The sequence below is a fragment of the Rattus rattus genome, chromosome 12, assembly GCF_011064425.1.
Source record: "Rattus rattus isolate New Zealand chromosome 12, Rrattus_CSIRO_v1, whole genome shotgun sequence".
Lineage (NCBI taxonomy): Eukaryota > Metazoa > Chordata > Mammalia > Rodentia > Muridae > Rattus > Rattus rattus.
This window is the reverse complement of record NC_046165.1, coordinates 72869507-72941595: the sequence shown is the minus strand read 5'-3', so window position 1 is coordinate 72941595 and position 72089 is coordinate 72869507. Positions and strand designations below refer to the sequence as shown.

General features: G+C 36.9%; 4 protein-coding genes across 4 annotated transcripts; 2 read left to right on the top strand and 2 right to left on the bottom strand.

Moving 5' to 3' along the window:
- Positions 1–7420: 7420 nt before the first annotated feature.
- LOC116914040 (olfactory receptor 4N2-like) lies at positions 7421–8347 on the top strand. The gene has a single exon (XM_032918320.1). The coding sequence runs from the start codon at positions 7421–7423 to the stop codon at positions 8345–8347; it is 927 nt and encodes a 308-aa protein (XP_032774211.1).
- Positions 8348–19251: 10904 nt separating this feature from the next.
- Positions 19252–20193, bottom strand: LOC116913967 (olfactory receptor 4M1). The gene has a single exon (XM_032918235.1). It carries the CDS (start codon positions 20191–20193, stop codon positions 19252–19254), a length of 942 nt encoding a protein of 313 aa, XP_032774126.1.
- Positions 20194–43206: 23013 nt separating this feature from the next.
- LOC116913235 (olfactory receptor 4Q3-like) lies at positions 43207–53300 on the bottom strand. Its single transcript, XM_032917401.1, is given in 4 exon segments — positions 43207–44190; positions 44192–44227; positions 44229–44271; positions 53179–53300. Coding segments are annotated over 4 exon segments (1185 nt in total).
- Positions 53301–53659: 359 nt separating this feature from the next.
- On the top strand, positions 53660–58722 carry LOC116913575 (toll-like receptor 11). The gene is made up of 2 exons (XM_032917794.1): positions 53660–53786; positions 55654–58722. Exons 1-2 carry the CDS (start codon positions 53777–53779, stop codon positions 58440–58442), a joined length of 2799 nt encoding a protein of 932 aa, XP_032773685.1. The 5' UTR covers positions 53660–53776; the 3' UTR covers positions 58443–58722.
- The last annotated feature ends 13367 nt before the right edge of the window (positions 58723–72089 follow it).

Below are 72089 nucleotides of genomic sequence, written 5' to 3'. Positions count from 1 at the left end.
GAAAAGCTTTTGTTAAGGCAAAAAATCCTGTCAATAGGACAAAATGACAGCTACCAAATGGGAAAATATTTTCACCATCTTTATATCTGAAAGAGGGCTAATATCCAATGTATATAAAAATCAAGAAACTAGAGATAAACAAATCAATCCAATTAAAAATTAGGGTACAGATCTAAACAAAGAATCTCAACAGAAGAATTTAAAATAGGTGAGAAGCACTTAAAGAAATGTTATCTATAGTCACCAGGGAATGCAAATCAAAACAACTCTGAGATTCCATCCTATAGCTGTCAGAACAGCTAAGATCAAAACCATAAGTGACAGCGCATGCTTACAAAAATGTGGAGCAAGGGGAACATTGCTCCATTGCCGGTGGGAGCGCAACTTTTTGAAGCCGTGTTGACAATCAATATGGTGATCTCTCAGAACACTGGAAATTGATGTACTTCAAGACTAGGTATACCACTCCTAGAGACAAACTAAAAGAAAGTTCCATCCTCCATACTACCATAGTTGCTTAACTATGCAAATAGCAGTTTTATTTGTGATATCTAGAAACAAGAAACAACCTAGATAACCCTCATCCAAAGAATGGATACAGAAAATGTTGTACATTTAGAAATGGATTATTAGCTGGTTGTTTAAAAAAGGAATATCATGAAATTTTCAGGCAAATGGACAGAACTAGAAAATATTACCCAGAGTGAGGTAACCTAGACCCAGAAAGACAAACATGGTATGTACTCACTGATGATTGGATGTTTAGCTATACATAATAACCAGGTTACAATCCACAGAGCCAGAGATGCTAACTAACAAGGAGGCTTCAAGGAGGTGACTCATAATCTTCCTGAGTAGAGAAAATAGAAAAGATTTTGTGGTTGTAGGGGAGGACACTGGGGATTTGAGGAAATTGGGAAGAGTTGAGATCAGTTTGGAGGATGAAGGGAGAAAGTACTAGGAGAGACAACTGAAATTTGGGGACACCTCCAGGGTGGACTAGAGACCTAGTGTAAAGGAAACTTTCAGATATCTACAAGGGGGACCCTAGATAAGACTCCTAGAAAAGGGGGATACAAAGCCTAAATTAGTCATCTCCTATAACTATGCAAGACATCCAGTGGAGGGATTGGGACATCAACCCAACCACAAAACCTTTGACTTGTAATTTGTCCTGACTACAAGATTTGCTTGGGGTAAAGGTAGCACAGAAATTATGGGACTAGAAATCCAGTACCAGTTTGAGACCGAAGTCACTGGCCCACCCCTGACACTGCATAAAGAGCCAGGAATCAGAGGGTAGATAGCCCAGAAGCCCAGAATAGAATCAAACAGGATCCCATAAATAAATAAATAAATAAATAAATAAATAAATAAATAAATAAATAAATAAAGGATAAGTAAATGAATAAATATTTAAAGTAAATGAAATGATCCATAACAATGTTCTGCATTACTCATAGACAGAAGCCTAGTATAATCGTCATTAGAATGGCTATCCACCAAGTGGTGAAAATAGATGCAGAGACCCACAGTTAAATATTAGTCAGGGCTCAGAGATCCTAGGAAAGGGGGAAAGGATTATAGGAACCAGAGGGGTCAAGGACCCTAAAGAAAACTCACAGGGCCAACTTGCCTGGACTCAGAAACTCACAAAGATTGAACTGACAATCAGAGAGCCTACATTGGTCTGACCAAGGCCCTCTTCATATTCTGTTTTTATATGTAATCAGTTAGTCTGTGTCTTTTTATTGAGAAATTTGATAACATTGATATTTAGAATCATCAATGAGAATTGTTAGTTCTTTCCTAACTTTTGCTGTTGCATAGCTAGTCCCCCTGCCCCAATTTTTTATTTACTGGTTTAATACTGTTAATTCTCAGTGGATTTGGGAGATAGTTAACTATTTCATGTATAAGTTTTGGAGAAGGTTCCGTGAGTTGCTGAGAAGTATATTTTCTTGTTTTGGGGTAAAATTTTCTGTATATATCTGCTAAATCCATTTGGTTCATAACTTTTATGAGTTTTACTGTCTTTGTTTATTTTCTGTTTTTCAATGACTTGTCCTTTGGTAAGAGTAGGGCGTTAAAATCTTCCACCATCACTGTGTGAGATTCAATGTGTGTTTTAGGCTTTAATAAAGTTTCTTTTATGAATGTGGGTGCCCTTGCACTTAGGGCATAGGTGTTCAGAATTGAGAATTCTTCCTGCTGGATTTTTCCTGTGATGAATATTAAGTGTCCTTCTGCATCTCATTTGATAACTTTTGATTAAAAGTACATTTAATTAAATATTAGAATGGCAACTCTAGCTTCTTTCTTGGAACCATCTGCTTGGAAATTTTTTCCAACCTTTTACTCTGAGGTAGTGTCTATCTCTATCACTTAATTGTGCTTCTTGTGTGCAGCAAAACACTGAATCCTGTTTACGTATACAGTCTGTTAGCCTGTATCTTTTTATTGAGGAATTGACTCCATTCATATTGAGAGATACTAAAGGTAGATGATTGCTAGTTCTTGTCATTTTTGTTGTTTTAGGTGGTATCATGTGTGTATGATTCCTTTCTTTTTGGATTCTTATAAGAATAATAGGAATAGAAGAGGGTGAAGAATCCCAGCTCAAAGGGCTGGAAAACATCTCCAACAAAATAATAGAAGAAAACTTCCCTAAACTAAAGAAAGAGATGACCATAAATATACAAAGAAGCTTGCAGAATACCAAATAGATTATACCAGAAAAGAAAATTTTCTTGCCACATTATAAACAAACTACTAAATACCTAGAAAAAAAAAAGAATATTAAAAGCAGTAGGGGGACAGATGTCATCCAGACCCTAAGAGAACAAAAGTGCCAACAGCACAGGACACTATGCCCAACAAAACACTTTTATCATCATGGATGGAGAAAACAATACCAAATTTAAACAATATCTTTCTACTAAAGAAGATACTGGAATGAAAATCTAAAGAAATCTCCAATACAAGGATGGTAATGACTACATCCAAGAAAACACAAAACATTAAACATTTCACAAGAAATGAATTTTTATTGATTTTTATTTTTGGTGTGTGTGTGTGTGTGTGTGTGTGTGTGTGTGTGTGTGTGTATGTGTGTGTGTGTGTGTTCTGACTTTCCTACATATTTTGTGTTAGGATCTTTTTATACTTTGAATTGTCTCTGACCAATGTGTCAATATTTTCAATGGTATCTTCTATGAGATTTGCTCTTATATCTCTTCTATTGGTTATGTTTGCATCTATAGCCCCTAAACTCTTTCCTAAGTTGTCCATCTCCAGAGTTGCCTCCCTTTGTGTTTCCTTTATTGTTTCTATTTTTATTTTTAGTTCTTGGTCCCTTTTGTTCAATTCCTTCACCTGCTTGATTGTATTTTTCTGTGTTTCTTTAAAGGATTTATTTGTTTCCTCTTTAAGGGCTTCTCCCTGTTTTCCTGTATTTTTAAGGGGGTTGTTATATCCTACTTAAAGGTCTCTATCATCTTCATGAGATGCAGTTTAGGTCATTATCTTGCTTTTGGGGTGTGTTAGGGTATTCAGGTCTGGCTGTGGTGGGAGATCTGGGTTCTGGGTTTGCCAAATTGCATTGGGTTCTGTTGCTTATGAACTTGCACTTGCCTTTGGCCATCTGTTTATCTCTGGTGTTACACTGGCTGAGTGTCTCTGACTGGAACCAGCCTCCTTGAAGTCAAGCAGTACTGTCTCTGCTTAGGGTAGGCCTCTTGTGTCTCTGGTTAGAGAATGCTTCCTGTGTTCCTGGTTACTGTAGACCTCCTGGGAGGTAGGAAGGCTGTAGGGTGTGGAAGGATATAGGACTGGGTAGAAAGCAGACTGGACTGAACCCCCAGTGAACGTGATTGTTGGGGGGAGGGCGGCAATGGGGGGAGGATGGGGAGGGGAACAACCATAAAGAAGGGGAGGGGGAGTGGTTAGGGGGATGTTGGCCTGGAAACCGGGAAAGGGAATAACACTGGAAATGTACATAAGAAATACTTAAGTTAATAAAAAAAATTAATAAAAAAAAAAGAAAGCAGACTGGAAGAAAGATGGAACTCAGGGGTTGGGGTTTGGGGCTTGAATCATCAGGGTCTTGTGGTTGTCCTAGCTGGCCTGGATATTTGGGGAGACCTGTGTCTCTGGTTACTGTGTACCTCCTGGGAGGCATGTAGGCTGTAGTTAGTGGGCAGGTATTGGGCGGATCTAAATATTTTAGTGGGGAAGGTTACATAGCTCAATGGGCATTAGAAAGTTTGAAGGTTTTTGAGAGTAATCTCTCCCTCGCATTTGGCTAAGTAGCCAACCTCCAATTTACCATTTGAAAAAACAGAAAGTTTCTGGTCTTTTGAAAGATCAATTCAACAGGACTGCTAGTTCTGATTGGACAATACAGTGGAACCTGAATTCCAACTCTGACACTGGGTAAAGATAGTCCATTTTTATCTGCTCCAAATATCAGAACTTTGAATATTTTATATTAATACCCCCTTACTTCAGAGCCTGATCCTACTGGGTCTGTCAATCAATTGAATCAATTGGTCCATAAACTGGTCAGTAAATTCTTCCAATTATTTCTTTTCTTTACATAGTACTTTTACCCCATTAGTCAAGAGAATGTTATTAATTATTTTAATTTTTGTTAGGGATGTGCTGGTTTAGTGAGTGCAGTTGTAGATTCTCCTCCAACAACCATGAGATCACTAGCATTGCTCAGTTAGCCAGATTTTTAGTACCTGGCAGGATTTCCCTCTTGTTTAGTGGGTCTTAAGTCTAATTAGAGATTTATTAGTTAGCACCAAAGTATGCCTACTGCTCCTGTACCTTGAGGTTACTGTGCCATGCTGGTTGTTGCTGTGGTTCATAGGCATCATAGCTGGATAGGACGTCAGTTGCCTTCCTCCTCTGGAAGCTTTTATAGCCTTCTGGTATCATGATAGATACCTTCAGTGGCTGATAGATACCATCAAGAGGCATTTAGATTAATTCCTTCTCAAGGGTCTCTAATCAGTCAGTGACATGATCTTTGTTTGAAAACCCACTCCTTACATTGTAAATCTTGATTGATATATATTTGGGGATTTATATGAACTAAATCCCTAGATTCATTCTCTGTCCATAACCCGTTAGCATTTTGACAGTCCTCACCGAAATTCCCTGTAGTTTAGTTAAACTTCAAATTCCCAAAGCCCATTCTCCATTGCATCACAAATTAGTTGTGTAGGTCAAACTGTAAACAGTCCCTCTGTTGTTAAAAAAAATTTAAATTAGGTTGGAACAATCAGGTGTTGCCTATTTCATTAGAGGGGGAGGGAGATGTTTGCTCTGTGAGAATATTGGCACACAGTGAGGTAAATGTTCTTACTTTTCTTAATATTTACAAAGAATAAAAAAAGGATGGCAAAAATATAATTCTTCAGGTTGTATGTTTACTATCTTGAATGTACAGAAGAATAGCAAAAATAGAATGATTTATGAATGCCAAATTAAAATTCATTCCCCTTCAGATATTTGGAATTGTTTTATGAAGATTGTGTAGTGTTTAAGAAATAGTTTTACTGTTTACACTTAGCCACAAATTTATACTGACCAACTAAAAAAAGTAAGAGAATGTAACTTATTATCAATACAGACATGTTAGACTGAGAATTGAAAAGAAAATATTTCTTTGTATCCTGGTTTTGAAAAAGACAAACTCTGACATAGTTTCCCACACAGCTTGGAAGAGAGGTTCTTCTTGTACAAGTAATACTGATGAACACTGATTTGGGGCTTTGACATCGGGCTGATGTTAAACCTATGTAAGTTTTGATATTGTAATCTTTGATTTATGAAGTTAAAAAGTCTAATAATTTGAGGCTAAAATTTTAAAAAAGAAAATCTGTATTACACTTCTTAAAACTTATACCTTGTGCATGTGCACATTTATACAAATGATATTAAATGATATTAATCATATACATTAATCACTATGTCTCTCTAACTCCCCATTAGTGCCTTCCATATCATCCTTCAAATGACATGCTCTCATTTTAAGTGTTAGTAATAATACCATGCTCAGTTAGTGCTGCCGTTGTGCACATGTGAACATGACCATCTATTACACACATTTTGAGTTAGGACATAATATGTACCTATATATTTATTTTTAGTATACACACATGTGTGTGTATGAGTATGTGTTTGTCTGATTTAATGTGATTATCCTATAATTTTAACTGAAATATATGGAAATTTGTATCAATATTAAAATCAGTAAAAGTTTAGAAGAGACAGCTAAATGTTAAATGAGTGAGAGAGAGACAGAGAATATCTTGGACATAGAGGTAAATTTTTAAATGTTTGAATTGAATTTTAATTTGAGAGACTTGTTCTTTTCTTCTCTTTTTCCTCTTTGAATCTCTCACTTTCAGTCATAGATAATGAAGCCCTCTTTACTTCAACTCTTCCATTTCCATATCTCTTTTTTAAACATGCATTTTGAAAGACTATGTAAAACCTTCTCTGTCAGACTGAATTATTTTTATGTAATATAGAAGCCTTTGTTTATTCAAATTTCACCTCACAAACAACCTCTTTGTGATAAAAACAAATAGCTTAAAGTTTTCTTTGTGTAGCTGTCAACAACAGAATGATGTTATAAAAACTATAAAACTGAAAGACAAAGTCTTTGGTAAAAATATATGTCATGAAATTGCTGCAACTACAATAACAGTAAAATTTCACATTTATTCTAGGACAGAACACACTTCTTAGAAGGAAACTTTTATACAGAAAAACATCAGTTTGCTCTTCAACTGCCCAAAAGTTTCTGTATTCACACTTGATTAATGACTACATCTTCAATAAGGAAAAATATCCTCATAAAATGACAGATTTTTGGTGGTTCATTGGGGAAGTAAAATTGATGTCTAGAAAACAAATATCGACTGATAATATAGTTCATTAGTGTTGATAAATATATGCACATATGAAACAATTACCTTATAGTTAAGACATAGAATCTATGTGTCTTTTCTCTTAACTATAAATCTTTATCCATCTCCTTGAAAAATACATACATGAACACTTTAATATGTGGAGATAGGTTATCTTCTTTGTCAAAAACAAAAACAAACAAAATAAAACCAATTTCTTTTAGAGCAATTAGAAATAAACCCAGAAGAACAGAATCTTTTACTTCATACAAGAGTCAAACAGAAGTTCTGAGATGAAGGTGTGGCTTAAAGAGTAAGAAAGATGTTTGGCCATTGTGAAATGTAGAAGCTAAAGGACAGAGGAAATGGTTCTGTATAGAGAAAGATGAGAGAATACAGCAATGTCTAACAATGCTTCTAGAAGAATAGCTATGATCTAGAGAGAAGAGAAGTAAAGAATTGCTTTATTTGTTAATGTTGTGTAGGGACTGGTGATGGAGACAGAAAACAGGACAGTTGTCACAGAATTCATCCTCATAGGACTGACCCAGTCACATGACATTCAGCGCTTGGTCTTTGTTCTGAGCTTAATTTTCTACATCATCATCTTGCCTGGAAATGTCTTCATCATCCTCACCATCATATCAGACCCTGGACTCACTGCTCCTCTTTATCTCTTCCTGGGAAATTTGGCCTTCCTGGATGCCTCCTACTCCTTCATTGTGGCTCCCAGGATGCTGGTAGACATCTTCTCTGAGAAGAAGATAATCTCCTACAAAGCTTGTATCACCCAACTATTTTTTTTGCACTTCCTTGGAGGAGGGGAATTTTTACTACTGGTTGTGATGGCCTTTGACCGCTACATCGCCATCTGCAGGCCTTTACATTACTCCACTGTCATGGGTTCCAGAACCTGCTATGTGATGTTATTGGCTCCATGGCTTGGAGGTTTGGTTCACTCCATTATTCAGGTTGTCTTCATCCTCCGCTTGCCCTTCTGTGGGCCGAATCATCTAGATAACTTCTTCTGTGATGTCCCACAGGTCATCAAGCTAGCCTGTACAGACACCTTTGCAGTTGAGCTCCTAATGATCTTCAATAGTGGCCTGCTTACCCTCGTGTGCTTCCTTGGTCTTCTGACTTCCTATGCAGTTATTTTATGCCATGTCCATAGGTCAGCTTCTGAGGGAAAAAACAAAGCTATATCTACGTGTACCACTCACGTTATCATTATATTTCTTATGTTTGGACCTGCAATTTTTATTTATACGCGTCCATTCACAGCCTTATCAGCTGACAAAGTGGTTTCTTTCTTCCATACAGTAATATTTCCCTTATTGAATCCTGTTATTTATACGCTTCGGAACCAGGAAGTTAAAACATCCATGAAAAAGTTATTTATTCGTCAAATAATGTGTTAATTGTTTTTTAATGAGAAATCAGGCAGGTGTAATTTGGTATGGTATTTATTACATTCTTCTTGATTAGATCTCTTTTTTCAGATACTATTTTCGGCAATTTGATGAATTTATACATAGCGAGAGAATGAAATGTTTGTTTTAAAGGATGTAAAAGAAACAATAGGTTTGCCTAAGTACAGTGGATAAGTGTGATAGGTGTATGGATTAAATTTTATGTGATGTGTGGATTAAAACACTAAAGGGTTTTATGCTAAAATCAATAGTTTCAGTATTTCTACAACTGTATTTATGTAGTGCCAGGGAAATGTTAGTGATTCCCGAACCCCCAAAAAAGAAAGGAATTGATCTGATGCAACTCACAGCAGGGTCTTGATTCTATTTGTGCTAGCTCAGCCCCCTCTCCCCCATGCACTGCAGCCACACAGGATGGTTTTGGAGATGGGGAGCCCCGTGTATCTATCAGGGCAAGGCTTTATAGTAAACACCAAGCAGGGGGTAAATGTGAAAGAATCTATCTGGAAAGCTACTGTGGCCTTTAACATAATTGGCTTGTCCTGGGAGTCGTATCATAAACTTAATTTCTGATTCCCTCCACATTGCTAGTCATTAGGCAGGAGTGGGCTTCTAATCTAGGGTCAGGTTTGTTGGAATAACCTGGAGACACTGGTCTTGTTGAGGGTGTAACCTGGAGATGCTGGTCTTCTTGGGGATTAGTTTAGAGACAGGAGCTAGGCCCAGGTTTCTTTTTGGAGGTAACTTGGAATCTAATGCTAGGTACCAGCCTGCTAGTTTACCTAAGTTCAAACTCAGGTCAGGATCTCTAAAATTGAGTCTGAACTTAAAAGGTTTGGCCTCTCAGTAATAACTTCTTTGTATTCAACCATCAGAACAAGTAACTCATAGTTCTATCTGTTGTGTAATGGATCGTGATCATAAGATTCTATGAATAGATTAATTCATTTTGATTCATGGTAATAGATTAGAAAATATCAAGAGTCAATTTGCAAAGGATTTTCTGCCACCTTACTGAAGCCCCACTGTTGGCGTTCTCAACTTCAGTAACAATAAACACTAGCATATTTTGACATTGTTTCCTCTTCTGTATTTTCCTGTAGTTGAGACATAACTTCTTTTGACCTTTTGAGATTTTGTTCTCTATTTTACTGCTCACATTATCCAATGCCTTTCTCATCATCTAGACCATAGTCAAAGCATCTTAATTTCATCATCTCATGGTATTACAAGGTAAATCTCTTCAAGGTCATTTTAAAAACCATTTTAAAACCAGTGAACTAGACAGTTGCATCTGTATAAAAAATGAGACTTGGCTATACTAGAGGCATTATCCACTCTTATTTTGATGGGGGTAATCATCAGGGTGGGACTCCAAATAAAGGAACACAAGACCAAAATATAATGGGTAGGGAGCACTTAAAAATGGGATGTTGGGGATTTCTCCAAATGTTTGAAAAATAAAGTCTCGAAACCGCAAAACTGGGAATGACCACAACAACACTTATCAAAATGGTTTATATAAGAAATGGATTGTTGTCATTAATTAATTTAAAAAATTTTTTTCAAACAATTATTTGCCTTCATGTATGTTCATGCATTTTCAGAATTTGATGAGTTTCAGATGACATGGAGATGGGATTTAACTGGTATTTTTGACATATGCTCTTAATCATAGAAAAAAAAATTTATTCTATCTCTTTTTATACTTTCTGGGCAAAAGGAAGAGAGATCTTTATTTCCCTTTTCATATGTTTAGTCTCTGTTCAACTTCCTTGTGAAAATATACATGTCAAAGGAAACCCAAGACTAGACACTTGGCTGATTTTACCCCATTTCTCTACCCTGTCAAAAAGTGTCTATCTCTTTTTATACTTCTACTTGATGTCACTTTCTGTCAAGTTTGTATTTCTCCCAGCTTGCCTCAATCAAGCACACAAATAGCCAAGGTTGTTTTATGACAATGCATCCATTTAAATGTTCAATTTTGATTGAAATTGGGAAAAACATAAAAGAGCTATTTTTAAATTTGAGACTATATCTTAATTATAATTTTTTCTCCTTCCTTTTCCTCTCCCCAAATGCTCTCATATACCTCAGATCACTGTCACATCCGTAGCCTCATTTTTGTCCATTGTTATTGAATGTATATATGTATTTGTATATACATATATATTTCTAAATATAAACTTTCGAGCCCATATAATGTTGCTTGAATGAATGTATATGACTGGGGTTGATCACTTGGCATGGGACGATAAATTGTTTTCTTCCCGTCAAGATCTGAACTTTACTTAGCTTCCTGTAGTACTTCGTGTAGGGTTGAGGCCTCATGGACTTTTCTCCTCCAGTGTGCCATGTTCATTGATATCACCCTTGTTCATCTTACATTTAGGCTGTCATGTTAGGGAGAAGTTACCTATATAACTTCTGATGTTACTAGAAGGCATATCTCATAGCAAAGTCCCTGATCCTCTTGCTTTTACGATATTTACCTGCTCTGTTCCACAGTGCTCCCTGAGCCTTAAGTGTGAGAGAGTTTTGTAGATATGTAAACAGAGAGAGCAAAATCCCCTAGAGCTTATAAGTATTTATTCTTATGCTCCTCCCCACACACAAGTATAGTTCAAATATCTCATCAAGAAACTGTCTTCTTGACAGAGAATACTACAATAAATAAAACCCATCAAAATGTAGATCTATATAGACACATAGTTTTAAAAGGTCCAGCTAGTTGTTCCTTGGCTAGCTAGCTAGCCTGTCTACTTGGGTACACGGTCTTGTTCCTCTCTTCCTGTAGGATTGTCCCTATTCTGGTAGATGGCTTTGACACCCTATGTCCATATTGCTCTTTTCCTGGGAAATCACTCCCGTGTTCTCCAGATATTAATCTTCATTTTCTCTGTAGAACAGTAGAGTAAATTTTTCATTATAAGAAAATACTTTTGAGAAGAAACACACACTCTTTCCTGGCATATATAAATAAAGGACAAACGTAAGAGTACAACTCCGAAAAAAAAAAAAAAACAGAGATAATGATCTTGTAGAAATGAACTTTAAGAAATGAATGTTAGCCCTAAATTTGCTGCTTAGGGTATTACGTTTTCCTAAGAAAAATGAATTTGGACACAGAATTATGCTCCTTGGATATTTTGATTAAATTACTAAGAAATATGATTTTCCAAAAGCAGTGAATAATGATATTTACATTAGTGGTGTAAAAAATAAATATTATTGAATGTACTATACTGAATTGAAAATACAATTAAATAGTATTTATAAAAGATAACCTGCCAGAATTATGTTAATTGAGAAAACCCAAGAACAAAAGGTTGTCTTCACTGTTGTGCTTATGTGAAGTAAAGAATACGCAGTGCACATCTATGATGACAGAGCATTAGTTATAATCCTTGGAGTATAATCACTATAAAGACCACAAAGAAACTAGTGACTAATGTAGGAAAGAGGGTCCCTGTGCACTCATGGAACTGTAAGGTACAGGCATTACAGGAAATAGCACAGAAGTTGTTCTAATGTTGAAAAACTAGTGTATGCACCAGCAATCCCACTCCTGGACATTGATCTGAAAGAATTGAAACAGTACCTTTAACAAATATCAGAACTACCATACTTACAATGGCATTCTTCATAGTAACTGTTGTGTTAAAGCAACATGTGAACCAATAAGTAGTTAAAACCTGATACATGGGCAAACATCTAAGAATGATATTTAATGAAAAAGAGTAAGATATTGTTATTTGTAACAAGATAAATGAATTTTTGGAAGAGATTTTTATCCATCCAATAAAAAACACATTAAGGAACATACTCAGTATCACTTACTTGTAGTTGTAATACAAAAGTAGAGTCATAAAATCAGATAGTGCAATGGGGCTTACTAAGGTCTGAAACTGAATTAAAAAGAAAGATGTTTGTCAGGGACAATTTTATGATGTGAAATGAGAAACAAAATGGAATTACTTCTGAAGTTTTAATGGTCAAGCTCATGGGATTGAATGTTATAGTAAATATTACATTTTTATTTAAATATAATCATAAAGTACTTTTCTATTTTTTCTTTTCTCTTTATTACATTTATTTTTTACAGTGCAGTCATTATCCCACACCCAGTCCACCTTCCCACAGTTTCTCATCTCATTCTTTGTACCACTGTCTTCAAGAGGATGCCCCAAACCCCAACCAGCCCTCCCCACTCCCTGCAGCCTCAAGTCTCTTGAGGGTTAGGCACTTCTTCTCCCAATGAGGTCAGACCAGGCTGTCCTGTGATGTATATGTGTCAGAGGCCTCAGACCAGCTAGAGTATGATAACTGATAGGTGGCTCAGTGTCTGATAGATCTCAGGGTCCAGGTTAGTTAAGACTGCTGGTCTACCTATGGGGTCGCCCTCCTCCTCAACTTTTTCCAGCCTTTCCCTAATTCAGTCCCTGAATCCCTGACTTCAGTCCAGTGATTGAGTGTAAGTATCTGCATCTGTATCAATCAGCTGCTTGTTCGGTCTCTCAGAAAACAGCCATACTAGGCTCCCATCTGTGAGCATACGGTAGCATCAGTTACAGTCTCAGACCTTGGAGCCTCCCCTTGAGATGAATCCCAAATTGAGTTGCTTTCTCAATTTAGTCTCTTCTCCAACAATCCCGTTCACTGGAGGTCCAGTCTTGGCAGGACCAAGAGCGTTCCCTTCCACTGGTGCCCCTACTAGGCTTGGAATGGATTTTTAATTAGTGGCAAAATGGGTAAAGATTTATGAAACTAGACTAAACTGCATTTATTGATATGGATTCATTAATCGATAATGGGTTTTAAGTTTAATGTTGCAGCTCAAATTTAATTTAATAAAACTTGCTTAATTGTCTAAAATATGAATGAAAAGATGCCCTGCTAAGAATAAGCTGGAGGTGCCTGATAACTCCTGACCAGATATTAATGTAAGGATTCGAAGGTATATGAAACTTAAAATGTTAGAATGGATTTTCCATGCAAAATTTAATCTTCCACAATGGGAGTATGCAAAAAGACAAACCCTTCATATTAATAGTGTGTGTGTGTGTGTGTGTGTGTGTGTGTGTGTGTGTGTGTGCGCGCGCGCGCATTCAAGGGTCCCAGCTACCAAATCATCTCTGTCATTATCTTTCTTCATATATCAGAACTCAAATTAAGGGACATAGATACTAAATTAGATAACTTAAATACAATGTCTCTAAATAAACCCCAGAGGAACAAGGGCCAAGTGGCAACGCAAAATCACTGAAGGCTAGATAGTTGTAATTATCATAATGGACATCATAGATAGGGCAAATGCACAATCGCCTGACTCACATAGACCTTTATCCCTAGCTAATTATAGTGTTGCCAGGGTGGAGTAGTGATTTAGAAATCTTTTAAGTACTTTTTGGATCTGTATGAAAAGTCCTGAACTCATCCCACGATTATTCCTCAATCCTAGGAATAGCAGGGATAGGACAGATTTATATACTCAGAAGTTAGAATAGGCCAATGCTGATCCTTTGATTTGTAGAATGAAGGTTATTATAGTTCAAAGACAAATAGAAGGCATTAGAGATACTTCTACCAGAGAAAACAATTAACAAAGATCTGCTGGGGTGTTTGTTAAGTGTCTTTGTTATTGAGGTGTGTTTCTTGCATGCAGCAAAATGCTGGATCTTGTTTGTGTTTCCAGTCTGTTACCTTACATCTTTTTATAGGTGAATTGAGTCCATTAATATTGAGAGATGCTAAAGGCAGATGTTGTATTTGGTTTTGTAGGTGGCTTTATGTCCTTGTGGTTCTCTCCTTTTGGTTGTGTTGTGAGATGCATAATATCTTGTTTTTTCTTTGTTGTAAGTTTCTTTCTTGTATTGGAGTTTTCCTTCTAGGATTCTCTGTAGGAATTGATTGGTAGATAGATATTGTCTGAATTTGGTTTTCTCCTGGAATATTTTGGTTTCTCCATCTATGTTAATTGAGAGTTTTGCTGGGTAGAATAGCCTGGGCTGGCATTTCTGTTCTCTTAGAATCTGCATGACATATGACCAGGCTCTTCTGGCTTTCATAGTCTCTGTGGAGAAGTCTGGTATGATTCGGATAGGTCTGCCTTTGTATGTTACTTGGCCATTTTCCCTTCAAGATTTTAATATTCTTTCTTTGTTCTATGCATTTAGTGTTTTAAGTATTATGTGATGAGAGGATTTTTTTTCTGGTCCCATTCATTTTGTGTTCTGTAGGCTTCTTGTACCTTTCTGGTCATCTCCCTCTTTAAGTTAGGGAAGTTTTGTTCTATGATTTTGTTGAAGACGTTTTCAGGTCCTTTGAGCTGAGAATCTTCATTCTCCTCTATTCCAATTATTCTTAGATTTGGTCTTTTCATTGTGTTGTGAATTTTCTGGATGTTTTGGGTTAGGATTTTTTTATGTTTTGAATTTTCTTTGATTGTTGTGTCAATTTCTTCTACAGTATCTTTTACACCTTGTATTCTGTTGGTAATACTTATATTTGTAATTCCTGACCTCTTTCCTAGATTTTCCATTTCCAGGTTTGCCTCCATTTGTGTTTTCTTTATTGTTTCTACTTCCACTTTTAGATCTTGAATTGCTTTATCCAATTCCTTCACCTGTTTGTGTTTTTCTGTATTTCTTTAAGGGATGTATTTGTTTCCCCTTTAAGGACTTCTACCGGTTTACCTGTGTTTTCCTGTATTTCTTTCAGTGAGTTATTTATATCCTCCTTAAAGGACTCTATTATCTTCATGAGATAGGATTTTAGGTCAGCTTCCTGATTTTCAGGTGTGTTGGTGTATTCAGGGCTTTCTGTGGTGGGAGAACTGGGTTCTGGTGATGCACACATATATTAGCTTCTGTTCCTTATGGTCTTGCACTTGCTTCTCACCATCTGGTTATCCCCAGTGTTTGCTGGTCTGGGTGACTCTGTGTGGAGCCTGCCTCTTTTTTTCCCTAGGTTTCAACAGGTTTCTTGATATGCCTGTGGCTCTGGCTGTAGCAGCCTTCCTGTGAGCCTGTGAGGGTCTTCAGAGGGGCAGAGAAGCTGTTGATTTGTTGCCCTGTCTACAGTAGATCTCCTGGGAGGCCTTCAGACTGTTGGGTCTTTAAAGAGGTAGTCAAACTTTTCCTGTGTGAAGCTCTTCTCTAGGTGGGGTCAATGAACTGTGGTTTCTGTTTCCTTCTGTGCAGCCACACTCCAAGGAGGTTCTCAGTCTTTTGGGTCAGTTGCCCTGCATGCCACAGAGCCCCTGGGAGATCTTCAGACTGTAGTATCAATTTCCCAGTTGCCCTGTGTACAGAGGAACTCCTGGCATGCCTTCAAGCTGTGATGTCCTGTGCAGTAGATCTCCTGGGATGTCTCTGGTTATGGTGTCAAATGCCCCTGGGTGCAGCAGATCTCCTGGGATGCCTCAGGATGTGATATCAAATGTTCTGAGTGCAATGATTTTCTGGTATGCTTCAATATATGATGTCAAATGTTCTGAATGCAGAGGACCCTCTGATATGCCTCAAGATACAGTATCTTCTGGAAGCAGACTAGCTAGCAGTGTGTCCCAGCAGAAAGGTGGAAGGGGATTGATATTCAGCAGGTGGGGAGTTTCAAGAGACGATTGGTCCTGAGTCCACAGGGCTCCCAGTGGTAGATGTGGGACTTCAGGGGATTACTTATCAATTGCTGGGTGCAGTGCATCCTCTGTTATATGCATAAGGATATAGCCTCTTTTTCTGCAAAGAATTTTTTACTTAGTACTCAACCTCCAACATTTATTTTAAAATAGTCAATTATATTATCAAAGAAAGCAGGATAGATTAACTGATATAGTTTTAATAATGTTTGATGAGTAAACTATATGAATAAAAGTCTTATTTAACAAGCTACTGATTGATGTGATATGTTTTCCAAAATACTGCCCACATCTTGTGTCATTATTTATATGATCATATATTTTGAATATCTAATGTACTGTTTTTAGAAATTAAATGGAGAAGAAATGTAAAATACTGTTGAGAATTTTTGTCAGATTTAGTAATGGTCATCTGGATGCTATTGAGGTTAAAAAAAATAGTATGAGATTAATACAACGAAAACTTCAAAATTTCCCAGAAACCAATCTGATTAAATACAATTTCAATCTCGAGGTAAGGAAATTAAGCTACTAAGTCTATATTTTTCTGCTTTTAAAAATAGAACCTCAGCAGCAATCTCTGAAGGTGAAAAAGTAGAGTATTAGAGACTGGAAGACCAAAAAGGAAAACTAAAAAACAAAACAAAAAACCTAAAGTCAGTTTAACTCAACCAGAAGGAAATGCATAAAAATACTAGACATTAGAAAACTGGCTCTCAGCAAATTTGGAATTTTGCTTGTGATGGTACTGGGTCATTGAGAGATGGCGCTGTGGCACTGACTACAACACCAAGATAATGTATGGTGTGATCAGTACTTCTTTCTCCTATCATTGTTCATTACCTCAGTTAATTCTCATTGTTAACACTAATGGTGTTTGGGGCCAAGTAAGTCAGTGGGATAGGCTATATTTTTGTGATCATACATTTTGAACTTCTAATGAACTTTTTTGTGACTAAAAGTGGGAGAAATGTAATGTTTGTTTGGGAAAAAAAGCTAAAGATTTTTGTCAGATCTATTAAAACTCATCTCTACTCATCTACTGATGAGAATGGCAAAATGAATTCCAAAATTTTTACTCAATTATTTCCTCCATGAGTCAGGCTAGGTCATGACTCAGTAGTATGTCAAAGAACCCCTCTCCCTGTCAATATTAACCTTAGATTCAGATAATTTTTCTAAGCAAACAATTAGAGTTTCACTGCTCCTTTACATTATTAACTTATATATGCTCAGCAACTATTTTTATACTAGTGTTTGAAAACCACAGAAAGTGTGCAGACACTTTTCAAGTAATGTTATTAATAATGACACAAGCATAAGTTATAAAACAAAAGCAACTTCTGAACATATGTTAAGTACTTCTGGTAAAGGAAAACAATAAGGTAATATAAAATCTGGAGTCATAACACATTATTTATTAAATATGTGTATGTCTTTTGAATTTTCCTGTTTTTAAAAGTGTTTCCAAAAGTATAGAATTCAGAATGTACTGTTTTATTCAGTTCCAGGTGATGAGTGTCAACTCAATGTTCAGGAATCAGAATTGTAGTCTGTGTCATTGCGTCCCTAGAAAAAAATTTGTGTTGAGCCAGAAGATGAAGGAAAGTCAATGTAAGAAAAAAATAAAAAATAAAAACAAGTTTAACGCAAACAATCAGCATAAATGTACCACCACTTCACCTTCAGATACACTGGGCCAGACATGAATTCTTTCCTAAACTAAGAAATGTACCTCTTCAAGTAAGTAATAGTGAGAAATATATTCTCCAGAGCGTCTTTTTGTCATTCACATAAATTTTTCCTGATGCTGACAGAAATCTATCTTTTTCAATATTACTCATATTATAATATTAAAAAAAGACTAAATAAAGCTTGACACACACAAAGTGGGAACTCCTTCTTTCATGGAGACTTCTTTATCTTAAAATTAAACATTTAAATTTAGTCAAATAAGAATTTCTTGTAAACTCAGATATTTATACTTACCTTTTATATTTAAAACATGGTTAGTAGTTGAGTTCTAAGTATCAAAATATAAAAAATTACCCCCTAATAAGCAATTTACTAGCCCTTGAAGTATATCATATCTAAGTGGGTATCATCTATATAAACTACAAAACATAATTTGATGGAAAATAATTGCATTATACTGCTAAATTTCAACATTAATTATTATGCAAAATTTATTCAAATGAATGACACAAGAAAGCATCAACCATGAGAAACAAACAAAAATGACAAAGGAGATAGAAGGTTTGTGTTTAAAGCATGCAGATACAAGTCTACTGATCCCAGTCAGCATAGAGCCATTCTTTCAGACCTGACTTTCCTCTGAAGGTTATTATGTAGACTATAAAAATTGTGAATTGATTGGTGAATACATTTGAAATGGGAAAAATCTTACAGTAAACAAATTATATTGTGCTCTAGATGCATAAACATTGTTTCCATAGTTGGCAAAAAGCTTCAGCTTTGTCAATAATGCTGTTCATTATGTGCCACCTGAAATAGGAGTTGGGATGGCTTACAGAACAGAACCTTCGGGTTCTATCAAGTCTGGAAGAGTTGAAAATAAGGGTCAAAGTAAACATTTTCCAGACTCAGAAAGATAGTTTGCCAAATACTCCTACTGAGCCAAAAATGAAATACAATACTTACTTTAGTAACATGAAATTATGCTTACTTGCTAGCCTTTTCTTCAAGTACATAATGAAAATATCTCCAAAGTCTTAAATATTTTATTATTTCACAACATACATTCCTCTCACAGACCTGCTACTGAATACTTACTTACTTACTGAACAATTAATGAATATGTGTGCTTTAGGAGACAATTATTAAGTCAAAATTCCAATAATGGTCTGCTTAACATTTCAGGGTGAATTTGTTTCCACTTTAATATGTTTTGGAAATAGAAAAAAATGTGAGTTTAAGAACTGAGACAAGTACTCAGTGTTTGAGGGTACCTGAAATTCTTATAGGCAACCCAAATTTTATTCCAAGAATCTAAATATTGGCTCACAACCCTCTATTAACTCCTCCTCTGTGGGATCTAAGACCTTCTGCTCTCTGAAGGCACCAGGCATGCATATGATACACATAAACACATGAAGAAAAAACATTTATCCACTTATACATACAAAATAAAAATAAATAAATCTTCAAATAGAGTTTAAAGAAGAGAATGTCAATGTGACATTACCACCACTTCCTGGGATAAAACAATGTAAAATATATCATTTAATTTTTACTTTTCTTTACAAAAAATATATCTATTCACCAGCTTTTTCATAGCTGCCTTTACTTCCTTGTTTCTCAATGTATAGATGATAGGGTTGAGCAAAGGGAATATCACAGTATGAAACACAGATACCACTTTATCTAGAGAAAAGGAGTCAAATGGGCGAGCATAAATGTAGATGGATGGTCCAAACATTAGCACCACTATGGTGATGTGGGAATAACAAGTGGATATAGCCCTGCTGGTGCTCTCACCTGAGCTTGAGTGTTTCTTGAGCATGGCCAGAAGAAAGGCATAGGACATTAGCAGAGCAATGAAGCACACCACAGAGATCAGGCCACTGCTAAAGATCATGACCAATTCCTCCAGAAAAGTATTGGCACAGGCAATACGGACAACCTGAGTTATGTCACAAAAATAATTGTCTAATTCATTGGGCCCACAAAATGGGAGTCGAACAATGAGAGCCACTTGTATTATAGAATGAACGAAGCCCCCTGTCCAGGAGAGGGCCACTAAGATACAACAGAGACGGCGGTTCATGATGGTAGCATAATGGAGAGGGCGGCAGATGGCAGCATAGCGGTCAAAAGCCATCACTGTCAGCAGGAACATCTCAGAGGCCCCAACAAAGTGCAAGAAGAAGAGTTGAGCAATGCACCCACCAAAGGAAATTATCTTCCTTTCCACAAAAAAGTCTACAAGCATCTTAGGCGCTGTGATAGAGGAGTACCAAATATCAAGAAAGGCTAAATTAGCCAGCAAGAAATACATGGGAGAACTCAAATGGGGATCAAGCCTGATGGTGCAGATAATAAGGATATTCACTGGAAGTATAAATAAATAAAAGGATAAAAATATAACAAACAAGACTAGCTGTACTTCCCGAGTCTGAGATAGACCAGTGAGAACAAATTCGGTCACGGTGGTATCATTTGCAGGCTCCATTTCTTCAATTAATTTTTCATTCTGGCTATCAAAAATAAAATAAATTATAATTACTACAAATAATATCGAACTAGAACTACATCACCATTTTCAAAATTATAATATATTTTTATCATTAAGAGATTACATTGGGGGGTTGGGGATTTAGTTCAGTGGTAGAGCGCTTGCCTAGCAAGTGCAAGGCCCTGGGTTTGGTCCCCAGCTCCGAAAAAAAGAAAAGAGAAAAAAGAAAAAAAGAAAAAAGAAAAAAAAGAGATTATATTGGGGAAATGGAAAGTGGCTCAATGCTCTTGCAGAGAACCTCAGTTCAGTTCCCGCCACCCACAGGGCAGCTAATAATGTGCAATTTTAGTCCCAGGATATCCAACATTTTTTTCTGCTCTTCATGGACACCAGGCATGCATGTAAAAAACAGATATACATGCAAGCAAAACACCCATACACACGAAATAAATGAAAAAATTTAAAGAGATTGTATTAGAAAAACCTTGCTTACTCCATTTTATATTTCCCCATGTTTAATTAAAAAAATTAAATGATGAGCTTGTAAACTGGACATACTGAAATGCCTTACATGTAAAAGCCTACTTCAGGACTATGCTACACACCTAAAAGCCAAATGTTAGCTTGTTAATTCTGTAAAATTTTATTTTTTACAAACCCATTGGCAATATTTTCTTCAAATATTTACCCTATACTGAGTTTGCTAGTAAGCGGATAGTTATTCAGAGTCTTTTCTCTAGATCGTTTCTTGCTGGGCAATCTTGCTAATGTGAAAACTAAGCTTATACTAATCTTTCAATGCTTTCTTGGTTTTCTTTTATTATTTGTAATTATAGGCATGTGGTGGGGGGTGGGGGTTAGGAATATACACTAGTGCCTGGATCTGAGAGGTATCAGCTTCACCTGGAGTCAGATCTATAAACAGCCCAACGTGGGTACTGGAAAGAACTGAGCTCAGATCCTCTTGAAAAGCACCAAGGACCCATGAGCTATCTCCCTGGCCTGCACTATGTTGTAAACTAAGAAGTTTACAAAGCCTTGTTGGGCATCCGTGGGAGGAGAAGCCCTTGGTCCTGCTAAGGCTCGATGCCCCTATGTAGGGGAATGTCAGGGTGGGAAGGTGGAAAGGGGTGAGTGGACTGGGAACAGCCTCATAGAAGCAGGGGGAAGGGGAGTAGAGTAGGGGTTCCCAGAGGAGAAACCAGGAAAGGTGATAACATTTGAAATGCAAATAAAAAATTTAAATAAAAAATAAATAAAATCAATAATTTGGTATTTACCAATGCCCAGAAATCTTGGGCAAATAAAATTCGGGTGATAGTATGATTTCTCCCCTTTTACATGGCATGATTAAAGTCTTCTCAGTTGTTTCCATATTGCTTGAATGAATACATTTTGTTTTTTCAAATATAGCAGATGTATTAAATTTTTAAAAATTGATTTAATAAAAATAATTTAACAAAAAGAAGTTTACAAAGGACCCTATGATTTTATATGTAGTGAGGGAACAATGCAAATTTTCCTGCTTAATCCTTTGTAACAGGTAAACAGAAAGAAGAGCGAGTGATGCAGGCTGTACCTGGGAAAATCCTCTCTTCTTCCCCCACCTCTCTCAAAGAAAGAAAATGCCAATCAAAACAGAAAGCAAAAAAACAAAAAAAAAACAAATAAGACAAAAATACCCAAACAAAGCAAGATTAAACAAACACATGAAGAAGTAAAACAAACAACATAAGACATGAAGTCCATTTTGTGTTGGCCAACTACTCCTGTGCATGGAGCATGCCTACAGTGTGCGTATATCCAGTGAATTTGGGTGACGAGAGATGGGAGGAAGATCTGGGGATGAAGGGAGGAAGCAGAGTTGGGGAAGGAAGAAAAACATAATCAAAATATATAACATAAAAATCTAAATAAAAATTAAATCTTCTTCCTGCTCTCAAAACCCCTTTGCTCACCACTACATTAACTGTGAATTTGATGCACTGCTTTAGAAAAGGCTGAAAGTAGGAACAGCCATCTGAAAACCAGGAATTCTTACCATTGTAGAACATTCTATCATACCGATTACTTCTACCATTTTCAAAAGAAAGTAAGAAGATTACCCAAACATCTTTACTTAAGATTCAATATTTAGTACAGCACTACTAAGTAGAAGAAAACCTATTAAATAAACAGGAAACAATCAAGCCCAGGTGTGGTAGCACATGCTTGTGATTCAAGCATGACAGGCTGAGGCAGAAATATCACAAGTCTGAGGGCAGGCTGCTTTATTTATAAAGTTAAAGGTCAACTGAGGCTGTACCACAGGAGCAAGTCAACAGCAACAAAAAATTAAGGGGGAGGGGGAGGAGATATTTGCTTTCTAAGTTACTTTCCTCTTTTTAAGAATGTTTGAATCTTTATATAAGAAAAATTAATCTGGCTATTCCTCGGGAAAGAAATATAGAGAATGAATCTCTCATCTCTGCCACAGAGCTGCCAAAAATGTATGCTGTATCTCCCTCCAGTTGTCAGGTAGTCTTAACAACAATAATATTCATCAAAATAACAATGCTCAGCAGCTACCTGCTACTTACATATGCATACACAAATGGCCATGGTAAGCCATGGTACCTCTTCAGAAAAGAACAAAAAAGTTCTTCTCTTCTGCTATTGCAACCACAGACTCAGAAAATGTACAATCCCGATGATAACCACAATATTTTAATTACACATGAAAAAACAAATCTTACATATAATATTTAACATGATATTCCAAGACACATAGTTTATACCATTTCTATAAATTGTTCATTTGTTTATTCAAGAAATATTTAGGGAATAATTCCTGTGTGCCAATTGTTATAACATCTATGAACACAGAAGACACAGCTTAAATCTCGCCAAACTTCTGTTATAGAAATATAAGGAAGGAAGGAAGGAAGGAAGGAAGGAAGGAAGGAAGGAAGCAAGGAAGCAAGGAAGCAAGGAAGTGAATCATTCCTATAGTAACGAGACAAGAATGTAATAGTAATGGAATTCTGACAGAGACCATTCTAGGATAGTATAGTGGTGGGCATTCCAGAAACATTTCTTTGGTTTGGTGATTAAAATTTAAGGAAAAAGCATTTTGGGAATGAAAAATAAACGAAAATGCCCCACAGCAGAAAAGTGCTTCCAATTACTGTAAAAGATCCAAAACTTTGGAGCTGGGAGCTGACTTTATAGATTAAGCATTTGCCACACACGTGTGAAGTCAGGAATACATAGCTACAGAACTCACGTAAACACCAAGGAGAAGTGGTAGCCACCTATAATTCCATCCCTCTGGAGGCAGAGATAGAAGGCTACTCAGACAAGTCAGCATCAGTGAGCTGCAGATTCAGTAAGAGACAATGCAATAAAAGATAAAGTAGGTGGCCAGTGATATGCTTAGTGGGTAAAGGCCTTTGTCACCAAGACTGACAATCTAAGATCAATTCCCTGAATAGAATTGGTGGAATGGTAGAGACAGTTCCATCAGATTGTCTTCTGACTTCCACATGCAAGCCTTAGCACAAGTGCACACATATACCATGCCCCCTGCCACACACACACAGAGGAGAATGAATGAATGAATGAATGAATGAATGAATGAATAAATTTAAATAAATAAATAAATTTGAAAAATAAAATGAAGAGTGATTAAGGAGCCCACAGTCAACTTCAGGTCTGTGCATAAACAGGCATATATCTGCACATACATGTATCTGCAAGCATGTATACAAATGCACACCACACATAAAAACATATACTTGCAAAAAAGTGGCACAAGCAAACCAATATAGTGGTTCATATAAGTCATGAAGCTTTCAATAGTGAAATTAAGTTTGAATAGCTTCCGATGTATTTTTTGATAAACTCTGGGAGATTGATTAATAAGTTTATATTTTAGGACCATCCCTAGAGTAGGAGACCATTTCAGAAGGGAGTCTGCTAAGTGGAAAACAGCAACGCACATTTATAAAAGTGAATGTTTTATTTCAAAGGTAATTAGGAGACACAACTGGCAGGATTTAAAGTGGACTCATCGTTACTACTGTCATACCACCAAAGCTAAACGGGTTTTGAGATCATACCAGTTGTTTTATAAGATCTGTATCTTTTGTGTGGTAAAACAAGGCAACTTACCAAGACATTAATACAGTTGGCCTGAATCTTACCATAAAACATGTTCATGCTCTGCCACAGTCTAAGGAAGTCTGTGTACTGTGCCAGTAAAATTTCTAACAAAGAATTATGTTCGGGAGAAGTTTTTTTGTAGGATATAACTCACCCATGGATACCAATTCAGGGCATTTCTTCCTCAGACTGTCATGTAGTTTGATTTAGTCCAGTGTTTACTACAAATAAAGAAAACTAAGAAAGTTGAAAGAGGATTTTTCCCTCCATCTTGTATCCACTAATCTTTGCTTCCAATTTTCTAGATAAAGCCCACTCCTCTTGAAAGCACTTAGCAAACATTGGTTCTTTATTTAATCTCCAGGGATGTAGTATCTAGAGGATGGTTATAAAGACAGCTAAGGGCACAGAGTCCTTCCCCATAGGTTAGTGAGCTGTGAGACCTCCTCATGGGATTCATTGCTTTGGGGAAAATAAGAATCTATGCAGAAATTCATCTTGCTAACAATGTAAAGCCCATTCACATTGTTTGCATAGACAATGAAGAGGTTATGATGGTGACTAAGACTGGGAAGAGAAACAAAAGAAATTCTGTATTGATAAAGGAAACATATAAAAATGTACAAATCCTATTTTTCTGAGTATATTACATTCTTCCAGTTCACACACATGCCAATAGGTAGTTTCAAGTGTTACAAAACATGGAATATTAATAGCTTCTTTCCAGTGTTTTTTTTAAACACTGGAAAGTTCTTTCAGAGGATGGAAAGCACTATTATCCTTTCAAACCTGCTGTTCATGGGGAAAATGCTGAAAGCATATGGTATAATGTAATAGAGATCTTAAAGCCCCAAGGAAACATTGAAGAAAGGAGAGCAAATAAACAATAAATCCTAATCTTTTAAAAAAGAAACAGCACAAGGAACATGTACAAGCACGCAAATTTAAAAACTCAGAAATCATAATATATAAACAAAAGATCAGTAAGTACTCAAACAAAGCACTATGAGACCAAATATCTACAAAAATATTATTGAGTTCGTCTTGTGTTGGCCATGTACTGCTAAGCAACAGCAGTAGATGTCTACCTTTAAGTGCAGTCAATATAACAAAAAAGCAATTTAAATGTTTTAATTGAAATACAAGTAAATCACTTCCTCCCTGCCTTTCTTCTCTCTAGCCACTCATAGTTATTCTCCCATTACCCCCTCTCAGGCCAATAATTTCTTTACTATTATTATTGTTACACACACATATACATATATATGTATATATTCATATAAATGTGTATGCACACTCATGTGTATGGATAACCACTTTGTAAGTAAAATTAAATATGGAAACCATCTGATCACATGGTATCTGAAATACACCCACTTGATATCTGCTTATATTGCTCTGTATTGAAATGTTAACCTTGTATCTGAAAATGACAGTCTGAAAACTATCTTAGAAAGTAGCATAAGGACATCTAACTTGTAACCACTGCCATTTTTGGTCCAGTTTCTGGACCCATAGCCACATGTGAGACTTAATAATTCATTTTCTTCAATCCCTTAGTGTCTGGCAGAAAGCCTTCTTTCCAAATGCCTGAAATTTTGCATTCATCTTTTCTAGAAAGCTCAAAAGAGATTTTATCTGGTCTCCCAAAACAACAGCCTGTCCATATCTTCAATAGAGATTTTAACAAATTATATCATACTATTTTAACTTTTACTCTGACAAAAATATACTAGAAACACAACTCCTTCAGCAAGTGAGTTCGAGAGAGAAAATTTCAAATACTTACAGACTTGTTCCTTCACATTGTCTTCCCTGACTTCGATTTATGTTTTGGAATTTTTATTTTAAAATATCTACTTTTTTCCTATTTACATTCAAAAGTATTAGTGCTACTGACTCCCATACATTCAAACATGGCACCACAGATATCACCTCACCCAATTCTTTACCCTACATACTTTCTTCAGGTTTTCTGTTTCATAACACTGTTCTCACAGAATTTTAAAAGTTACTTATACCAAAATAGTCATGCTGTCTAAAAGCTCAAATGATTTATACAAATATTTATAACATATTTTTCACCTACCAACTACTTTGCCAGCCTGAGTGATACTAGAACCTATAAATAAAAGATAGGAGAAGCTTCTTCTCACACCCATAAAGAAGACTGCATTGTCTCTATTTGAGTATTTATCAGGTTGTGCCCTGATGTAACCACATGCTAACTAACACCATGGGATGTAACTCTAAAAAATCAATTCTCTGGAGTCTAGAGAGAGCCAAGGAGGAAGAAAACACCAAGGGGGTAATTTAAAGTTAGTATATGGTTCATTGTTGAGAATTCAAATACACATTTCTCCACAGAAAATGGCTAGTTTCCCAGGTTATGGACAGAACTGTTACTATACATGTGATAATCTTTTTTATATTTCTGGTTGTGTACCTGGTCTTTCACAGTTGACCTATCCCTCCAGCCCTTTGATAATCTTTCTAATACATCTATGTAAAAGATTCTTATTACCTAAATGTGCTGAATACTTGGAAAAATGGAAATAGGTGCAAATATAATCTTAAAGCTGCATAAACCCTTTGAAAAGACCTTTAAAAATATTTTATCTATTTATGTCTGGAGACACATGCATGCACAGCATTCAGAAGTTTCACAACAACTTGCAGGAGTTTTTCCTTCCATTATGTGAGTCCTGGAGTTCATAGCAAATGTCTTTACCCATTAAGTCATCTTGCTGGCCTTTACCTAGGGTTTTGAGGAAGTCGTATTTACTATTTCATTAATTTAAACTGTATTCCCAACTTTATTCAATGTTTTCATATATGTATAATAATTATCTACATCTCAGACATCATTATAGGTACTAGAGATATAATGACTAACAAACAAAGAGTATTCCATAAAGCAAACAATTTTCAACTATCTATGAAACTACAAATAGGTGTAGGCATCTGTCTTGTATAAGTTATAGACTTGCACTGTGGATTACAAGAGAAAAGGGCAGACACAGAAGAGCAGAAATTGTTGGTCTAATCTACCCTCCAAGTTAATGATGAAGGGAAATGTACTTGTATATTTCTGACATATATACACATATAGCAATTACTGGGTGAATACCTGATTAAATTGTATATCCCTGTGTGATTCTAAGTGAGTTACTAATCATAATTCTCACAGCTTCATGCTAACTTAATGACACTCTAATAGAGTTAAATATACCAAATCACATGTTCTCTCATGGAGACATTGGGTTCTAACTCAATTTTATTCTGTCAAACTGATCTCAGTCCGACTCTTTTGTAAATTATTCTTACAATATTATTTCTTTGAATTTAAATTAGGATAAAGTAATCAATATGTGTTTGATAAAATAAAATGAAGAACAAGCAAGAAAAGAGAGAAGACAATAAACCTATAAATGTTCCACACAAAATTATAAGCTTGACCAATTCAATTGCTCATTCCTCCTCAGAACTTGAGATTTAAGCGGGGAAGATTATAGCAAGCCTGAGTCTACTCAGGGCTACATAGTTCTAGACCAATCTAAGCACAGAGTGGGACTTGCTTTTAAAATTTTAAAATGAAAACAAATGTTACCTTTTATCTTATAATATTGGCCATTCATATACATTTTGGACAACAACTATGATAGATCAAGCATCCATTATATACATACATTTTAGAACTCCATCATTTCAGAAAAACATACAAAACCAAACTTAGAAGCTATACAAGAATATTACATCATTAAAGAAAACTTATTAGAGAGCTGTAAGGTTAGAGAATTTAATAAATGAATAAAAGGATACATTGGAAGTTAAACAACCATAAACACTAATAAAGACTAAAGGAGGTAGAAAACAGATAATCTGAAATTAACTCAAACATATGAGGCTAAAAAGAAAGAAAACAATGAAGGTTAAAATATCCATCAATCAGAATGACAATGGATAACATGGATTACAATAATTCCAGAACAATACAAAAAATAATGGGTAAGAAAGCTCAGTTAAAGAAACAACAATCTTGCAATTCTTACCAAATATCAAAATAAAATAAAACATTTGGTACCTAAAACTTGGAAATTACTGAACACTTCAAGAAATATATTGTAATCAAATAAAGAAACAAATACCCAAATGAAACAAAACAAAAAATGTGTGCAGATACACACATGATCATGCGTGTGTGCACAAACCCGCACACACAATCACAAACACACACACACACACACACACACACACACACCTATGGAATATGTTCATATTTGTCACCATTTCTGGGAATGGGACCTTCCCTAAAATATAGTTGAAATACCCAGAAACACTATATTGGAAAAAAAAAACCTGTGGAAATGTAGTATTTTTTATTTTTACTGATTTCCTTTTCCTCCTCTTCTTTTTCTTTCTCTGCTTTGACTGTCTGTGGTAAAAAAAGTGGGTTATGTGGGTGCTTGTCTTGTGCAGTTCTTTCATAAGAGAGAGAAAGAAAGTGAGAGAAAAAACATAAAGATAAATGGAACAAAAGGAACTGGGAAAAGGAAAAGAATATGATCATAATTCATTCTATAAAAAATTCAAGCCTGCATCCAGAGCTGAAAGCCAGGTCCCAGGAGCACTGACACACTGAGACCAGAGATAAGTCTTCTGTTCTGAATGACCCACCAGCATATCTCAGGACAGAAAAACCCAGGAGCAGTCTGGGACAGGACCCTTCAGGTTTCTCCCTGACCCTGGAGCTGATCCAGTCCCACAGATCTCTGTACCCAAATCCCATGGGGGAGAGAACTAGACACTTAGAAATGTGGACATTCCTGAGAGCTCAGGGGAGACCTCCACTTCTGCTCACATTCCTGAACCAAGAGAAAACCGTGTAGTGCCCTCTGTGCCCTCTGGGCACACAAACCCAGGAGCAGTCTGGAAAGGGGATTTTGGGTCTCTGTCTGCTCCCAGAGCTGAACTGGTACCACAACTCACTGTACCCAGATCCGGCTGTAAGCAAAGAGGTCTGCAAGAGTGTGTAAGCCTACACACAGGCTTACAAGAGAGTCAAGCCACTGTCAGAGACAGCTAACACCAAAGGGTAAGCTAACACCAAAGACATGATGGGGAGAGGCAAGCAAAGGAATGTAAGCAACGGAAACCAAGATTACTTGGCATTATCAGAGCCGAGTTCTCACACCAAAGCAAATCTTGGATATTCCAACACACTGGAAAAGCAAGATTTGAATTTAAAATTAAAGACATACAGGACAACAGAGGTAAACAAGTAGAAGCCCTTAAAGAAGAAACACAAAAATCCCTTAAAGAATTACAGGAAAATAAAAGCAAACAGGTAAAGGAATTGAATGAAACAATCCGGGACTTAAAAATGGAAATAGAAACAATAAAGAATTCACAAAGAGAGACAATCCCGAAGACAGAAAACCTAGGAAAGAGATCAGGATTCATAGTCACAAGCCTCACCAAAAGAATACAATGTATATAAAAAAGAGATATAAGGATATAAGGCATAGAACAGAGCAAAGGTTCCCAACTTAAAGGGCCAGTAAATATCTTCAACAAAATTGTAGAAGAAAACATCCCTAATCTAAAGAAAGAGATGATGATAAACATACAAGAAGCCTACATGACTCCAAATAGATTGAAGAAGAAAAGAAATTCCTCCTGTAATATAATAGTCAAAATACCAAATGCACAGAACAAAGAAAGAACTTTAAAAGCAGTAAGGGAAAAAGGTCAAGTAACGTGTAAAGGAAGACATATCAGAACTACACCAGACTTCTCAACAGAGATTATGAAAGCCAGAAGATCTGGGTAGATGTCATACAGACACTAAGAAAACACAAATGCCAGCTCAGGTTACTATATCCAGCAAACTCTCAATTAACATAGATGGAGAAACTAAGATATTCCATGACAAAACCAAATTTACATAATATTATTCCACAAATCCAGCCCTACAAAGGATAATTGATGGAAAAACTCAAATACAAGGAGGGACTACAGTAGAAAAAGCAAGGAAGTAATCTTCTTGCAGCAAACCCAAAAGCAAAGAGGCACACAAACATAATTCCTCCTCTAACAACAAAAATAACAGGAAAGAAGAAACATTATTCCCTAATATCTCTTAACATCAATTGACTCAATCCCCAATAAAGAGACATAGACTAAAAGACTGGATGCGTAAAGAGGACCCAGCAATTTGCTGTATACAGGAAACACATCTCAGAGACAAAGATAGTCACTACCTCAGAGTAAAAGGTTGGAAAACAACTTTCTGAGCAAATGGTCCAAAGAAACAAGCTGGAGTTGCCATTCTAATATAGAATAAAATTGACTTTAAACCAAAAGTCATCGAAAAAGATAAGGAAGGACACTTCATATACATCAAAGGAAAAATCCACCAAGATGAACTCTCAAGCCTAAATATCTATGCTCCAAATGCAAGGGCACTTACATTCATAACAGAAACCTTTCTAAAGCTCAAAGAATACATTGCACCTCACACAATAATAGTGGTAGATTTCAACAACCCACTGTCATCAGTGGACAGATCATGGAAACAGAAAGTAGAGACATAGAGAAACTAACAAAAGTTATGGACCAAATGGACTTAACAGATACTTATAGAACATTTCATCCTAAAAACAGAAGAGTATGCCTTCTTCTCAGCACCTCATGGAACTTTCACCAAAACTGATCACGTAATCCATCACAAAATAAGCCTCAACAAATTTAATAAGATTGAAATAATCCCATGCATACTATCAGATCAGCACAGACTAAGGCTGGTCTTCACTAATAACAAAAACAACAGAAAGCTGATTTAGCATGGAAGTTGGACAATGCTCTACTCAATGATAACTAGGTCAAGGAAGAATTAAAAAAAGAAATTAAAGACTTTTTAGAATTTAATGAAAATGAAAGAACAATATACCCAAATTTATGGGACACAATGAAAGCAGTGCTAAGTGAAAAACTCATAACTTTGAGTGCTTCCAAACAGAAATTGGAGAGAGCATGCATTAGCAGCTTGACAGCACACCAAAAAGTTCTAGAACAAAAAGAAGCAAATTCACCCATGAGGACTATATGGAAGGAAATAATCAAACTCAGGGCTAAAAATCAACCAAGTAGAAACAAAAATAACAATACTAACAATCAAAAAGAAAAAAGAAAAAAAAGAAAACCAGGAGCAGGTTCTTTGAGAAAATCAACAAGATAGATAAACCCTTAGCCAGACTAACCAGAGGGCACAGAGAGTGTGTTCAAATTAACAAAATCAGAAATGAAATGGGATCCAAAATAACAGAGTCTGAGGAAATTCAAAAAGTCATCAGATCCTACTACAAAAGCCTATGTTCAACAAAATTGGAAATTCTGGATGAAATGGACAATTTTCGAGACAGATACTAGGTATCAAAGTTAAATAAGGATCAGATAGACCAACTTAAACAGTCCCATGATTCCTAAAGAAAGAGAAGCAGTTATAAAAACTATACTGTCTAAAATAAAAACAGAGGAAACACTACCCAACTCCTTATATGAAGCCACAATTATGCTTATACCTAAACCACTCAAAGACCCAACAAAGAAAGAGAAGTTCAGAACAACTTCCCTTATAAATATCGACAAAAATACTCAAGAAATTTCTTGCAAACACAATCCAAGAACACACCAAGAATATCATCCATTGTAATCAAGTAGGCTTCATCCCAGGGATTCAGGGATGGTTCACTATATGGAAACCCATCAATATCATCCACTATATAAACAAACTCAATGTTAAAAACCACATGATCATCTCATTAGATTCTGAGAAATCATTTGACAAAATTCAACACCCCTTCACGTGAAAAATCTTGGAAAGATCAGGAATTCAATGCCCATACCTAAAAATAGTAAAAGCAATATACAGCAAACAAGTAGTGAACATCAAACTAAATGGAGAGAAACTTGAAGCAATCTCACTAAAATCAGAGACTAGACAAGGTTACCCATTCTCTCCCTACTTATTCCATATAGTACTCAAAGTCCTAGCCAGAGCAATCAGACAACAGAAGGAGGTCATAGGGACACATATTGGAAAGGAAGACGTCAAAATACCACTATTTGCAGATGATTCGATAGTATACTTAAGTGACCCCAAAATTCCCACCAGAGAACTACTAAGCCTGATAAACAACTTCAGCAGAATGTCTGGGTATAAAATTAACTCAAAGAAATCAGTAACCTTCCCCTACTCAAATGATAAACAGGGTGAAAAAGAAAGTATGGAAATGACACCCTTCACAATAGTCACAAATAACATAAAATACCTCCGAATGACTCTAACAAAGCAAGTGAAAGAGCTGTATCACAAGAACTTCAAGTCTCTGAATAAAGAAATTGAAGATCTCAGAAGATGAAAAGACCTCCCATGCTCATGGGTTGGCAGAATCAATATAGTAAAAGTGGCCATTTTCCAAAAGTAATCTACAGGTTCAATACAATCCCCATCAAAATTTCAACACAATTCTTCATAGAGTTAGAAAGAGCAATTTGCAAATTCATCTGGACTAACAACAAACCCAGGATATCGAAAACTGTCCTCAACAATAAAAGAACTTCTGGAGGAATCACCATCCCTGACCTCAAGCTATATTACAGAGCAACTGTGATAAAAATGTGTGGTATTGGTTCAGAGACAGGCAGGTCAATTACTGGATTAGAATTGAAGACCCAGAAATGAAGCCACACACCTATGGTCACTTGATCTTTGACAAAGGAGCTAAAACCATCCGGTGCAAAATAGATATAGCATTTTCAACAAACGGTGCTGGTTCAACTGAGTTCAGCATCTAGAAGAATGCAAATTGACCCATTCTTATCACCCTGTACAAAGCTTAAATACAAGTGGATCAAGGACCTGCACATAAAATCAGTTACATTGAAACTAATAGGAGAAAAATTGAGGAAAAGCCTCTAACACGTGGGCACTGGGGAAATTTTCCTGAACAGAACACCAATGGCATATGCTCTAAGATCAAGAATGAACAAATGGAACCTCATAAAATTGCAAAGCTTCTGTAAGGCAAAGGACACTGTCAATAGGACAAAATAGCAACCAACAGATTGGGAAAAGATTTTTACCAATCCTACATCCGATAGAGGACTAATATCCAATATATACAAAGAACTCGAGAAGTTAGACTCCAAAGAATAAAATAACCTGATTAAAAAAGTGCAGTGGAAGGAAGCCCTGGGTCCTGCTAAGACTGAACCCCAGTGAACTAATTGTTGGGGGGAGGCGGCAATGGGGGAGGATTGGGAGGAAACACCCATAAAAAGGAGGGGGAGGATTGGGAATGTTTGCCCAGTAACGGGAAAGGAATAACACTTGAAATGTATATAAATACTCAAGTTAATAAAAAAAAAAAGAAATGTAAATAAATACTCAAGTTAATAAAGATGAAAAAAAAAAAAAAAAGGGGAGGGGGAGGGGGAGGGGGGGGATGTTGACCTGGAAACCGGGAAAGGGAATAACAATCAAAATGTAAATAAGAAATACTCAAGTTAATAAAGAAAAAAAATATTTCAAGAACAAAAAAAAATTGAATTCATGGCTAAACAAAGGATTCTCAGCTGAGGAATAATCAAATGACTAAGTACCTAAAAAATGTTCAACATCCTTAGTCATCTGGGAAGTGCAAATCAAAACAACCCTGAGATTCCACCTTACATCAGTCAGAATGATTAAGATCAAAAGTTCATTTGACAACAGATGTTGGCGAGGATGTGGAGAAAAAAGGAGCACTCCTCCATTGTTGGTGGGATTGCAAGCTGGTACAACCACTCTGGAAAATCATTCTGGAGATTGGATATATTTCTACCTCAGGATCCAGCTATACCACCCCTGGGTGTATATCCAAATTATGCTCAACATACAGCAAGGACACATGATCTACTACATTCATAGCAGCCTTATTTAAAATAGCCAAAAGCTGGAACCAAATTCCCTTCAACAGAGAAATGAATACAGAAAATGTGTTATAGCTACACAGTGGAATACTACTCAGCTATGAAAAACAATGACTTCATGAAATTCATAGGCAAATGAATGGAACTAGAAAATGTCATCCTTAATGAGGTAACCCAATCAAAAAAAAAAAACACATATGGTATGTACACACTGATAAGTGGACATTAGCCCCAAAGCTCGAATTACCCAAGATACAATCTAGAGCCCACATGAAACTCGGGAAGAAGGATGACCAAAGTGCAGATTCTGCAGTCCTTCTTAAAAGGGAGAATTAAATGTTCATAGGAGGAGATATGGAGACAATGTTTGTAGCAGACTGAAGGAATGACCATTCACAGCCTGCCCCTCATGGGGATCCAGCCAACAAATGTAGACAATATTGATGAAGCCAAGAAGTGCATGCTGACAAGAGCCTGATATAGCTGTCTCCTGAGAGGCTCAGTCAGAACATAACAAGTACAGAGGCAAATGCTAGCAGCAAACTATTGAACTGAGAACAGAGTCCCCATTGGAAGACATTGAGAAAGGAAGGAATTGAAGGGGCTTGCAACTCCATAAGAACAACAATACCAACCAACCAGAGCTCCCAGGGACTAAACTACTACCCAAAAAGTACACATGGACAAACCCATGGCTCCAGCTGCATATGTAGTCGAGGATGGCCTTGTTGGGCACCAATGGGAAGAAGAATGAAGCTGTTTCCAACCTCTAAAGTAAATTAAAACTGTCAGGATAATTACTCACTATTTTTAGTGTCTAAAACAAATAAAATGGCTTCCTGTTTAAAAACAATTTATAGCTATAAAAGATATTAGGGTATTTTGAGTCCTAAAAGTGACCTTAATGTAAAAATTCCTTCATTTTTCCACGAAGAACATGTAAGTAATACATAAAAACTATTGCAAATAAGGAGCAGAAATATTCAAAAATTATTATATTTACTACAATTCTTATTACCTTTGCCTCAAACAATAACCTAGCTATTTCTGCCATTCTTGCCATAGTTAACAATTAGACATGTTTTCTGTATCAGGTTGTGTTCAACCTGTGGCCTACAAAATAACTATGTAGATGGCTTAACAGAAAATTATTAATTCATTTAAAACATTACTTGATTTTTATTTTAATAACATAATTCTATAGTTCTTAAACAAGAACTTTACTGATAATAATACTGTATTTAAATGTCAAAAGATGAGATCTAATAAACACATACAGATCATTTCATCCAATATTAGCCCAAAACACATAAAACATTCTCAACTATAGATCAGAAAATAGGGCATGAAATATATCCAATTTAAAACTTGAGACCGGATATTTTATCATTATATTCACATGAATTATGTAGATTAGGCCAAGACATAGAGACAGAAATATTCGTGAGCAGTCTTCTGTTTCAGAGTAATGAAATATTCTAGAATTAGGCCATAATAATGACCATACAGCTTTGCAAATAGAGTCTGGAGATAGGGATTAGTTGAGACAGTGCTTTCTCAGCATATAAAACAATCTGCGTTTCCTCTGAGTACCACATAAAACCAGGTGTAGAGTACATGCCTATAGTACCACGATTCATTAGCTGAAAACAGGAGGAACAGGTATTCAAAATTACCCTTGGCTACATAGTGAGTTTGAGCTTAGCCTAAATATATGAAACCATCATTTTATACAGCTTGTCATAGGAGTGCCTAAACATATGCACAGGCATAAGCATAAGCTATATGCAGAAGGGTATTGAAGGAGCAGCCAAAGGAGCATTATCAAAAGTGTTGAATTAGGGGACAAGATTTTAACAAGTTTCCCAAAGTGAAAATTTATTTTTTTGAAACATCTCAACCCATCGGCTGTTCTCCATCCTCAGTGGCACCAATGGAGTGGTATATGTCAGCAGTTTCATTGACTGTACAACTCAGGGTACAGCTAACTGTCTTCTCTGAATCTTCTTTCTGTGCTTTCCCTTATAGAAGATACATGATGGAACTGATGCTTTAGAAAAAACATTGTAATTTATTTTGTATTTATAAACTCTTCTTGTTTATAATCCTAATCTGTACACTGGAATCTTTCTATATTGAAATTATGCTTTGATCTATTCAGTTACTATATAAAATCAAAAGGTATAACTAGAAAATATCAAAATTGTCATATAACTTATGCCTGTGATAATAAGCTATCTTATCAAACAGATGAAGGAATTGAACAAATTGAACTAAAAATGAAAGTTAAAACAATAAAGAAAACACACCCTCCTCACCCTGGCATTCCCCTACACTGGGGCATCGAGCCTTCACAGGACCAAGGGCTTCTCCTCCTATTGATGCCCAACAAGGGCCATCTTCTGCTACATATGCAGCTGGAGCCATGGATCCCTCCATGTGTACTGTTAAGTTGGTGGTTTAGTCCCTAGGAACTCTGGGAGTCTGGTTGCTTGATATTGTTGTTTTTCCTATGGGGCTGCAAACTGCTTCAGCTACTTCAGTCCTTTCTCTAACTCCTCCATTGGGGACCCTATTCTCTGTCCAATGGTTGGCTGCAAGCATCCACCTCTGTATTTGTCAAGCTCTGGCAGAGCTTCTCAGGAGACAGCGATATCCTCTTATAAAAGATATTAATAATTACTAATATAATTTTAGGAATTCTTTTAGGATTTTCATTAAGAATTAAGAAATCATGTATTTGTCTATATAGCATCAGTACAAGACAGTATATCTTCATTGATCTGCAGAAATCTGCCCAATAGGATGGGCAAATACCTAGTGATTATTATGTATATTTAATAATAACAGGAAATGCAAGAAGCAATCCTGGGATGAAGTCTGTATGGAACCTTGACTCACAGAGCTCACTCATCTTATGTCATGCAAAACACAGTGGCCTGCTTCTAGGAAGACCACCAGTTAGTCTTAGCCTATCCTAAATGGCTCCTGATATGACTCTACTTAAACTAGACTACAGCTTATGCAACTCTCATACTTATATAGTCACAAAGGGTCTTTAAGATCACTCAATTTATTTAATGACTAGTAAAATAAATAAAGTGCAGAGAGGAAGTTGGCTTGCCAGGATTTCATTTTGCTTATAAAACCAGTACAAAATTTCAAGTAAAATAATATTGCCACACACTTTAAACTATTTTAAAAACTTGAAATTTGTAAAAAGAGGCATTGACAAGTGAATGAATCATTTTAAAATCTTTATTCTTAATTGTAATTTGAACTGTTGAAAATTGCCCTTTATTATTTTACCACAGTAAAAACTGTCAGAATCACAGAACAGTTACTCTGGCTATCCTCTTCAGGGAGGTCCCATCATAACAGTTTTGATTACCCTAAGAACTTGAAATCAAAAATCTTTACAGATAAAAAATGATAGTCTGTATTAAGATATTTACACTAGATCAGTGGAATCTGCATAGGGAAGCTAAAGGTGATTTCTGAAATAGATGGCCAATATCCTCTCCAAACTATAGGAACTAACATTCCTCTTCTCCTTTTCCCGCTTTCTTTTTCCCCTTTAGCTAGCGCGCTCTCTCTCTCTCTCTCTCTCTCTCTCTCTCTCTCTCTCTCTCTCTCTCTCTCTCTCTCTCTTACTCTGCTCCCCTATCTTTCTCTCTCCCAAGGTCTCTCTAGTCTAGCCATGCCATTGTTCCTGAACTTGGTCTATCAGAATCCATTCTGTATATGAGTGTACTCCTATACCTGGAATATCATCTGCACTAGCTTTTCTTAATTTAGTGATAACTAGTTAGTTAGCAGAAATGAAGTCATTTTCATAATTACTCAACTTTTGTCAAGGAATGGGAAAATATGATGGTTAAAATTGCTACAGAAAACTACTAAATCAGTCAGGAAATAATTTGTATGCTTATAAAACTATGAAAATGTTTGTATCCATTATTTACAAATTGGCCATAATACTGTGAAAACAGTCCTTTAGTCATATTATATGATAATATTAACAAGATCTTCAGGTCAAAGGAACTTGACAAGTATAGAAGATTATATCTTTGACTCAATATAAAATTGTTTATCAAATCACAGTATAAACTTTGAAACCAAGTCTAAATATTGTATTTGAATAACACAGCCAGAACAGGAGGAAAAAACTAATAATATGAACACAAATAGAGTTTATTTTGGCTAAAGTGATTTCCTTAGGAAAAGGGACTATCACAGAATAACATGAAATTCCTTTTTGTTGTCATAGTTCATTACATTGTGCCTCTCTAGGTTATAAGGAAAGCCCGTGTTTAAAATGGGAAACAATTTGTTTCATATGCTCACCAGCTTACTCTGCTCAACAGTCTTTTGTGTTGAAGGTCAAAATCAAATACTCTTAAATAGTGTGAGAATTCTTCAAAAACCAAACCAGTGGAGGAAACCTTTCTACTAAGCAAAACTTATTATGTCTAAAAACAAGGCCTGTCTCAGTAATAATGCCTGAGTTATACACACATACTTTCACTACCAAGCATCATGTGTCCTTTCAACTGTCTACTCCAGCAAAACATCATGTCCTTTTCCCAGGAAGCTTTCAGAGAAACATCACGTGTCTGTTCTCAGCAAAACATCTTCTCACGTGTCTGCACGTCTACTTCAGCAAAGCATCCGCTTATAAGATAGTTTCCAGAAAAACACTATATGACACAACCAGGTCTCCCACAAACCAGAAATGTTCACTTCAACAGAAGTGTGTGCATGCCCTTCACTGAGTAGAAAAGCTAGGCTATTTATAGAGAGATCATATGTTAAGCCTCTCTGCTCTATTTTTCCTAGCTATCTGGACTCACATGTTGTCTTGGATATTTAACTCTGTTGAATTTTGAGGGATTTACTGATTCTTAGTGAAAAGTCCAAAAAGCACAGTGTCTATCACATTTCCAAGCCTATAATAAGTTCACAAGAAATTGTTGCACAATAAGTGGATATATCATAATTTAATAGTATAATTAATTACTGATGATATCGAAAGCACTAAAAGTGAGTTTTTAAAGGAACTGTTTTCTCTAATAACTTTTACAGTGACATATTGGCCCATCTTTTAAATTTTTTCAAGTTTTTGAAGTACTTAGAGTAAAATAAGAATTGGCAATAATTGGGATTTTCTGTTATGTCACTCCTTTCATAAACTGTGCTTTTGAGCTAGGGTATACATTTTTAACACCTTGATTCCCATGATTCAATGTGCAAATATGAAGGCAGTATTTCTCTAATTAATTAATTAGCCAAGGGTGTCTTTGTTTCCTTTCAGTTACTTTTGAAGCCTAGAGATAATAAAAGGACACAGACCTTCTCACACAAATATCTATAAAACCCAGCATAAGAATTGAAATGGACAATTTATGTGTTTGAAAGCTGTAAATGATACTAACAAAAATCCAACTATGATATCTTCCCATTCCTTTATGTTGGAAAACTTGACAATATAGATAGAGCAGGTCTTTGGTCTTCACCTTCTAAGCTAACAATTCTCCCGAGCCCAAGTTTTGCCATCGTGACCTCTCACATGTTTATGCAGACTCTACAACTCAGACACCAAGGCTCTGCCACACAGTTTAAATAGAATGTCCATCTACCGGATGCTAGCTTTATTGACTGAATGCAGTGGTAACTTAGGATCAGAGGAAGAGTCAGAGAAGCTCAGGCAACCTACAGAAGCAGGACCTTGTCACGTGAGCAGAGAACTCTACTGGATGTAAGCCACAGATAATACCAATTATTCTCAGTCTAAAAAGCTGGAAATGTCATTGACTTATTAATAAAAATAATGTTGGGCTGGAGAGATGGCTCAGCGGTTAAGAGCACTGACTGCTCCTCCAGAGGTCCTGAGTTCAACTCCCAGCCACCACATGGTGGTTCACAACCATCTGTAATGGGATCTGATGCCCTCTTCTGGTATGTCTATTTCACATAAATAAAATAAATATTTTAAAAAAAATAGAGAAGGGGAGTGGGAGGGGTTAGGGGGATGTTGGCCCAGAAACCAGGAAGGGGAGTAACAATCGAAATGTAAATAAGAAATACTCAAGTTAATAAAGATGAAAAAATGGAAAAAAATAATTTTAAGAAAAAATATTGGAGAACTAAAATTTAAAGAAGGAGTGCAAACATTCTTGCATTGCAGAATATAACGCTACAAGCCCAGCTACAAACTTTTATAAGGGAAAAGGGTGCCAGAAAAGGGCTTGTTTCAGCTTGGTCCACAAAACTGGTAGCTTAGTGTTCCTGCAATATTCCTGGCTGAAACACAGTTCCACTTAAATCTTCCATAAACTACTCTCTGATAGGCAGGGTTTTTTTTAATAATTATGTTATTATCAGTACATGTAATGGTAATCATTGTAAACAAAGAGCTTTTGAGGAAATAGGGAGTAGAGTAGAGGAAGAAGAGGACATGGTTTTTAGTAGTAGGGACACTATTCTCCTATCTCAACCATCCTTCTTAGAATTCGTTTCTGTTGTGTGAAAAGTCTGGATACATTCATACATACACAAACACTTTCTTAAGCATAAATTCCAAAAACAAAAGTAGTAAATGCACTTTTCTGACATTAAAAAGCTCTTTATGATATGATCGAAAGTAACTAATAGCTCATAAATTAAAAAATAAAATAAAACTAATAGCAAGTAACTGCTACTTTTTAAGAGCTAGTAGTCAGGATCTTTCCTCTTGAGATATGTAAATATAAAAGCTTAAGTAATCATCAAAGACTCTTTGTAAATATTGACTGGGTTTAAGGTAAGAAAATATAAAAATTTTGCTAAAGGGTTTTCATTACATTATTTAGTGAATAGAATAAATGCCCTCACATGAACCAAAAAGAGCTAAAAGAACTTTGTGTCAGAGCTATATAAACTGGGCCCACAAGATGGCTTAGTGGGTGGGTAAAGACACTAACTACACAAAAAGATGAGCTGAATACAGTCACCAGGACTCACTATGGGAAGAAAAACCTAACTCCTGATTGTTGACCTATGACCTCAAAATGCAAAATGTGACTAATGTGAATCTCTAATAACTCAGACTGTACACATACAAACATGTTGTTAGTAAATTAGTAAACTTTTTTAGAAGCTGGATGAAATTTTGAGTGAAATTTTGTATGGAACACATAGATTTGAAGCTTCTGAATAGATTCTGTCGAAATCAAATAATTGTCTACATAATTTAATTAAATCTTCCTAAGAAGAAAAATATAAATTCTAAATGAAGTAAGTTTTTTGGATGAGTATGATATTCCATTTTTATTAAAAAAAATCACTTACATTCTAAGAGACTAGAACTTTTCTCCTAGACCTCACAGCACAGTTCACAATTCACCTTAAGATTTAAAGTATCTAAGTTTGTCCATTGAAACTTTTGCTTTTAAGAAAACAGTGCAACAAAACATACTTGCCTTACATTTCTCATGTAATCAACCTTAACAACCTAAAACCAATGCATAGTTTGAATTGTAAGTTATGAGCTCTTGTGCGCCCCTGACTCTGAGCAGAGCAGTGTGTGGTCTATGTGTTGGGGGTGGGGAATATGGTTTTTTGAAATCAGCCAACAGCTCAAAAGCAACCTTATACAACAAATTTCTACCAAAAATGTTTGAAACTGCATGTGGATATTTCTCGATAATAGTATGTTTACTATATTTGTTATCTGAGTTAGTTGGGGTCTGTTGGAGTCTGTAATTTATTCATTTGTAAAACATCTGTGAAAGATGTTTGCGAAGTATCCTTCGTTCCTTCCTCATATAATGCTTTCTGTGTTGTTTATAAATACTGAGCAACAACTAATCATCACAGAGCGGGCACACAACAGACTTCAGAATAGACAGAAACATCAAACTATGGGACTCACTCTTTATTCAAGGGGGAGTGTGGAGCGTCCTTTCCTTAATAGGACAGGGATGTGATTTGGTTCTTCTGAAGATATCTTTATTGCATTTAAATGATGCCATTGATTGTGCTTTTTATATCTAATATCAAGCAAGTTATTTAGCAGCCCTGAGATCATTTCTAAGAAATGAAGTAAATAATACTGCCTGGGACTCAAAGCATCTTTGTAACTTATTGCTTATAACTTAAGTACCTCAAATGTAGGGAAGGTACTCTAAAGCACAGTTTGTTCTTCTTCTCTCTCTTCTTTAGAATTAAACATTATGATTAGCTGGACCTCATCAACTTGCACTCCATGTGAAAGACGCTGCTTCTAAAGACTCTAGCACAGAGAAAAGAAGGCTAGTAGTTCCCATCATCCAAACATTCCTACCTTCACACATGCAAACTTTTATCAGATTAATATGCACTTTTAAGATTTGGCAGTGCAGAAAACAATTCACTCTGAGCACTGTGCAGAGGGATTTTAGGGTCTTCGGGCTTTGCTGGAGAGTGGCCAAGAGGAACTGGCACTACTTCAAAAGAGACTGCAAAAACATCAGTGGTGCCCAGCAGGGACTGTTATCAGGGAAGACACAAAAGTACATCATATCTTTGCCACTTGAATAAAATGAAGCAGTAAAATAAATTAATGAAATGAACACATCTTGGTGACAATAGCATAGAGAATTAATCTTTCCAGGTATTCTCTGGCCCTGTCATGAAATTAATGCAGATATTTTTGTCAGCTGCTAAATGCTCCTCAGTACCAGCCTCCTATTAACATCCAAGACAGCCAACTTTGCCCACAACTATCATTGCATGTAATGTTTTATAATTTTATGCTCTCTTATTTTTGATACCAAGTCTCTAAAATGGCTTTCGCACGTGCATGGATTAAAGTAAGAACATTTCAAGAAAAGTGAACATTTTTAAAAAAGATAACTTTAACATTCTTTATCATCATCTTTTACCAAAGCAGTGGGATGCTACCTGCTTCTTTCTCAGCTTTCCTATAGCTTTCTTCATGTCTGCATTTCTGAGCGTATATATGAGAGGGTTCAGCATCGGTGTGATCACTGTGTAGAACACAGAGACTACTTTATCCACAGAGAAGGTGCAGAAAGGCCTCAAGTAAATGAACACACAGGGTAAGAAGATCAGGCTGACCACCGTCAAGTGAGAGGCACAGGTGGACAATGCTTTGCTCTGGCCCCGGTGGAGGTGAGTTCTCAGAGTGATCAAGATGAGCGCATAGGACAAGAGCAGGACCAAGAAGCAGGCGAGAGACAATATGCCACTGTTAGAGACCATCAGCACCTCAACCAAGTAAGTGTCCATGCAGGCCAGCTTGACGACCTGGGGGACATCACAGTAGAAGTTGTCCAGTTCATTGGGGCCACAGAAAGGCAGCCGGATGACAATCACGACCTGCGTGATGGAGTGAATGAAACCTCCACACCAACAGACAAACACCAACCGGAGACGCAGGTGGCTATTCATGACTCTGAGGTAGTGCAAAGGGTTGCAGATGGCAACATACCTGTCATAGGCCATAACAGTCAGCAGGAACATCTCACAGGCTCCCAGGAAGTGAAGAAAGAATACCTGGGCCAGGCATCCTGAAAAAGGTATTACCTTCTCCCTCCGTAGGAAATCTCCTAGCATTTTGGGCACAGCGACACAGCTCAAACAGAGGTCGATGAAAGACAGATGGCTTAGAAAATAGTACATGGGTGACTGGAGCAGGTGAACATCAGTCTGGACAACGATCACTATCAAAAGGTTTCCCAGGACAATAACCACGTAAACCAACAAGAATGTCAAGAAGAGAAATAACTGGAGCTCCCAGGAAGATGACAGGCCCAGAAGCACAAACTGCGACACCTCAGAGCTGTTTCTGTTTTTGTCCAAGCCAAGAATATCAAGTGACCTAGTGTAAGAAAAAATTAAATTGGACTAAGTGGGTTAAGTTAGACAACATGGGAAAATATATGAGGAAGTACTTCTTGCTCGTCTGCATGTACACTGTGCAGCAGAAATTCAATAACATTAAACTGAAAAGAGAATGCTTCATTAATAATGAACTGCTGTGCTCTACAAAAGACTAGTTACCTCCCATCCCCATTCTAACTGCTCCCCAACCCTCCCACCTACTTTCACTAGAGTAGAAGCTCTGTGCCCAGAAGAGGCAATGTTGTGTCTAAAACCAGCTCTGGGAAAATACCAAGTGAAAAATGTTTGTATTTCCTTTTTGTGATTTATAGGTTTTCATATGTTTTGAAAAATATTATTTACTTGTTTATTTTGTGTGAGTGTGTGTATGAATGTATGTGGGCACAAGCGTGCTGTGGTATATATGTGGAGGTCAAGTGGCAACTTTTGGAAGTCTGTAACTCAGGTATCGCAGCTGAGTGATTGCACTGGTCCAACATTTGTATTTTCTTATCCTTACTTACCCATTCAATACTGTAGTTAATTCTTAGAAATTCAGACACGTTGGTTAATAAAATCACTTATACTAAATGTAAAAAGTATAGAGAGGGAACATGAAGAAAGGTCCATAATTTCTAAAAAAGTAAAACCTTCAATAACAGGAAATATTTCTCTTACATACTATTTCAGTGATAAGCATGTGTAAGAAATATTCTGGGCCGAGAAAGCTCTGGATACACCTCTACCAATGTGGTTGCCTTCTCCTCTTAAGCAAGGTATGAAAGTCCATCTAGTACTACCGTTTAACACGTCATGGAAGCAATTGCCTCCCCTTCTAAAATAACCTACAAAATAAACCAAAGGGATTACATAACATAGAAAAGTATTTGCTTCTGTGTGTACAGACATGAGCTATGCTACACTGAGACTCCTAAGACTTCCACTGATGCATCAAGAGGGGAAACATTCTTGAGAAAATGGCCTCTCTGTGGTTTTTTTGTTCTTATTCTTGGTTTGTGTAGGCTTTTTGGGGGGCTAGGGGGTTGTCTAAAATGTTTAGTAAATAGGGATCAAGTTTTCATTATAGTATAAATATAATCTCTAATGCCATAGTGTATAAACATTAAAAAATGAAGATACACACACACACACACACATTTACAATCAGATCAATGGGTTGATGAGGTGGTTGCTATAAGCCCGATGACCTGAGTTCAATCTCAGAACCCAACCCACATGGTGAAAGGAAAGAACTAACTCCTTCAAATTGTTCTGACCTCTGCACATGTGCTATGCCATGTTTACCCATTTCTCCTCATTTATACACATTCACACAAAAAGTAGATAAAAATTGTAATTTAAAGTTTTATACTGAAGAACTTCCTATAATGTTTGATCCTTATAGGAAGGGTGTAATGTATAACAATACATTATATTTCAAAAGCATAGCTCTACAGAGAGATGGCCTTGCATTAAAGTAAGTAAGATTAAAATTAAGCCATCATGGTAGATTAAATAAGAAATGTATAAATGTGTAAATGTATTACAACCAATATGATTACAAGCTATTTTAAGCCTGAGCTAATGATCTACTTCTTTCAAGTAATATTAAGGTATTTCAAGGCTGCGTATATTTAGATAGTTTCTAGCATTTATGATAATAATATTTTGACTAAGAATATTATCAAATTTTTATACTTAAAAATAAAATAGCATCTGTTGTAAGTGTTTGATTGAGTTATTATCAGTTAGTTGGGTTACTATTAAGGTAAAGTCTAAGTTTTGGTGTCCAAAGACTTTTTGTTCTTGTTAGTTCAAAACATACATTGCCTTCAGATAATATAAAACACAATGGCAACAATATCCAGTTTGCTTTCAATATTTAATAGAAATCAACATGTTTTCTAAAAATTTCTGCTAGCATCTATGTTTCTGAGAATCTCTAATCACAGAAAGTAAACTAGACACTGAATGTTTTATTAGCATACAAATTATATTGTTCCCTTTGACATGGAAGAATGGCTACTAATAAGATTATCTTTCGTTACAATATACTTTATCTCTCCAAGAATGAAAAGGAACAGAACCATTAGAAAGACCAGAATGAACCGGGAAAGGGAATAACATTCGAGATGTAAATAAGAAATACTCAAGTTAATAAAGAAAAAAAGGGGAAAAAAAAGAACAGGATGATCCTGAAAACTCCTTTACTTTGAAGGTATAAAACCCTTTTAGGTTTGTACCTAAAAGAAAAGAAATTAGAATATGAAGAGGTTTCTGTTCTCCCAGGTTCACTGCAGCATCATGAATAAGAGTCAGAGAGTAAAAGCCATCTAACACTCTATCAACTGATGACCTATACACAAAACGATAGTGTTTAAAAGGAGATGAAATTCTGTCATTCATAACAAGATACACAGAACCAAAAAAATTACAAGTGCAATAAGAACAAGCAAGGAAAGACATATGTTCCTGATTTTTCTCATGTATGTGGAATTGAAAATATTTATTTCATACAAGTTGAAACAAAGGTAATTGCCAGTTGTCAGTGGAGACACGAATGGAATGAGGAAATGTTGATTTAATTGCTGAGTACCTGGTTATAATCAGATAAAAATAAGTTCTGGTGTTCAACAACAAAATGCTCCATCTACCTCATAAAGCTAAAAGGAACATTGACCATTTTCACCCTAAAAAATTAACTGTTGCAGAAAATAGTATTAGTCTGGTCTGCATAACACAGTGCACACAGATATCAAAGCATCATGTTGCCCCATTAATAGGCATGGTTTGCATTCTCCGTGTGCAAGTTAAAAACATGTTATTTCAAACTTTCTTAAATTTGGCAAGATCAAGCAGGTGAATAAAAATTAAGACTTCAGCTTCATTGTTCCACTCCAGCCTATCAGTCATTTCATGCTGCGTTCCCTAGGAATAATGAGAATTTTCAAAAGTTAACAAATATCTTCAGTTCACAAAATACATCACAGAATGAAACCTTTTAGGAGCAAATGTGTGTTTGGGGAAGAATCCCACTGCATGGAGGAAAAAGAACAGCAACAAAGCTCTTCAAATGCTCCAAGTATTTACAAAGAGCTGGGCAGTTGGTCTCTGACCTTTCTTCCTAAACAGAGATCTGAGGGCTGGAGAGATGGCTCAATGGTTAAGACCACTGACCTCTCTTCTAGAGAACCAACGTTTAATTCTCAGAACCCACACGTTGCTGTAACTCTAGCTCCAGGAGATCCAACACCCTCTTCTGGCCTTGATGGACCCTGCAAATTGTGTGCTTAGATTAAAATGATAAATAGCAAAGTAAAGAGATTAAATATGAAAGGCATTTTAAGAACATTGAAAACAGTGAGACTAGGGAAGTGGGTATAGTTTGATAAGCATGTATGTGAACTTACATCATTGTTTATGGGCAACAATGTGCTTGAAAATAATGTGATAGCTTGCTGTTCATCACACCTATGTTTCCCCAGTCTCGGTCTAAGAAAAAGTAATCTTCAGACGACCATTCCATTTGCAAAAATGTGTCTTAACCACTTACTTATAAGCCAATCTCTAATTAAGCAATGGCTGTGTAGATTAGAAACATCCCTTGTCCCTAGGGCTCTGGCTCTGTATGAGACTCTCGTGGTCATTACTCTATTGCTAAACCCCTGAGATTCCCTGAGATGCTGTAGTTTGAGTTAACTGCACATCAGTTCTTGCTAGAAAGCTGACCTGAGGCAAACTCTCAGGCCTGAGGCATAGACCAGCCAAATTTTTAAAAGTCATTTTGGATTAATTAGAACTTTACCAACCAATTTTTATGTCTCAGTGTCTGTCTGAATGAAGAGCCTGTGTGGCTTTAACTCAATGATGTTCATGAAGTGATAGAAGTCGAAGTATCAACACAGTTACCTAGGAATTGTAGAAGAAACACATCCTTCATAATGCTACAGAGCTTGATGCCTATCTGAGTGTCTCATGACACTTTAGACAGCTCATCTCAGGGCACATATCTATTCATTGATATAAAAATACAGGTAGCGCAAGGCCCTGGGTTCGGTCCCCAGCTCTGAAAAAAAGAAAAATAAATACAGCTGCAATTCTTAGTGATTGACAGATTTATAAATTGCTTTCCTAAAGGTATAATTTTTTTCAGTCACTACAGGCTCTTGACCTACCTACCCCAGTTTTTTACATTAGTTAAAATAGAACTACATATCACATTCCACTTCCCATTCCTTCCCAGATACAATTCTTCCAATGCCTTTCACCTCTTGACCACATTTTCAAATTTATAGTTTCATTTTCTATTATATATGCTGCATATTACATATAAATATATATGAATAATTTTGATAAAATATATAATTCTCAAATTAGAGAATGTTAAACACTTTAAATCTATTTGACTGTGAATACCATATAGAAAGCTAACAAAGTCAGTTCAGAGAATATAAAAAGAATGTTATCTTAAAAGGATCAGGAGAATGAAATTACAAATATGTTAAGTATAATTTATTTAATACAATGAAGAACAGTGTAGCTTTGCCTCTTTTCTTCCATGTGTAGAGAAAATTAAGAAAATATAAGCAGCCTCCAAAAATTCTACTTCAAAACTTTTTCTCGTTACACTTAAATTTTATTTGTCTGTATTTGTGTATATGTACAACAAACACACATTAATAAAATCAAATTTTATTGGCATAAATACACCAAATCATATTCAATCACTAAGAAGGCCTGAGTCATAATCTGTCTGAGAGTCATATAAGTAGTCCAGGCATGTATCTTCAATTATTTTTTAAATCTCAGAAATGCCTTCTTAGTCCATTAAGTATTTCTGTGCTCCAGGCTAGATGAAACTTTATAGGCAAAGGACTGGTATTTAGGTAGTTTGAGAGATCTTTGTAGAAATAGATTTTACATGCTGTACAAGCATTGTCTAGATATATCAGTTTGAAAGAGAATAAGTAGAAGTCTAAACTTGTGTTAGTATCTTAAAATAAAACATAATGATGCAAAGTATAAAAAATTTTAGTATAATCACTTCTTTATTTCTTCAACAAATTTGTAGTTAGTATCAATGTAAAATCCGAAGAACCTGAATTGGGTTTATGTTAAAATAAGAGCAGGAAGTATAATATGGTAGCAATAAGGAGTTTTCTCATTCCTTCAGCTTGAACTTTCCCCTCCTAAGCAAGTTCAATGAGAAAGACTTACAAGTGAGTGGATGTAGGCTCTTTCCTGACTTAGGAAGCCAGGTCCTATCTAACTCCTATAACATTTCTGTCCTCTTTTCAACCCATTAAGTTCAGTTTGTGTTCTTCAGTGTTCTTGTGTGAGGGCCTTTCTCTGTAGCATAGCCAAAATCTTAGAGCTCATACAGTTGAAGAAAAGTGGCACTTTCTGTCACAGTAACTATCACTTGTCAGCAGCTACTTATCTAGCCATGGTACTTTTGACCATTTCTCTCAAAACTGGGAATTTTCACCGTGATGAAATTTCATGAATAATTTTTAATTTAATAATAAGAAGCTTTATAATACTGCCTTCAGACACCCATGACAACAGGACTGCAACCAAGATGCAGCATCTAATCATATTTGTCTGAAGCATATAAAGTCAAAAACCACAAGATTTCATGCAGGCAGGGTCTAATTTGAACATAAATGTCTTGCAGTTGTCCTAGTCATTGAACAGAAAAGCAAGTTTGATCCCCGAAAACAGAAAGACCTGTTAGACTTTTGAGCTAATAATGTCATATATTGCTAATTTTTTTAACAAGATCTCTTCAAAGTTTGTGGGGAGTGGAGTGGGGTGGGGTGCTAGGATACAGCCTGTACAAGATAGGGGCTTACATGTTAGAGGCATCTTTTGCAAAGTAGGTCTCTCAAGCATGGTAAGTCTAAATGTAATGTTAACTATCACAGTACAGGACTTGCTGTAACCACTGTGAGCTGTCCTGTTGTGTAGAGAAAATACTTTCTCTCTAGTCACCCATCACCTCTAGCTCTAACCACTGTGGTTACCCTTAAGCCTTTGGAGGGATGGGATATGATAGAGATGTATCCTGTATGACTGAGCTCTCAGAAATCTAGTTCTCTATACATCGACAGCATGGGGATCTCTGTTAATTCCCAGCTACTACAAGTAAAGGACCCCCTGGTAGAGATTTAAAGCATACACTCACTTATGGGTATGGTGGCCTTATTGGACAAAGTGTGTCACTGTGGTGGGATTTGAGGCTTCAAAAGACCATGATAGGCCCAGGGTCTCTTTCTCTTCCTATTACATTTGGATCCAGATACAAAATGCCTAGCTACCATGTCTGTCTTCATGCCACCATGCTCACTCCATGATGGCAATAGACTATGCTCTGAAAATGCAAGCATGACTCAATTAAATGTTTTCTTGGTGTAAGAGTTACCATGGTCATGGTGCCTCCTCAGAATAAAAGAACACTGACTAAGAAGTTGGTACTAGGGAGTAGGGGACTGCTGTGACAAGCCTGGCCATACAGTTTGTTGATAGAATGTGGATCTGGGACTTCAGATTAGGAAATCAGTTAAAAACTAAGTGGGACTTAATGGGCCATACTACTAGGAACATGGAAGACATGTGTGATGAGAGCAATGAAGATTATGATGGCCCAGATCTAGAGGTTTCAAGGGAAAATAATATTAATAAGTGGCCTAGGACCTGCTTTTTGTGATTTTTTTTAAAGAATATGGTTGCTTTCAGGCCTTATCCAAAACAAAATTTTAATTAATGACATTGCTGGAGGACATTTCAAGACAGCCTGTGACTGGAAGAAGGCATTTAAAGACATTGATAGTGTTATATGGTTATTAGTGACTCCTCTTATGCAGGGGTGTAATCAAAAGGAGAAAGCCAAGCAAGGAAAAACACAAAATGTAATATTTAAGGAAAAAGAGGGCACCGTGAAGTATAAAAAAGCTAAGATCAATGTTCAAGGAGATAAAATATTTAAAGAAAAGCCTGATGCTAAATGGAATAAAGGGAGTAGGAACCAAGGGCAAGACCCCACCTACCAAAGCTCTAAACTTATGAAAAGGAATTAGGGACTAACGAATGGCAGAGAAGCACCTAAAGAAATGTTCACATCCTTAGTCATCAGGGAAATGCAAATCAAAACAACCCTGAGATTCCACCTTACACCAATCAGAGTGGTTAAGATAAAAAAAACTCAGGTGACAGCAGATGTTGGTGAAGAGGTAGAGAAAGAGGATCACTCCTCCATTGTTGGTGGGATTGCAAACTGGTACAACCACTCAGAAAATTGGAAATAGATCTACCTGAAGACCCAGCTATACCACTCTTGAGCATATACCCAAAGATGCCCAAAGGTCACAGGCTTCATTAGGTCCATAACAGACTTATTTGTGATCGATAGAAGTTGACAGCAACCCAGATGCCCACAGTGGAAGAATGGCTAGAGAAAATGTGGTTCATTTACATAATGGAATTCTATTCAGGTATTAGGAACGAGGAGGACATCATGAGTTTTGCAGGCAAATGGATGGAACTAGAAAATATCATCCTGAATGAGGTAACTCAGACCCAAAAGGACATGTATGGTATGGACTCACTAAGTGAATATTAGCCCAAAAAATACAGAGTACCCAGGATATAGTCCACAGAAGTCAAAAAGGTTATCAAGCTCAAGGGCCCAAGTGAGGATGTATCAATTCACTTGGAAAGAAGAAGAAAGTAATCATGGAAGCCAGAGGTGGGAAGGAGGGACCTAGGTGGGAGAGAGATCAGGGAGGGGGAAAGGTAATATGATCAGGTATTGGGATGGGGGAAATGGACTGAAGCCCTGGGGGCCAGCAGAATGAATGGACATATGCAACCTCTGGAGATGTGAGGTAGGGGGAACCTCTAGATTGTACCAGAGACCTGGGAGGTGTGAGATGCTTAGGACTCAAAGGGAGAGACCTTAGAGGAAATGTCCAACACCGGGGAGAAGGAACTTGTAGAGTCCACCTCCAATAGAAAGACAGGGCATCAAGTAGAGAGATGGGATAGCCATCCCACAGTCAAAATCTCTGACCCAGAATTGTTCCTGTCTGAAAGAACTGTAGGGACAAAATTTGAGAAGAGTCTGAGGTAAAGGTAGTCTAGTTTGTTCTTATAGGAGCAATGAGATGAATGTGATTTTGGAGATATTTCAATAGTTCTTTCTTTTCCTGTCTGTTTTTAAGTACTGTGTATGAGGCTCCTATTGTGTTAAGAGTTGGAGAATAAATTAAATTTATTTTTATACATATTAATGAGTTTTGACTAAAACATTTAGTTCTTCAATGTTTCACTGTTTTTAAATAGAATTCCACAGTTTCTTCAGCAATATTGTTATGATAGCCTTGATTTTTATTTTTAATAATTTGTCACTCAGACTAGAATCAAGAAGCTAGACTCAGAAAGGTAAATGGTATTTTCCTCCATGTGTGGAGGAAACTTTTTAAAAATTTTGCATATGTGAGAATATTCTGGAGAGAGGGAAACTAGAAACTATGAAACTAGAAACTATGAAACTAGTAAAGGGGACCATAAAAGGGCAAAGATCTTAGCATGAGTAGAGAAGGAAGGAGAAAAAGGAGATTAATCAAATACATGTGACAGGAAAACAGGGGAATCCCTGGAAGCTCTTGGACCAAAACAGTGGCGCACACAATACAAAAACAACAGAGACCCTGTTTAAAATAAGGTAAAAGGCCTGTGATACCAACATAGTATCAACACTCATTTTGTCCTCTGATCACCACACAGACGCCTGCAAACATGTATGCATGTGAGCACACATGTGTACACACACACACAGGACTAGTGGTGAAAAAAGAACACAGACTCAGGCTTACATGACAAACTCTCAGACCCAACAACCATGGAAGATGATCATTTGAGCTTCCCTTGATTGCCACAAGAATTGTACAAGTGCCCTCCAACAAACAAATTGTCCCTAGCAGCCAAACAAAGACCTACCCTTCAGAAAACTCTTTATTGCTTTTTGTTAATAAAATCTCTGGAACCTCACCATCTTTGAGGCTGCACGTTTGCTGGAGCTTGCATTTCCTGTGCAATGGAGTCTGTGCTTTCACTGCCATCTTTACTCCTACGACTTTGTATCTAGTTCTGTTTGTTGCTTGGCAGAAGGACCTGAGCGTCCCATCCCAGGACACCTGAAAACCCTCTAGTAACAGTAGTCCGAAGACAAAAGAAGGGTAGAAGTGGCAGAAAGCATGAGCCTCTCCTACTTTAAAAGACAGAACAGTCCAGCAAAATGAAGACTGCTTTTTTCAGATGTCAGGAGGATGTGAGAACAAAATATGTGAGAACTGAAACCCACAGAGTACACTAGGAAAGAGGAAGTCATGAAACTGAAAGAAAAGGAGACAGTCTTAGGAGAAGTCATGTTCCACTTTTCCTAAAATTCACTAAGTACTCGCTCTTCCCTTGAACTTTCCACCTATAACATAGTTCTGTGCAGCAGAGCAGGTGGAGGGGAGAGAAAGGTTTTCCTCTCTGGCTATGAGTGATGAAAGAGAACTCTTCTTGAGAACGTGAATGTCTCCACCACCCCATGCTCAAAGGTAAGAAATGCTTTCCTCATAACATAGGATTTTCTGAAGAAAGCAGATGAGTCTTAGTGACACCAGCAGGGAAGAAAGCAAACCATTAAGCATCTACCTCTCTTGAGAGAGAGACAAAGACCAGGGCCAATGGTGACCAGACAGAATCTTGGGACAGTTGGGCTAAGTGTTGGCACAGTTTAGGTGACCAAGAGAGACATGGTAGTTCTTGAATAATCTATGTATGTCTGTTGGGTTACAATATCAAACCTAATATCTTGAGACAGAAGTTGCTATCTAAACCATTCTTCTATAGTGCCTGGTTCTCAGAACCAAGGTCACTGAGTCTCCTTCATCTGAGGTCTCTTTCAGTCCCTGAATTCATCCTAGATAAACTGAAAAGAAAAGGGAAGCTTAAGTTACAATGGTACACTATTTGACACTTCAAGGCTCAAAGGAAAGGAAAGGAAGGAAGGAAGGAAGGAAGGAAGGAAGGAAGGAAGGAAGGAAAAAAGAAGAAAAGAGAAACATAAAGAGAAGAGGAGAATACACCCTTTGCTATAGAAAGATGGTGTGAGATAAACAAAGGGCATCTACAATGACATTGACACCATGCCATTTAGAAGATGAAGTTCCAGACTCTAAACTTCAGTGATATCTGAGGCTCAGGAAAAGAGAGAGAGAGAGAGAGAGAGAGACAGACAGACAGACAGACAGACAGACAGAGACAGACAGAGACAGACAGAGACAGACAGAGACAGACAGAGACACAGACAGAGAGAGACGGAGAGAGGGACAGAGAGAGAGAAAAAGACAGAAAGAGACAGAGACAGAGATGGAGACAGAGACAGAGATGGAGACAGAAACAGAGAGACCGAGACAGAGACCCTTGGACACAATATCCTTCCATGCCTCCAGAGTTAGTACCTCATCACACAGGAGAAATAGTGACCAAGAGAAAGTGGTGAAGTTCATGGCATTTCTTGCTGTAGTCTCTGCACAAGGGCATGCGTTACTGCCCTTCACTTGTAACTGTTGCCTGTAATCCCCAGAACAACAGACTACCTTCCTGTTTCTTCCTAACCTTCCAGGGGCTTTCATGACCACTAATTTAACAGTGCCCCCTCCCCATGAGTCAAGAGACACAAATAATGAGAACATAGTCAGTTTGCCACCACCACTCCCCTACAGCCCTAGTGCTAGACTCTAGGCTCAAAAGTATCAAGACTTTTTTTTTCTGTTTTTATTAGCTTATTTTATTTCCTTTAAATATTTTACCTGAACTATTTTTTGAATATTGTCTCCCTAAACTCAACCCTAAATTCTACCTGAAATGTTTCCTTAGTTCTGTCTGGGAACATTTACGTCAGACCACTAATCCTGGTAGGAAAAATATTGACTGTATCTCACGTCTGGCACTTGCTGCTTTTTCTGAGTAAGATATGTAACTTAACTTCATGGCCTCATTAGTAAAGAAGGACAATAGCCCACCATTGTCATATGGCTAAGAATTTTCTTCAGATATAATGATTCCCTTTTCCAGTGTACTCTCTAATGAACAGTACAGTTTTCTGCCTTGATTTGGGTGATGGTTTCCTTCAATAAACTTAGTAGCATGAGCCAGTTATCCCCAGCAGGGAGATAAAGCATCACAGGTTTCTTGGGACCTCTTGTAGCCCCATAATTCTGTTTCCTACCTGATTGGAGTCACACATCAGTGACCACAACTTGACTCTCTGCTTGTCAAATGTGTCACTAATATCTTTATTAAAGAGATATTTTCCAATATGTCCCTAAATCCCAAGGATGTTAAGCATATTAAAAAGCCCAGACTGGGATTTCTCATCACTATAAGCTGTTACCACTTTCTTTCCCTCTCTTTTTCTAGAATCAATGCCAAAGATGGAAAGACATCTGTTCCACTCTGTTCTCCTCGTTCTGATACTACTGACTTTTGTGAGCCTTAACTTGACCGGCTGGGCATGGACTATCCCTGATTGCATCATAGCAGACAGCTTGTTATTTCCTAACCTTTCCTCCTACATCCCATTCTGTACCTTGGCCCCAAGGCTGCACCTTTTGGCATCTTGTTCCAATGTTAAAAACATAAATCAAACCCTAGAAAAAGTGCCCAGAAATACAGAGGTGCTCTGCCTCCAGGGCATGGTTCCTACTTTGCCAGCGAATGCCTTTGATGGCTTCTACTCCCTACAGCTTCTAAGGCTTCAATTGGGTACAACCAACATCACATCTAGGACTTTCCAAGGCCTGGACCAGCTACAGTACCTTTTTTTTGAGCATCACGCTCCCTGTTGCCTAAGTCTGTTCCTCCCTCCAGATAGTTTAGAGTCTCTCAGATCCCTTAGTAGTCTTTCCTTTCAAGGATACTGCCTGACTTATAACCACAGCATCTACTTGCCAACCACTCTCAGGCATCTAACCATGAGGACCAGCTGCCTGACAAAGTTGCAGGAACTTCAAAGACTCTTCCCAGATCTACTGCTGGGTGCCTCTTCTACACCCAATACCAAACCAAGGACACCCTTTCTAGAGGTGCTGGATTTATCTTACAACCTTCAGCTGAAGCAGGCAGGTATCAGAGATTTGTATGGCCTCACACTCCATTCCCTAATACTGGATGGCACCCCACTAAGAGCACTTGATCTCACAAGCTCAGGACTGCTCCACTTGCACTTCCTCTCCCTCGTGGGTACGGGTATAGAAAAACTGCCTGCAAGTGTGACCGGCTACACTGAGCTTTATGCACTTGATCTTGGGAAGAACCAAATCCAAAACATCTCAGGAAATGGAGATATCCCAGGTTTGAAAGCCCTGAAATTCCTCAGCCTTCATGGTAACCATCTGCAATCACTTCCCGTCAGGTTCCTGCGTACTCTACCCCAGCTTCAGAAGCTCAACCTATCTATGAATAAGCTTGGCCCAATCTTGGAGCTTCCAGAAGGACTGTTTAGCACAAACCTAAAAGTGCTAGATCTGTCCCACAATCAACTCTGTGAAATACCCCGTGGGAATTTCTCCTTCCTTTCACAGCTCCAGGAGCTCTGGCTGAGTGGCAATAACATCTCTAGTTTATCCAATGAGAGCCTGCAGGGACTGAGGTGGCTGAGGACACTAGACTTGAGTTGGAATCAAATTAAAGTACTCAAACCAGGATGGCTCTCTCATCTTCCTGCGCTGACTACCTTGAACCTTCTGGGCACTTACTTAGAGCATATCTCAGGCACACAACTTCAGGGTCCCAAGATGCTAAGACATCTACAACTGGGTTCTTTTCCAACGCTGGAAATATATCGTCTCTGGTTCCCAATGCTCCTCAGCTTAGAAATACAAGCAGAAACATATATCCAGTTTATGGTTCCAAGCGGAGAGCCATTCTTATTCTTGGAGAACCTTACCTTAGAGACTTCCAATCTGTTACTGGAACCAAAAACCACCACAATTCATTTTCCCTCCCTATGTCGCCTCACCTTGCGTGGCTACAGTATCTTCTTGTCAACCAGTCAACTCCAGAGTTTCTTCCCACCACAGCTTCCCCTCCTGGAGTACTTCTTTGTATGGTGTAGAAATGACGAAGCAGTAGACCTCCATCTATTTGAGATGCCCAGGCTGCGTGTGCTAGAGCTGGGCAACCTTAATTTTTTCTACGAGTCAAGTACGGTGAAGCTAGAGATGCTGCTCAACGAGGTGCCTCAGTTACAGGTACTGGCATTGAGTCACCTAAATCTCAAGAACCTCTCTGTGTCCAGCTTTAAGGGTTTGCAGAGCCTCAAACTGCTGCTGCTCAACTCCGAAAGAGCCCTGGAGATGAACAGCAACCTTCAGGAGTTCATTCCTCAGATGCCTCAGTATGTTTATTTCTCAGATGTCACTTTTGCCTGCCAGTGTGAAACTTCCTGGCTGGAGTCTTGGGCTACACGGGCCCCAAACACTTTCGTTTATGGGCTGGAAAAACCCATCTGCATGGCTAATGCCTCCGACTACTCCAAAACTCTACTGTTCTCCTTCCTTGCTACCAATTGCCCACATGGCACTGAGTTTTGGGGCTTCCTCACCAGTTTCTCTCTGCTGCTTCTGCTGATAATCCTTCCTCTAATTAGCTGTCATAAATGGTCCTGGCTCCATCACCTCTGGACACTCTTTCACACCTGTTGGTGGAAATTAGGCGGACATAGCCTCAGAGGGCAATTCAACTACGATGTCTTTATATCCTATTGTGAAGAGGACCAAGCTTGGGTGCTGGAAGAACTGGTTCCGGTTTTGGAGAAAGCCCCTCCTGAAGGTGAGGGCTTGAGGCTGTGCTTGCCTGCCAGGGACTTTGGGATTGGAACTGACAGGATGGAATCCACGATTGCCAGCATGGGCAAAAGCAGAGCCATCCTCTGTGTGCTCACAGGTCAGGCCTTAGCAAGTCCCTGGTGCAATCTAGAGTTAAGACTGGCCACTTACCATTTGATAGCCAGGCCCAGGACCACTTGCCTTCTGCTGCTGTTTCTGGAGCCCCTTGATAGGCAGAAGCTCCATAGTTACCACCGCCTCTCCCGATGGCTCCAGAAGGAGGACTATTTTGATTTGTCCCAAGGGAAAATGGAGTGGAACACTTTCTGTGAGCAACTGAAGCAACGGCTCAGAAAAGCTGGAAAAGAAAGAGAAGATTAAGGGCTGTCCGGGATGTTGCTGTGCAGAAAATCCTTTCAGCAGCAGCAAGAATGCTCTCTCATCACTAGAGCACGGACTCAAAAGTGGGGCAAAAATAGTATATTTTTAAATGCTATATTAAATACCACTGGTTGGGAAGTCTTTTAAAACACTGGAAAATATTCATTCAGAAAACAATTCTTTTCTGTGCTAGCGCGTTCCAGCACACAAGGCAGAGAGGTTTGTGCAATCCTGTGTATGTTTTTACAAAACTTTTCAAAATAAATCCATCCTGCTACTATTATGTGTAAAATATTCACTTGTTTGGTAAAATGTACAATTCTAGAAGAGGCGGAGAATCGATGAGTCATTTAAGTGGAAATGGCATTTCCAGTTTATCCAGTGTCCAGTAGTCGGTTCCTCTAGCTCAAGTTTCTCACACTCAGAGCATTGCATGAGTCAAATCTGTTGATTTAACGTGTATCAGTCAAAAGGAACTGAAATCTGCACAGGGCTTAGAGCCCTGGCTCAGGCCACATATTATTTGTCTTGGATGTCATCTCTGTTCTTTTGCTATCAATTTTTATTATGCTTAGCTTCAAACAAAAAGAGTGGGGTACTCTCACTTTCTTCTAACAGATTCAAATGTTATTACATGAATAAAATTGTTGTGTCTCCAATGCCAACCAACCAGAGCTTCCAGGGACTAAGCCACTACCCAAAGACTATACATGGACTGACCCTGGGCTCCAACTGCATACGTAGCAATGAATAGTCTAGTAAGAGCACCAGTGGAAGGGGAAGCCCTTGGTCCTGCCAAGACTGAACCCCCAGTGAACGTTATTGTTGGGGGAGGGGTAATGGGGGGGAGAATGGGAAGGAACACCCATAGAGAAGGGAGGGGGAAGGGTGGGGGATGTTGGCCCAGAAACCGGGAAGGGGAATAACAACTGAAATGTAAATAAGAAATACTCAAGTTAATAAAAATGAAAAAAAAAAGAAAAGAAAGAAATTGTTGCATCTCAGGGCTTTTTAGTACTATGGGGGAAAAGACAACATATTATTAGCAGAATATTAAATGACACTGTTGACAAATGGCATATACATCCAGATTTGAAAGCTGGCTGTGTACATATATAAGATGGATATAAATGAAGTGTGAAGAAAGGGAAGACTAGAAATGAAAAATATAAAGGGACCTAGAATAGCTCTGCAAGCTATTAAAACTTCTTTATACTTTTCTGCTAGGTTTTTAATAGGCATGTATCATTTTTATGATAACAATATCTTTCAAAAATAATTAAAAAAAAACTTTGGAGCGAAAAGACAGCTTGGCAGGTAAAGGTGCTGACAAGGCTAATGGCCCGAATTTCCCTTGGACATATATGATAGAAGGAGAGAATCAGCTTTTACAAGCTGTCTGACCTCCACATGCACAACATGGCATGAAGATCTATTACAGACACACAAAATAAATAAATAAATGTAATAATAAATAATAAAAATAAAAGCATTTTATTTTGTTTTATTCTTTTAAAATTGGTGGTTCTTTTTCTTATTATTATTTTATCTGTAATTCAAATGTTATCCCCCTTTTCTGACCCCCTCCATAAGCCCTCCACCTATTCCTCTTCCCCTTTGCCTCTAAAAGGGTGCTCCCCCCACCCACCCTCCCACATTACCGAGCCACTCCCACCTCACCCCTGTAGAATGCCCCTTCTCTGGGTCATCAGCCCTCCACAGGACCAAGTGTATCCTTCCCACTGAAGCCAGACAAGGCAGCCCTCTGCTAACAAGATAGCAGGGGCTGCAGACCAACCCATGTATGCTCTTTGGTTTCCAGGAGCTCTGGGGGATCCTGTTAGTTGATAGGTTAGTTGATACTGTTGTTCTTCTTACGGGGATACAATCCTCTTCAGTCCTTCCCCTAAGTCTTCCACAGGGATCCCCTGCTCAGTCCTACTGGTTGGCTGTAAGTATCTGCAGTAAATTATTTATTTATTCAATTTACATCCCTATCACAGACCCCTTCCCTCCTCTATCCCATTTCCATCTTCCCATCTCCTTTTCCCCATTTCCCCCTCACCTTCTCATCAGAGAACGAGGAGTTCCCTGTGGTACCAACCACTACCTCTACACCCTACCACCCCCAGCAAATCAAGTCCCATAGGACTAAATGCACCTTCTCCCACTGAGGCCAGACAATGCAGCCCAGCTAATGGAAAAGGATCCAAAGGCAGACAGCAGAATTATAGAGGTGATGTCAGGTGAGTTTTTAATCTTAGCCATTCTGACAGGTATAAGATAAAACCTCAAAGTTGTATTGATTCACATATGCCCAATGGCTAAGGACATTAAGCATTTCTTTTAGTATTTCTTGGTCATTTGAGATTCCTCTGTTGAGAATTTTCTGTTAAACTCTGTATACCCCAACTTTAATTTGGTTACTTGATTTGTTGATGTTTAACTTCTTGAGCTCTTTATATAATTTTAATATTAGCTCTCTATCATATGTAGAGATGATGAAAATATTTTCACTTTCTTTAGGCTCTGTCTTGTCCTATTGATGATGTCCTTAGCCTTACAGAAGGTTCTCTCTTTCATGAGGTCTCATTTATTAACTGTTGATTGTAGTCCCTTCACTATTGATGTTCTTTTCAAGAAGTCTCCTGTGCCATTGCGTTCAAGGCTGTTCTCCATTTTATCTTCTATTAGATTTAGTATATCCAATTTTATGCTGATATCTTTGATCCACTTGGAAATGAGTTTTGTGTCTGGTGATTAACATGGATCTATTCACTTTTTCCTGCATGCAGACATCCATTTAGGCCAGCACCATTAGAAAGATGCTTTCTTTTTTCTACTGTATGATTTTGGCTTCTTGGTCCCAAATCAAGTGTCCATAGGTATGTGGTACCAGAATGACTGTGGCCTCATAGAATGAATATGGCAACATTCCTTCTAATTCTATTTATTTATTTCTGGGACTTCAACTCAATTCCAATGATCAACCTGTCTATTTTCATGTCAATACCATGTGGGTTTCATTACTATTGATTTGTAGTACAGATTGAGATCGGGGTGTGATATCTCCAGAAGTTCTTTTATTGTACAGGATTGGTTTTGCTATCTGAGTTTTGTTATTGTCCTTGTTGTTGTTGTTGTTGCTGTTGTTGGTGGTGCTGCTGCTGCCTTTTTGTCTTTTTTTTTTCATATAGAGTTGAGAGTTTTTCCTTCCAAGGCTGTAAAGATTGTGTTGGAATTTTGGTGGGAATTGTATTGAATATGTAGATTGCTTTTGGTGTGATAGACATTGTTACTATGTTAATTCTACCTATCCATGAGCATGGGAGATCCTTTCATCTTCTGATATATTCTTCAGTTTCTTTCTTTGAAGACTTGAAGTTCTTGTCATACAGATATTTCACTTGCTTGGTTAGAGTTACACAAAAATGTTTTACGATACCTGTGTCTATTGTGAAGGATGCTGTTTCCCTGATTTCTTTCTCAGCCCATTTATCATTTGTATAGAGGAGGTCTACTGATTTCTTTGAATTGATTTTTGTATCCAGCCAATTTGCTGAAGGTATTCTCTGGTAGAATTTTTGGAATGATTTATATATTCTATCATTTGCAAATAGTGATATTTTCTTTCTTTCCAATTTGTATCCCCTTGATCTCCCTTAGGTTGTCTTAATGCTCTAGCTAGAACTTCACATACTATATTGAAGAGATATAAAGAGAAGGACAGCCTTGTCCTTTATTTTAGTGGAATTGCTTTAAGTTTTTCTCCACTTAATTTGATATAGGTTATTGCCTTGCTGTATACTGCCTTTATTGTGTTTAGGTATGGGCCTTGTATCCCTGATCAACCCAAGACTTTTATCATGAAGGGGTGTTGAATTTTGTCAAAGGTCTTTTCAGCATCTAATGAGATGATTATGAGGCTTTTTTCCAGTTTGTTTATATGGTGAATTACATTGACAAATTTTCATATGTTGAACCATCCCTGCATCCCTGGGATGAAGCCTACTTGATCATAGTGTATGATATTTTTGATGACTTCTTGGATTCAGTTTGCAAGTATTTTATTGAGCATTTGTATGTAAATGTTCAAAAAACTGGTCTGAAATTCTCTTTGTTGAGTCTTTGTGTGTTTTAGGTATCAGAGTGACTGTGGCCTCATAGAATGAACATAGCATTGTTCCTTCCATTTCTATTTTGTGGAGTAGTTGAAGAATATTGGTATTAGCTCTTCTCTGGAAGTCTGATAGAATTCTATATTAAAACCATCAGGCCCTTTCCTTCTATTTCTTTATTCTGGGGAAGTTTTCTTCTATGATTTTGTTGAAAATATTTACTGGGCTTTTGACCAGGGAGATTTCTCCCTCTTTTTACATTAGGTTTGGTCTTCTCATAGTGACCCAGCTGCCTTGGATGGTTTTGTCTGAAACTTTTTACATCTAACATTTTCTTTGACCAATGTATTGATTTCTTCAATTATATCTTCCATGCCTGAGATTCTTTCTTCCATCCTTTGTATTCTGTTGGTGATGCTTGTGTCTGTAGTTCCCCTTCTCCTCCCTAGGTTTTCCATCTCCAGGATTCCTTAAGCTTTTGTTTTCTTTATTTTATTTCTGTTTTCAGATCTTGAACAGTTTTATTCATTCCCTTCATCTATTTTATTGTATTTTCCTGTATTAAAGAGATTTATTCATTTCCTCTTTAAGGCATCTATCATCATTATAAGATTAGATTTAAAGTCATCTTCTTGTGATTTGGCTGGTTTAGGATATCCAGGGTTTATGGTAGGTGGATATAGCTTGGCTCTGGTTGTAGCATATGTTCTTACACTGTCCTTTATCCATCTGGTTGTCCCTAGTGTTAGCTGAGTGTTCCTAATGCTTATAGGACTCCTTGAGGAGGCAGGTAGAACTTTGGACCTAACAATGGAGCCCAGGGGAAAGAGAGCAGCTCTCCACTTCTGACTGTATGTTCCCCTAGTAGATCCAGCAGGCAAGGGATACATGGGACAGGATCTAACCTGGGTATTTCTGGGGCTTCACAGACCTTGTCTTCATGCGGAAAAACTTGTGCTGGCTGTGTCCCAGGTGGACCCAGCAAGCAGGGAATAGGTGGGGAGATATCTTGTAATAAAAAGTTTAAATCAATTATTTTTCTTAAAAACGTTTGGTTTGGCATAGAATAGGTAATTTGAATAATTCTATACTTTCCATTAGCACAGTAATACGTTTTACACCCAGATATCAAGACATTTATGAAGCTATAATAATTGAAGGAAAGCACTGTGTGCAGAGTAAATACGAAATTTGCCAAGTGATACCAAACAGGAATCAAAATCCATAAATCTGTGACTTATGCCACAAGACTTACACAACCACGGTAAAGAGGACGTCTTTTACCACCTAGGAAAAGCATGCTAGATCAAGTGGATTTCCATGTAGAAAATGAAATTTGACCACTATTTCATGCCACATGAAAAAACTAATCCAAAATGATTAAATTTCTTAAATATGAAAAATAAGATACCAAATATTCTAGAAAATAAATATCTGTAACTTTTAAAAAAAACTGAAGAAAAATGAGCCCATTATAAAAAAAACTAGATTGATCCAAAAGAAAAGCCACATATATGGTAGAAAATATCTATAGTTTACTTACATGAAAAAGGTATATTACAGTCAAAAGATATTTTATTAATACTATGTGATTGTTTCACATTGACATACATTATATTAATCATATCTAACAACCTTTTTTCCAGCCCCAGGTACCCCTATGTCCACTCACACCACCCTTCCAGGTTGACACCATCATTTTCCTGTAAGAGAGAAATCATAGTACCTATGTCTGTGTCTGGCAGCTCACAAGCATCTGTAACTTCAGTTCCAGAGTATTCGATGCCCTTTCTGGCTTGCACAGACACCAGGCATGTACTTGATAAGAAAAGATACAAGTTATAGCTGCAATATTTTAAACATTTTAAGATTTGTTTTGTAGTAAATTACATGTTGTATTTGTTTTGTAGTAAACTATATGCATTACTCTAGGTAAAACCCTATGGTAATAAAATGTGCACTGTTGTAATGTTCTGTAAATGCCTCCTAAGGTTTACTAACCTATGGCATAACAACACTTCTTGTTGACATCTTTGGAGGATCAGTCTCTGAAGAAAGTGGAACAGTGCATCTCCCACTATTACCATATGGGAGCTAATCTTACTATTTAGGTCTAACAAGCGTCACAGAATTGGTTATTGCATTTGGTGTTTGTATAGATGTATATTCAATAATATTATTCATCATTAAATATCCCCTTGATAATAACACAGAGATCTTCTCCGTCTCCTCTTACTGTGTTTGCCTAAAAGTCTGTGTTTCTTCAGACACAAGTATAGCAATTTCAACCCACTTTAGAATTTAGCTTCCATGTAATACTGTTTTCTTTTTCATACCTTCAGGAGATATCTATCGTTAATGGCAAAAACATTTGCTGCTGGGCAACACATAGTTATTTCTTAACATTCATTCAGCCGAAGTATTTTTTGTTTGTTGGCTTACTTAGCTGTTTGTTTGTTTGTTTGTTTTGTTTGTTTTGCAGCAAGTTTTCTATAATTAAACTGACATATCATCTTAGCATGGCTTTAATCCTTAATTCTGTTTCCTCTCCCTTCTAAGTTCTGGCATTATATGAATACACCAACACTGCCAGCTAATGTGTATATTTTAGTTTAAAAAATTAACCTTTTTTGACATTTGGAGATTTTCTTTTACTGAAAAACAAACTTACACAATGCATTTTGATTGTTTTTCCTCTCTCCCCCAATTCTTCCCAGATTTTCCTCCTCCATACCCACTAAACATTCTCTCTCTCTCTCTCTCTCTCTCTCTCTCTCTCCTCCTCTCTCTCTCTCTCTCTCTCCATTCATTCAAAATACAAGAAAAAAACAAAAGCATACACAAATATAACACACATATATACACACACAGAGTGGGGAGGAAATAAAACTAAACCAAATAAGTAAAAACATCCACATAAAGCAAAATGAAACAAAAAGATCACAAAATTTCCATTGAGTTCCTTGTGTGTTGGCCAGCCTCTCCTGAGCATAGGATTTGCCCTGAAGGGTGGTTGATATGTCCAGTGAAACTTCACTGTAGAAAATTGATTTTCTATTTGCCAGTCATGTCTATTTCCCCTTCTAAGTCCTGAAACCTGCCTCAAACATGTGCAAGTCTGTGCTTGCTACCACCATCTCTGTGAGTTAATATATGTATCAGTCCTTTTGTTTTGGGAAAGCACTGTCTCCTTTGAGTCATCCATAATATCTGGCTTTTAATTTTTTTTCTACCACCACTTCCACATAGATCCTTGAGCCTTGCAGGCAAGGGTACGATGAAGACATCCTCTTTAATGCTGAGTCCTCCCAAGTCCCTCACCTTCTGCATATCATCCAGTTGTGGATCTCTGCATTAATTCCTATCTGTGCGAAGAAGTTTCTTTGAAGTGGGTTAAATGAAGCAACACGTCATGGGGAGTCACTCCATGGCTATGTTCCTATAATAGAATAAGAATATTTGATTTTTCCCTAGGCTCATGGCCAATCTAGGAGCTTGGCCACTTTAATAGTGTCAGCTATGGCTTCCATTTCATAGAGTTAGTCCAGAATCCAATCAAAAAGTGGTTAGGTACTCCTGTAAAATCTCTGCCAAAACTGTGCCAATATATCTAGTAAGTAAGGTCACTCTTGTATATCACAGGCTTCATAGCAGGGAGAAATAGATAATGACTTTTACCTACCAGTAACATATAAAGTGCTTACCAGCATCATAAATGTTAGTCAATAGGAATGAGGATTCCAGTTAAGAACCAGGTGAGTTTCTCCATGTTTGAAAGCATTAGTAAAATGTGTTTTAAGCAATATGGCCTTACTATCAGATCTAAAGAGTAGCCTGGGAAATAGTTCATAATATTTGAGGGAGCTGGTCTATGGGACTTGTTTAGCTAACAACTGAACAAGATGAAACAAATTCATGGCACAGGCAATTGGAGGTATAAGATGTCTAGTAGGGCACTATGTCCCCTATTATTTGGTGACTCCATTTAGATTTCTTTCATATATGTATATATTTTAAGAACTTCTATAACAGTAGCTTTGCATACCGTTTTTCAAATGGCTTTCACTGATTGCTGTATCTACCACTGTCATCTCCTTCACCCTTCTCTACCACCCACCTCCCTACTTAATCGTCCAACTTTCCTCTTTGTGTCTCTTTAACATTATATTCTATTTCTCCTTTCTTAGGAGATTCTGTTTTTACATTAAGTCTCTTAATATGTAGGTAGCATTTGGATTATATCACATATTTTGAGAGATTAAAAATCTAGCATTCATATATAATAGAATAAATACAATATTTGTCTTTTCTGGTCTGGGTTAACTCAGTCAGGATGATTTTTTTTCCTGCCTCAGTCCGTTTACGTGAGCATTTCATAATTTCATTTTCTTAATAGCTAAATAATATTCTACTGGAAAAGTTTGCCAGATTTTAATTATTGATCCATTAGTTGATGAATATCTAGATTGTTTGAAGATACTGGCTATTGTCTATAACTAGATCAGCAATGAACTTGAATGGGCAAATATCTCTGTGGTAAAGTGGAGAGTCCTCTGGTATGAACCAGAGTGGGATAACTGGATCTTGAGGCAGTTACATTCCCAGCTTCCACACTTTTTTTTAGCTCTTTATATATTTTAGATAGTAATCCTCTATCACATATATAATTTTAAAGATCTTTACCCATTCTGTAGGCTGCTGCTTTGGTCTACTGATATTGTCTTTTGCTGTACTGAAGCAGTTTAGTTTTGTGATGTCTCATTTATTATGTTTTATTCTTAGTGTCTGAGTTATCAGTGTCTGAAAGTGCTTCTTTGTGACAATGATTTGAAGCCTACTCCTTACCTTATTTTCAACTCTAATACAGGAAATCTTGTCTTATGTTGAGGGCCTAAATCCATTTGAAGTGGAGTGTGTGCAGGGTTATAAATGTCAGTTTTCCTTCTTCTACATGCAGACATCCAGTTTGACCAGCACCTTTAGTTGAAGAGACTGCCATTTCTTTAGTGTGCCATTTTGCCTCTTTGACAAAACTCAGGTCTTCATATAATTATGCCCAGTTCTTCTACTTGACTCCAGTTATTACCATGTCTGTTTTATTATGAATTTCTTATAATATAGTATCAATTAAAATTAAAGTAAGATGCTACAACTTAAGCAGACTCAAAACTCCCTAGTGAAATACATGCACTAATTTAAAGTCTCTTAAACAAAAAACTCAAAGCCAGATGACTTTAGCAAAAACTTCTACCAGACATTTAAAGAATAATTAATGCCAATACTTCTCAAATTATTCTACTAAATAGTAACTGGATGAACTTTTGATGATTATTTTTTCAAAGTTACTATTGCCCTGATACCAAACCACACAAATATCCAACAATCAACCAATACTTCTTATGGACATGATGCAAAGCTGTCGTTACAAATTTGGCAAACAAATCCCAAGAATACATCAAATGTACCACCATGATCAAATCAGCTTTTATCTCAAGAATACATAGTTCAAAATTGCCCACATCCAACTTACTTTATCAACTGCATAAACAAACTGAAAGATGAAAAGAAAAATGCTGAAAAGACCTTGGGAAAAATCCAACATCTTTTCATAGTAAAAGTTCCCAGATAAACTAGAGATGTAAGAAGAATGTGTGAGCATAATAAAGGAAATTCACACCAAGCCCCATCCAAAGTCATCATAAATAAAGAGAAAAACAAAGCATTTCTACTAAAATCAGGAACAAAAAAGGATGTCCTCTCTTGCCATAACTATTCAATATAGTACTTGAAGTTCAAATGGGACAGGAAGAAGTCAATGTATCTTTATTTGCAGATCATATAATTTTATACCAAAAAATGAAAAGTGTAAAATCTTCTACAACTGAGAATCATGGTAATCAAAGTAGCAGGATACAAAATTAATACACATAAATCAATACCTTTATATTTACAAGTGAAAGATTGAGAAATGGGGAAACAGTAGGCTTTCATAGTAACTACAAATATACATGTATATATCTTTGTATCAATAGTTTTATATTAAAAACTTTAAGAGATTGAAGAAAGATATTAAAGAAGATATCAGAAAATAGAAATCTCCTATGCTTGTAGATTGGTAAGATTGATAATGTGAATATAGCCATCCTACTAAAAAGCGATCTACACATTCAATACAATCCTCATAAAATTCCAATAGAATTATTTACAAAAAGCTGAAAAAAAACCTTCAACTTTATATGTAACCAACAAGCCAAAAAAATAAAAAACAGGATAACCAAAAAATCCTCAAAAATAAAAGAACAATTAATTAATAAGACCTTATGAAGCTAAAAATGCTTCTGTATAATAATTGATACCAGTAGTTAACCAAAGCAGTATCATACAGAATAGGAATATACGTAACTGTATACATATATTTAATAATTTCACACACGATAGGGGGTTATTAGCATCTAAAATATATAAAATCCTGATGGACCCTGAATGTCAAGAAATGAATAATCTAATTAAAAATTGTGTGACTAGAAAAAGAATCTAATTAAAAATTGAACTAAAGAGAGAGGCTCAAAGATGAAACTCAAATGACTGAAATTTTTCTTAAATGTTCATCATCCCATTTATCAATTCTTGATCTTAGAGCCTGAGCCATTGGAGTTCTGTTTAGGAAATTTCCCCCTGTGCCAATCAGTTTGAGGCTCTTTCCCATTTTCTCTTCTACTAGATTCAGTGTGTCTGGCTTATTGTTGAGGTCTTTGATCCACTTGGATTTGAACTTGCTGATACGGATATGTATATCTATTTTCACTTTTCTACATATAGATTGACAGTTAGGACAGTACCATTTATTGAAGACGCTTTCTCTTTTATTTCCATTGTATATTTTTGGCTTCTTTGTCAAAGATCAAGTGTCTGTATGTGTGTGGTTTTATTTCTGGATCTTCATTTCTATTCCATTGATCAACATGTCCATCTTTGTACCAATACCATGCAGTTTTTATTATTTGAGGTGATAGTTTGAGGTGATTATCCCAGATGTTATTTAATTGCTCAGATTTTTTTTTCACTATTCTGGGTTATTTGCTTTTCCAGATCATTTTGAGAATTGCTTTTTCCATGTCATTGAAGAATTGTGTTGGGGTTTTGATGGGAATTGTGTTGAATCTGTAGGTTGCTTTTGGTAGGATGGCCACTTTTATTATGGTAATTCTGTCAATCCATGTGCTTGGGTGATCTTCATTTTCTGATATCTATTTTGATTTCTTTATTTAAAGATTTTGTAGATTCTTGATCTTAGAGCATAAACCATTGGTATTCTGTTCAGGAAATTTTCTCCAGTGCCCATGTTTTTGAGGTTCTTCCCCAGTTTTTCTTCAATTAGTTTGAGTGTATCTGAATTCATGTAGAGGTCCTTAATCCACTTGGACTTAAGCTTTGTACAGAGTGATAAGAATGGATTGATTAGCATTCTTTTGCAAGCTGACCTCCAGTTGAAACAGCACCATTTGTTGAAAATGCTATCCTTTTCCACTGGATGGTTTTACCTCCTTTGCAAAGATCACATGACCATACATGTGTGGATTCATTTCTGGGTCTTCAATTCTATTCCATTGATCTACCTGCCTGTCTCTGTACCAATACCACACAGTTTTTAACCAGTATTGCTTTGTAATACACCTTGTGGTTAGGGATGGTGAGTCCCCCAGAAGTTCTTTTATTGAGGATAGTTTTCGCTAATCTTGGATTTTGTTATTCCAGATGAATTTACAACTTGCTCTTTCTAACTTTATGAAGAATTGAGTTGGAATTTGATGGGGATTGCATTGAATCTGGAGATTGCTTTTGGCAAGGTGGCCATTTTTACTCTGTTAATCCTGCCAATCTATGAGCATTGGAGGTCTTTCCATCTTCTCAGATTTTCTTCAATTTCTTTCTTCAGAGACTTGAAGTTCTTGTTATACAGATCTTTCACTTGTTTGGTTAGAGTAACACCGAGGTATTTCATGTTTTTTGTGACTATTGTGAAGGTTGTAATTCCCCTAATTTCTTTCTCAGCCTGTTTATCCTTTGAGTAGAAGAAGGCTACTGATTTTTTTTTTTAGTTAATTTTATACCCAGTCACTTTGCTTAAGTGTTTATCATGTTTAGGATTTCTTTGGTGGAATTTTGGGGTCACTTAAGTATAATATTTCATCTGCAAATAGTGATATTTTTAATTCTTCCTTTCTTATTTGTATCCCTTTGACCTCCTTTTGTTGTCTGATTGCTCTGGCTAGGACTTCGAGTACTATATTGAATAAGTAGGGAGAGAGTGGGCAGCCTTGTCTAGTCCCTGATTTTAGTGGGATTTCTTCAAGTTTCTTTCCATTTAGTTTGATGTTGGCTACTGGTTTGCTATATATTGCTTTTACTATATTTAGATATGGGCCTTGAATTCCTTATCATTCCAAGAGCTTTAACGTGAAGGGGTATTGAATTTTGTCAAATATTTTCTCAGCATCTACTGAGATGATCATATGTTTTGGGTTTTTTAATGTTTTTGAGTGTTTTATGTAGTAGATTATGTTGATGGATTTCCATATATAGAACAATCCCTGCATTCGTGGGTTGAAACCTACTTGATCATGATGGATGATCGTTTTGATGTTTTCCTGGATTCTGTTTGTTAGAATTTTATTGGGTATTTTTGCATCAATATTCATAAGGGAAATTGGTCTGAAGTTCCCTCTCTTTATTGGTTCTTTCTGTGGTTTAGGTATAAGTATAATTGTGGCTTCATAGAAGGAATTGGGTAGTAAGCATAAGTCAGAAAATGGGGAGAGCTACAGTGAGGAAAAAGGGGAAGAAAAAGAAACAAAAAGATCTGTAAAAATTATATTGCTAGAAACCTCAAGAATCCACCAGATTTGATGATGTTATCACTAGAGAAATCAGAGTTCTCTAGTTGCAGTTCTCAGTCTGGTTGACAAAAGATTTTAAGAACAGATTCTTAAAAGAAGCAAAATGAAATTTCTATTACAGCTTACAAGAAAATATCTAGGAAAGGCAAGCAGTGAATCTCAGCACTGCCTAAGAGAGGAAGATGGAGGGATGGAACATATGGAGAAAATGCCTTTTTAGTTAGGGCAGCAAGTTCAGCTGTAGAGGTAAGCAAACAGCCAAGTTGCAGACAAATGACCATGCCAAAAAGAAGAGGCAGTTTCAGAGAAAGAATGAGGAAGTGTTTTAGGGAAAGTGTGATTCAAGATGATAGAAGGAAGACAAGGCAAAACTATGTTTCTCTGAGTAACTCAGCAAAGCAGGCAGACTTAACAAAGCTATGTGCTTGTGTCTTAGTAAGTGACTACACTAAGTAAGTGTCTAGGCTCTCTGGGAGGAAAAGTACCCATCCTGTTTTCTTAGGATGGCTTAGGGAGAACCAGCCTTTCTGGGGATAATTCTTTGTCTGGCCCAACTGGATTAACCCTGTTAGTGGCACATCTCCACTAACAGATAGACTTCACTCTTTGGGTAGGAGGAACTAATGTAAAAA

Coding starts and splice junctions, on each gene's coding strand:
- LOC116914040 (XM_032918320.1), top strand. CDS start 7,421: ATGGAGACAGAAAACAGGACAGTTGTCACAGAATTCATCCTCATAGGA.
- LOC116913967 (XM_032918235.1), bottom strand. CDS start 20,193: ATGGAGCCTGCAAATGATACCACCGTGACCGAATTTGTTCTCACTGGT.